At 42.8% G+C, this 70,881-nt stretch overlaps 3 protein-coding genes across 11 annotated transcripts in view; 1 reads left to right on the top strand and 2 right to left on the bottom strand.

The window, feature by feature from the left end:
- Nucleotides 1-537, bottom strand: part of PDCL3 (phosducin like 3) — an 8,515-nt gene extending 7,978 nt beyond the window's left edge. The window contains exon 1 of the mRNA XM_061377942.1: nt 392-537. Coding sequence (XP_061233926.1) covers nt 392-397 — 6 coding nt within the window. The 5' untranslated portion in view covers nt 398-537. The remainder of the gene's footprint in view (nt 1-391) is intronic.
- Nucleotides 538-25,057: 24,520 nt separating this feature from the next.
- On the bottom strand, nt 25,058-33,022 carry NMS (neuromedin S). Of its 6 annotated transcripts, none has more exons than XR_009729123.1 (9): nt 32,804-33,022; nt 32,618-32,673; nt 32,177-32,224; nt 31,023-31,082; nt 30,761-30,794; nt 28,201-28,236; nt 27,719-27,760; nt 26,766-26,796; nt 25,058-25,202 (listed from the first exon to the last, which is right to left on the bottom strand). XR_009729123.1 is itself a non-coding variant. In XM_061377643.1 (8 exons), exons 1-8 carry the CDS (start codon nt 32,874-32,876, stop codon nt 25,186-25,188), a joined length of 363 nt encoding a protein of 120 aa, XP_061233627.1. In that variant the 5' UTR covers nt 32,877-33,022; the 3' UTR covers nt 25,058-25,185. The 6 variants fall into 6 exon arrangements, 3 of the variants coding, with proteins under 3 accessions (XP_061233627.1, XP_061233626.1, XP_061233628.1); XR_009729122.1 differs by having other exon boundaries at nt 32,177-32,227; nt 32,804-33,021; XR_009729124.1 differs by lacking the exon at nt 32,177-32,224.
- A 16,879-nt stretch (nt 33,023-49,901) lies between these two features.
- CHST10 (carbohydrate sulfotransferase 10) lies at nt 49,902-67,448 on the top strand. Of its 4 annotated transcripts, none has more exons than XM_061377829.1 (6): nt 49,902-50,278; nt 55,414-55,548; nt 58,313-58,410; nt 60,127-60,361; nt 63,009-63,114; nt 64,844-67,448. In XM_061377829.1, exons 2-6 carry the CDS (start codon nt 55,437-55,439, stop codon nt 65,379-65,381), a joined length of 1,089 nt encoding a protein of 362 aa, XP_061233813.1. In that variant the 5' UTR covers nt 49,902-50,278; nt 55,414-55,436; the 3' UTR covers nt 65,382-67,448. The 4 variants fall into 4 exon arrangements, with proteins under 4 accessions (XP_061233813.1, XP_061233816.1, XP_061233814.1 ...); XM_061377832.1 differs by lacking the exon at nt 49,902-50,278 and adding an exon at nt 50,360-50,517; XM_061377830.1 differs by lacking the exon at nt 49,902-50,278 and adding an exon at nt 53,932-54,171.
- The last annotated feature ends 3,433 nt before the right edge of the window (nt 67,449-70,881 follow it).

Below are 70,881 nucleotides of genomic sequence, written 5' to 3'. Positions count from 1 at the left end.
TTGTGGTCATTTTCCCTTGACACCGCATCTACTATCGTTTATCAACATACCACAGTTGACCCTAAAACGCCCATCCACGTGCTTACTACAGCAGTCAATTACGGTACTTGAAAAGACACACCAAACGACCACAAAACCAAGCCATGCAGCTCCATAACAAGGCCCCACAGGGCGGACACGTACACCCTCAGAGAAGGAGCCGAAGGCGGGCTCCCCCTCACCCTGCCTTCCCCGGGGTGCTCCGCCGGCACGGGCGGCCCATGACTGCGGGTGGGGCCGAGGCCGCCCCAGGGGCCGTGACCAAGCACTGTACCCGGCCCCAAGCTCCTCGCCCGGGCGGGTTTCCTCTGCAGCACACGGGCCCTGTGCGCTGAGCCCCCCGGCTGCTCACCTGCATCCTGCCCGCAGGGCCGGGGCCCGGTCACCGACAGCAGCACCGGAGCTCGGCAGGGATAGGCCGGTCCCGGCGTGCGCGGCGCAGCCGGAGGAGGCGGTGCTCCCCGGCGGGGCGGTCGCAGCTCGGCAGTCTCTTCCCGCAACGCCTAATAAGGCCGGCCCCGGCTCCCGCGGACCCGGCATGGGCTGGTGGGAGCTGTAGCGGGGCGGACCGCCCTGCTTGAGCACTGCGGGGCAGCGGCTGTCCGGCTACATTAATTCAGTGGTTTCAGCTCTTGATGTGGGTCTGTTTCTTCCCTCTTCTTCTCCCTTCCGCCAGCATTTCCCGTAGCCGCCAGTACCGGGATTTAAAAGGTCCGGGTCCCCCCGTTACATATTGGTCCTGTCCCTGTTTCTAACGGGGATCCCACTTCATGTTCCGTGAAGGGGGCCCTGGCGTGCGCAGAAGCGTGACTTAGAAACGCTCCTTTCTCGCTTGTCCTGGGCTCTCGCGGCTCAGCATCCTTCTCTCCTGGAAGCAGAAGGGTGTGGGTGCCCCATAGAGCAGCCAGGGCTAGCGGGTCCCGGTCCGCCGGCAGCTATGGTGGGCACACACTGGTCTCTCGACCCTCAGGCAGCCGTCCATCACTGCGTGCTTCCCCGACAGTGATGCTGGAGAGGTTTTCTGCATAGCTACTTAGTTATGTTGGTTGGTATATTGCATACCTGCAAGTGGTAGCTATAGTTATTGCATCTTGGGCCTGGGATAAAGTGACCTTCTTGAAACAATAAGGAGCTCATGGACACAACCAGGTCCTTTTCATGTTTGAAAGATCAAAGGAGAACAGTTGGGATTGGTAATACTAAAGGTTATTTGACAGCTTAGCAAAGTGACCATTCCATTACCTAACTCGGCAGTGAAACTAACTTTTAAGGCATCTTGAAGTGAATTGCCTTCATTATGATACTAAAAATCAGCTCTCCTCTGAGCATGTGGAAGCACTCATCTGTTGGCCTGACCAGGTCTCAAGGGAGATGTGTTGCCTACCAGGATCACGGATCAGGGATGTGGCAGAGAGGCTGCCTGCTCTGGTAAGCCCCTCGGACTATTACCCACTTCTGGTGATACATGTGGGTGCTAGGGATATAGATAGTAGTAGCCTGGGGAACATAAAGAGGGACTACAGAGCTCTGGGAGAGGTGGTTAAGGGCTCCGGAGCTCAGATTGTCTTTGTCTATTCTCCAGGATACAGGGGAGGACCTAAAAAAAGCTAGGAGGATTAGCCAGGTTAATAAATGGTTAAAAAGGTGTTGTCACAGTCAGGGGTCTGGGTGTCTTGAACATGGGACCCAAGTTTGTACGCCAGGTCTAGCGGGGGCTGGTGGAGCTGAAGCATTGGTAGGAGGCTTGCCAGACTGGTCAAGGAGGCTTTAAACTAGATGTGTTGGGGGAAGGGGGCATCATTTCATCCCAACACACCCAGTCAGTTGCCAGCACCTATAATAAATGCTCAGAGCAATGTAGAGATATTCCAGCTGCTCCAGCCAATGAGCCAGCTTCATCTGGAGCTTGGCTCAGATGCCTCAATACAAATGCCTGTAGCATGGGGAACAAACAAGAGGAATTAGAGATGTGTGCACATCTATGGGGGTGTGATATAATAGGCATTGCAGAAACATGGTGGGATGGCTCCTATGACTGGAGTGTTGGAATGGAAGGTTACAGACTCTTTAGAAAAGACAGGCCTGGCAGGCGGGGAGGGGGAGTTGCCCTTTATGTTAGGGATAGGCTGGAGAGTATGGAACTCTGTCTGGGGACAGGTGAGCAGATAACAGAGAGCTTGTGGGTCAGGGTTAAAGGGAGAACAGCGATGGGAGACATTACTGTGGGGATCTGTTACAGACCACCTGATCAAGAGGAATCTGCGGATGAAGCACTCTATAGGCAGATAGGAAAAGCCTCACGCTCACAGGCCCTCGTTCTCATGGGTGACTTCAACCACCCTGACATCTGTTGGAATGACGGTACGGCCCGGCACAAGCAATCCAGGAGGTTCCTCGATTGTGTGGAAGACAACTTCCTTCTGCAAGTAATAGAGGAACTGACAAGGAGAGGTGCCATGCTTGACCTTGTGCTCACCAACAGGGAAGGGCTCGTTGGAAATGTGGCACTCCAGGGCAGCCTTGGATGCAGCGACCACGAGATGGTTGAATTTGAGATCCTCAGGACAGTGAGAAGAGCGTGCAGCAAGCTCACTGCCCTAGACTTCAAGAGAGCAGACTTTGGCCTCTTCAGGAACCTGCTTAGTAAGGTTCCATGGGATATAGCCCTAGAGGGCAGGGGGGCCCAAGACTCTTGGTTGGTCTTCAAGGATCACCTGCTACAGGCTCAGGAGTGTTGCATCCCAACTAGAAGGAAGTGCAGCAGGAGGGCCAGGAGACCTCCTTGGATGGATAAGGAGCTGCTGAGGAAAATTCAAATGAAAAAAGAGTTTTATAGAAAGTGGAAGCAAGGACAGGCGGCCTGGGAAGAGTACAGGGATGTTGTCCGGGAAGCTAGGGACCAGGTTAGGAAAGCTAAGGCCCAGTTAGAATTAAACTTGGCTAGGGATATTAAGGATAACAGGAAGGGATTCTACAGGTACATAGCAAATAAAAAACAGATTAGGGAGAACGTAGGCCCCCTCAGGAAGCTCTCGGGTGAACTAGCTACACAGGATTTGGAGAAGGCTGAGGTTCTGAATGACTTCTTTGCCTCGGTCTTCTCTAGCAAAGGCTCTGACTGCACCACCCAAGTCTTGGAAGGCAGACGCAGGGACTGTGAGAATGAAGACCTTGGGCCCACTGTAGGAGAGGAATTGGTTCGAGACCATCTTAAAAATCTGAACGTGCACAAGTCCATGGGTCCTGATGAAATCCATCCGCGGGTCCTGAAGGAGCTGGCAAATGAAGTTGCTAAGCCGCTGGCCATCATATTTGAAAAATCATGGCAGTCAGGTGAAGTTCCCGACGACTGGAAAAAGGGAAATATAACCCCCATTTTCAAGAAGGGGAAAATGGATGACCCGGGGAATTACAGACCAGTCAGTCTCACCTCTGTGCCTGGCAAAATCTTGGAGCAGATTCTCCTGGAAGGCATGCTAAGGCACATGAAAATCAACAAGGTGCTTGGTGACAGCCAGCATGGCTTCACTAAGGGGAAATCCTGCCTGACCAATTTGGTGGCCTTTTATGATGGGGCTACGGAACTGATGGACAGTGGTAGAGCAGTTGATGTCATCTACCTGGATTTGTGTAAAGCATTCGACACTGTCCCACACGACATTCTTGTCTCTAAATTGGAGAGACATCAATTTGATGAATGGACCACTCGGTGGATAAAGAACTGGCTGGATGGCCACACACAAAGAGTTGTGGTCAATGGCTCAATGTCCGGCTGGAGACCAGTAACGAGTGGTGTCCCTCAGGATCGGTGTTGGGACCGGTCTTGTTCAACATCTTCATCACTGACATGGACAGTGGGATTGAGCGCACTCTCAGCAAGTTTGCCGATGACACCAAGCTGTGTGGTTTGGTTGATACACTGGAGGGAAGGAATGTCATCCAGAGGGACCTTGACACGCTTGTGAGGTGGGCTGATGCCAACCTCATGAAGTTTAACCATGACAAGTGCAAGGTCCTACACCTGGGTCAGAGCAATCCCAGGCACAGCTACAGGTTGGGCAGAGAAGAGATTCAGAGCAGCCCTGCGGAGAAGGACTTGGGGGTGCTGGTCGATGAGAAAATGAACATGAGCCAGCAGTGTGCGCTTGCAGCCCAGAAAGCCAACCTGGGCTATATATATATTTATATATCCTGGGCTGCATCAAAAGGAGTGTGACCAGCAGGTCGAAGGAGGTGATCCTGCCCCTTTATTCTGCTCTCGGGAGACCTCACTTGGAGTATTGTGTGCAGTTCTGGTGTCCTCAACATAAAAAGGACATGGATCTGTTGGAACAAGTCCAGAGGAGGGCCACGAGAATGATCAGGGGACTGGAGCACCTCCCATATGAAGATCGGCTGAGAAAGTTGGGGCTGTTTAGCCTGGAGAAGAGAAGGCTGCATGGAGACCTCATAGCAGCCTTCCAGTATCTGAAGGAGGCCTATAGGGATGCTGGGGAGGGACTCTTCATTAGGGACTGTAGTGATAGGACAAGGGGTAATGGGTTAAAACTTAAACAGGGGAAGTTTAGATTGGATATAAGGAGGAAATTCTTTCCTGTTAAGGGTGGTGAGGCACTGGAATAGGTTGCCCAGGGAGGTTGTGAATGCTCCATCCCTGGCAGTGTTCAAGGCCAGGTTGGACGAGGCCTTGGGTGATATGGTTTAGAGCGAGGTGTCCCTGCCCATGGCAGGGGGGTTGGAACTTGATGATCTTAAGGTCCTTTCCAACCCTAACTATTCTATGATTCTATTCTATGATTCTATGATTAGAAGGAATGACTAATCCTTTCTAAATATTATACGTAGCAAATATTGCATGTACATTCCAACCTACTGTTGTAACTGGAAGTGTACTACCTTGTAACTGTCGTGTACAAATGTAATGAGAAAGCTGGTATTGGTGTGCTTGATTTGTGTAGCAGGCCACTCAGCACCCAGACCTGAATCAAAACAGTCTCTCTCCTGAGCGTGTGGAATTGGCTTACTGCATGCCAAGCATGAATCTGCAGACACTGAGGAGTGGGTTAAGTGTGGTGACCCAAGTACATTTGGGATCAACAAGCCATTCCCTAAAAAGGAACATGTCTGTCTTCCCAAAGAATTGAGCAGACCTTGTGCTTTCCTCTCAAAGGAGAGACCTGCTTCCACCTCTTCCTCCTTTTATACACTAGCCAATGGTCAGCACACTCACCCAGGAGGGGATAGCCCAGCTCTGAGTCCCCAGGAAAAGACCTTAACACAACCTGCCAGCAGGCCTTAAGACTGTGTTTGTTCTGGGCATGAGGAAAAATTACTGTCTCCACCAAGGGCCTGAAGTGGAAATTCAGAAGCCCCATTATAACATCATGGACATCCCATTAACACCCATGTATCCTGAAGCGCTCTTGGGCACACACCCTGTGCTAAGTCTGGCTTACTGAAGGGAAGGCACAGCCACCTTTTCTGCTTCTGAATTAAAATAAATGGGTAGCTGCACTTTGAGAGGACGTCAGTCTTTAGAGTGAGTATTTGGATGTGTGCACCCATCTCCCAGGGCTCTAAGGTGGAGAAGCTTAGGAGTCACCCAGCTTGGACTAGATGCTGATCCTTGTGGGAAAAGTGGCTGAGTGATAGATGGAGTCACAAGTATAGATGATGCGAGAACTTTAAATCAGAAAGGGCTATGGAGCCTTCTGGCAAGGCAGCATATGAGCTAAGGTTTTGGCATCACAATTTTGGAGTCTTCTGCAGATCCTCCAAAGTCTTTTGGCTCTGACCTGCAGTTGTACCCAGCATGCAGAAATGAAGGCTTAGCTATCGGTGCCAGTTTTGTGGTATGAATTATGAATGTTTTGTCAAAGCCTGGGCTTCCAGGGAGACCTGCTGGTTTAACAGTCATTTTCTGCGGCTGAAATACCACATGGCTTCTGGTTGGAACCTATTCTGAGCACTGGAAAATAAACAGAAAAAGCAAGAGCAGAGAGCGTGCATTTATTTTCTATAAAGTGCTCAAAACCATTCATTTGCAGTGAGATTTTTGCCCATGTGAACTGAGAGGAGCTAGCCAAGGACCGTTAGTACCAGAACCCTGCTGTTCCCACAGGAAACCCTGAGCCCCACCTAGGGCAGAGAGCTACCAGAAGAGGGTGCAGAAGCCCAGATCTTACGACCAGCCGCATCACGTCACTTGATGGGGCTCAGACATAGCATGAAGCCTAGCTCTTTCAGCCCAGGACACACGTAAATACACACTTCCCCCCCCCCCCCCCAACCCAAATAAATATAAATTGTGTTTGCAAAGCACATTTCCCCTACGTACTTTTATGTTTTAAATCATGCTTCAGCAGGAAAGAGGGGACTGGTTTTACACATGGTGTACAGACAGAAATATTTCAGCCAGAGCTGGTGAGAGCTGCTAATGTCACAGGAAGACTGAAATATATCTGTGGCTCAGCCCTTGGAGACAGCCTGACTTCTCCATCCCCCCAGAGAACTTGCTTCTGGGTATCTTTAACACATTCTTCCTTTTCCTTCAAATCAGGGATTAAGAGGAAGATAAATCACATGTGGTAACACCTCATTAATTGTCCAGGTGAAGCACTGATGAGGAGAAAAAGCTGCTAATAAAGAGATTCTGCTCCAGGCATAGGGGGAATGATGTTAAGTGGTTTGCTTACCTTTGAATGCAGAGCATAGGCCAAAATAAGGACTTTTTGAAGATAATGGGCTATTTTTTAAATTGATAATGTTGTGAAAGGTTTGGACTTTATGTTATTTTGTAAGTTAGCTGTACTAGTAGCACAGCATGTCTGTTATGTGAGTAAGCAGAACATGAGAAGTATTATCTGATAATAGGGATAAGGAGTTATGGCTTGATTTGCTTGGCTTCTTTTATGGGCTGGAACTTTTTTGTTTCTCCCTTCCAAATTTTATTCTGTTTTCTCTTAAATATTTAAATCTCTTTTTAAAAAACACACAAAACCTCCCACATGTTAATTTAGTGATGGATGTTCTTGCTTACTGCAAACAGCTGTGCTGGAAGCTAACTGTGCTATTTACTCAGATTAAAAATGTTATTTAAATGAGTTTTTTTGCCAGTCAAATTTTAAGAGTGCTCTAACTGGACTGAATTTCCTAAATCTTGAGTAAATAGATGGTAATTTTTATTCTTCACATTGTGCTGTCTGTGCCAAATATTCTTTCCTAGCTCCTCACCAAGAAAACTTCCAGAGATCCTGTTCCTTCTCAGGATAAAGGTGATAGCCAGTGAAACTTGCTTTTCCTGGGCTGGCCTGTTCACTTATGGATGATGAGACTCAGTAGCACTAATTTGTACGTGTCTTTGCTTCTTTGTCAAGTGAGGGGTTTTTTTTCCTTATAATTTTCATATACTTTTAAAGTTTGTAATAAAGTTTCTAGAATAGAACACTGTTCTCCTTTCTTTTCTCAGCTCCCTTTCCAGGGATGGAGGGACGTAGAAAATATCAAGCCTAGCATACCACCCAAATAAGTTTTTCTGATGTCAAGTATATGTTTACTTTTTGAAAACGTAATAGGTAACTGCTGTGATCAGGCAGAAAAGTCAAGACCCACACTGCTGTTCATGTGAACTTTTTTTTACATCATAGATTCATAGGGCAATTAGTTCAATGCCCTGGAGGTTGCTTAACTCTGCTTTAGAAGTTGGTAACCCTATGCTTTTAAATCTTGTTGTAAAGCTATAATGAACAGCTGCCCCTCTTTTGGACTGCTGCAACATGACACTAAATCTTGGTCCCTCCATCTTGTAACAACCATAGGCGGTTTATTTAAAATCCAGTGCAATATTTGTGATGTTGGTAGAGGTGACTGTTTTGCTTCTGTCCATCAGTGCAGAAAAGCAAAAGTCTTCACATCCAAATGAGTCCCCTGGCCTTTGCTGACTAAGTCATTGACAGTCTTCTCCCAGGAAAGTGCTCAGGGTTTCTCTGTTCACAGTGGGTGCTGGAGCTTGCTGTTGAACTGGAAACCAGGGATCTGCTGCAGCCGCATTAGTCTCGCTCTGCCCCTGGGACAGTATCTTACAGATTTCATAGCATCTCAGACAGAGAAGACCTGGCTAGGACCAGCTTCCTAACTATAGCTGGAGCATGAACTTTTTTACTTGAAAGATATCTGCCTGTCCTGTTGAGTTTGACCTAGGTCCTTTGCCCCCTCAAGGCACAAGTGCGTCAGAGCTTACTGGCCAAGTTTGTGATGCTGACAGTCATCCGAGCTGTATGCAGCTGAGTTAATGACTCTCCTCCAAGCTGTGCTTATGGAGAAATGGGAAGAGGATACCTGACTGAGCAGACACTGTGATTTCAGGGTGATGGACAGCTGGAACAGTGATAGTATGTGGCCTGGTTTTCAAGAGCAATTTGGTGAGATGGCCTGCAGTTAACCCACTGAAGCGTGAAAAAGTGAAAGATGCTGTAGCAACCAGAGAAGTAACAATGACAGTAGGTCTTAGGCTTTCTGTGTATAGTAAAGATGTGTTATATTTGTGCTGACTCTATATACTGTAAATGAAAAAAAAAAAGCTTTAAAGGAGACACATGAGAAATGTACACATCAAACCCAATTTATTTCCTTCACTTGACCATGGCAAGCGAGAGCAGCTTTGGGAATGATTATTTTTTAGACCAAGTAAAAATCTAAAGGTTTGCAGTAATGGTAGAAGACTCAACCAAGGTAGTAATTTTGTGCAGTTTTAAGCATGGTGCTTACAGCACCCTTTGCTAATCTGGAGAACTGTGTGTCAGTCATCATGCTACTCCTATGAGCCTGCTTTGCACCACACCAAACAGACTCTGCAAGGCACGGCGAGTGCTCAATCAGCTTCTAGAAGTGCCTTCACCTGCCATTTTCCCTGTGATAAAAAACAGAGTGAGCTGTATAGCTCTGCCTGTACTTACACCCAAAGAAAAGAGTTTGTGGTGAAGCACTGGTCCAAGTCAAAAGTCAATTTTTAAAGTACTTTTTTTTTTTTAATTACAATTGATTAAGAACAATCTCTTTTGCTTTCTTTTAACCTATAGTTCAACCCACTCTTAAATTAACCAGATAACGCAGTAATCTGAAAATTCATCCCTCTGGTTTCACAGTAACAAAGGGTAGATATTTCCTAACCTAGCTGCTCAGCAAAAGCTTCTGTTGGGCCAGGGCTCAACTCCTCAGCACTCATATATTGTTCAGAGTGATTCTGAAGAAAAAATGACTGTGTGGCAGATGGGGACATGTCCTAGAAGAGAGAACCCAGTGTCAGAGACCCTGAACTTTCCCAGGCTCTGCAGTGTGGTTACAAAGCAGCTTGACCGTTGCTAGCAGCACAAAGAGCAGTAGTACAGGTTGCTGGGATTAATTCTTGATGAGTGCAGCAAGGTGAGGTGTGCCCCCTTCCAGCTGTAATAAATTAACTGCCAATCAGTTCTCTGCAGTATCCTAATACTAATACAGTAAGTATTAGGCTTGTTTCCAGAGGAGATGAGCTTACAAGGTGCTAAGCTCTACAAGGAGTAGTGACAATTTTTCATGCTCTCAAGGACAGTAGTGAGTTGCTCTTGTGTTTGGTCCTCGATTGTTCTTTATTTTGAGGGGCTGAATCATTGCTCACCCAGGTGGCTTTAAGCAATGCAAGAATTAGTAAGGATACTGCTACCACTGTGGAATTTAAAAGGGGGCAGCGCTTGCCAGAAGGTGTGGCTTGGGGTAGTGGTATTGTTGGGAAAGAAGATAAGTGAAGAGCCTATTCATGTGAGTTTTTAAGTAATTGTAGCATGTTTCCTTTGTGTTAGGCAGCTGTTGTTTATCTCCAGGAATTTTAGGGAGTTCTGTGTTTGGTATAAGGCTGCTTAAAGGGCTTATTTATTTTTATAGGATATTTTTTTAAAGCTTTCTAAGGTTTGCAAGCATCTCTTAAAAGAGCTCTTTATGGTATTTTTAAGCACTTCAATTTGATATCTGATTTAGCTCCTCTCCACATCTGAGTAAAGCTTCTCAGTACTTAAAAACAGCTAATGTTTAAAACTTGAGGCAATTCTGCATGCTGATTTGGTTTTGCAGTTGTTGACCAGTTTCTTTGTGTTAAATTGAAGAGTTATTGGTACTGTTCATCACCTGAGATGTTGTGATGGGGCTTATTAGGAAGGATCCAGTGCCATACAAGAAGATTGCACTTGTGTGTTTGCAGTACCTGATGTGCAGTGTGCTGAGCAGAGCAATTTTGGTGTCTGATGTAAACCAAAGTTTCTTTTCTTCCTGTAAGTCTTGTTCCTGACTGTGGCCTGTTATCTTGCAGCTGTTGGTCCCTTCACCTCTGCAAGGAAAGATCCATTTGAAGTGGTTTCCAGTAGATGAAGTTCTCTGTTGTTCTTACTTCAGACAGAGATACAAGTTTCTATGTGTGGCTCTCACAAGTCCATCACTGCAGAAACTGCTTAGGTTCTTATGAGGGGCAAGTTCAATAAAGCTTCTCTGAAGGGTTTCTGAATGCTTGCAAGTGTCTTGAAGCTTAGTTTTCTTAACCTTTCTCCTTAAGTGCAGCTCTCCCTTGATACTGAGTCAGAAGACTTTGTTCCTAAGTTCTCACTGTCTTGAAAAGTTTTGGAAACCTAGCAGATGGATGACCTGTTTGAGCTGGTAAGTGCCTCTTGGCTGGAGACTTGCCATACTCTCCCCAGGCAGCAGCCGACCTGTTTGCTCCTTCAGACAAAAGTATGAACAGCTAGCAAACTTTCTGAGATGGAAAACTGACTTGTAAAGGAATTAGACAGTGAGTAAAATGAAGAGGAAGAAAGGACTTTGGTTTCTATGTCTGTTTAGTTTGGGTTTTTCTTAATTCTTTCTCTTTTTATACTAGATTAATACCTGAATATCTGAATGGGGAAGAAAACCACAAAGTCTCACCCTGGGCCAAAGAAATCCAAATCAGCCAAAGCTGATCTGCAGTTCCCTGTGGGTCGCATCTACAGGTTCCTTAAAAGAGGGAACTATGCTAACAGAATTGGTCATGGCACTGCTGTCTACCTGGCTGCGGTGCTGGAGTACCTGAGTGCTGAGATGCTGGAGCTGGCGGGGAAAGCTGCATGGGAAAAGAAGAAAACCCGGATCCTGCCCAGACACATACAGCTGTCTGTGAGGAACGATAATGAGCTGAACAAGCTCTTATGTTGTGTGACCATTGCTCAAGGAGGGGTGATACCTAGTGTTCTTCCTCAACTTATTTCCAAGGTGACTGCTCCAGTTAAACCACCCCACCAACATGCCCAGTCGCAAGAGTTCTAAGTGCCAACAGGCTCTGACCTTGCAGTTAACACTGGCTTTCTTCACAGCTTAGTTTTTCATGCTGGTTGGCCTTTTTGGTCAAAATTTCTGTGTGTGTCTACCTGGGTGTATTTCTGAAAAGCCACTAAAAGTAGGGTGGCTGGCTGGCTTTCCCTAGTTATGTCCTTCAAATGAAAAAAGTCTATGTACATGAATAAATAGGTGTGAAAAGTAGTTGTGTCCATCTTATTCCCTTCTATAGAATATTTGTTGTGCTAAACAGAAGATATTTTTTCTTTTTTGGCAGTGCAGTTACTTAAGGAAACCTGCTTTATGGTCTTTAAAGCTGGTGTCTCTGTGTATGGCTGGAATTTCTTTATTCAGTATGTGTGGAAGTCTGCTTCATCTGACCACTTCAAACCTCATAATGGGCACAGGTAACTAATTATTTTAAGTAGATGCACTGGAAAGACTGCCGTATAATGGTGGTAAAGCTGATGCATTATCTTCTTTAAGATTTGGATACATATGTAAGGCTGTGCTGTGGCTTTGGAGTGCCACTGCATGCTCTCTGGTCCAAAGATGGTGTTGGAATTGTCCTTTTAGTTTCTGGATTGATGTTGTGCAATCCAAGGAGTCTTCTACGCATAGTATATGAGCCTTGTTAGTGCTTGAGCCTTAGAAAAACTAGAATCTACAACCTTCTCTAGATTCTTCCAGAAACTCTTCTTAGGAATTAATCCAAATATGTTTTCCATCTCTCCGGTACTGAGAATTTCCTTAGCTGCTTTGAGGCTTGCTCCATTAGGATTCAGATCAAGGAAATGTGTTAAAATGCAATCCATAAAGTGGCCTTTTCCAGGATCTTCTTAAACTCTTGTCTTCTGCCTATGCAGTTTGAAAGGCTACCTCAGCACTGTTAGATTTGCACTCTGGATTGCAACATTACCATGGACACACATGAGTATTAGTGTCTGCTGTGTTGTGGAAGACCTTAAAAGCTTCACCAGCATGATGACATTCAAATTTAAAAGTTTAATACTTCTTTTATTCATCAAAATAATTGCATTATTAGGTGTTTGGATTATTCCATTTGTAACACAGAACAGGAAGCCCTTTGTGTCCACCATCTTCACATATATAAATCAAGCCAGGAAAAAAAGGCTATTTAAAGAACTGCCTCAGGACTGACATTAGAAGCCCAGGGGTTTGGGAGCTTCTGTTTCCTATAATAATCCATATTGTGCTGCTGCTTTCTCTAGTGTAAGTCAAATATTCTGCTGTTTTTCTGGTCTGAGAATTGAGACTTTTTGGAGAATGGGCTGCAGGGTACTCATCTCTTTGTATAGGCAAGCTAGGGAATTTAAATGAAGAGGAAGAAGCCAGGAATGAGGTATTGTGGGACTGCAGGCAGAAGACTATGTACGTGAAACCTCTAGCAGGTGTGTAAGCTGCAAACATCTATTAGAGGCTAGACTACAAGAAAACCAAGGGAAGAGAGTGTTGGTGTCAGGTCAGTCTCAGTATAACTGGCTGCTATGAACACTAGAGATAAGTGGTTTGTAGAGTGGACAGTAGAAAAACATTGGTTTGAGGGCAGCCATTGCTACCTGTGTAATTGTGGTAACCTTTGGCTAGAAATCTAGAGGGTGAAATGCTGCTGACCTGTACTACAAACCAAACCCTCCGTCTTGAAAGCAACAGTGGCTCCTTAGGGGGCTGCTGACTGTTTTCCTACAGCAGTTTCACTCAACATTGACCTTATGAGCTGTGGTTGAATCAAAACAGCCCCCTGTTCTCCTGGCAGTTGATTTCATGCTGTGTTGGCTCAGAGGCTTGCTCCTTGCCTGTCCCAGCAAGCTGCCCACAGCATGGGTGCCTCTGCAGTTAGCAGGGGCTTGCTCCTGCTGTGCTGCACCACTCCTGCTGCTCGCAGCATCAACGTGAGCCAGGCTGCTGTGCTCATGTGAAAAGCTTTCATTTCCTTTTCTCTTTCTTTTGATTGTTAAAGTAAAACGCCACCCTTCATGGTGGTGTTGGCACAACTTGAATATTTCCATGCTGGCAGGAGAAAGTGACCGAGGATGGGATGGTGGCTGGAGCTGCTGAAGAAGAGGCTATTTTCAATGCTTCTGTGATATGGGCTGCAACTATGAACCCCCATGGGTATTTAAAAGGTCTCTGTCTAGAATGAATCTGTATAACACCAAGTACATGAGTTGAGACATGACCTATGGAGCATGAGGTTTCAGCAAACACCTGTGCCTATAAAAATCCTACCCCCCCACACACACAAAAAAAGGGGAAATTAATAGAGATCTTTCTCCAAGTATCAGCAATTATGGAGGGGAAGCAAAGCTTGATGCAGGCATGTATAAGAGCATACAGCTATCTCAAAGAGCTGTGTGGCCTGTGCTGGAACAAGCTAGCTAAGAGATGCTGCTGCCACCCAGGGTACAGGACTCTGCCTGGGACCTGGTCAGAGGGAGAGCTGCTATTAGGGTGATGCTGGTTGGTTTCTGTGTCTTTGTTGCTGTAAAAAACAGTTCAATACTTCTTTTATTCAACTCATCGAGCTTTATTGGAAAGTTTATGTAGACTTAAGTGTGACTACAGGGTGTACCCTGCTACTCCAGAAGCAGCAAGTTTGGGAAGATGTGGTCTTTCACAGCTGAGTGCCCAAAAGATTCTCTGGGGCTTGCAGCTCATGTTTGCTGAAATGCAAGGTGGGGGAGAGGCATCACCTTCAGCAGTGGCTCACCCTCAATTACTTGGCAAAACTCAACAGATGAGAACTGGCTAGAAGAATACTGCAAAAGGAGAGAACAGTGGCAGGTCCAGGGAGAGCCACAGGGAAAGAGCATCCCTGGAGCATGCAGGAGTCCCAGCTGCTATTGTACTGCTCTGCTCTGTCTTTAGTAGAGCTGACCTACAGACATAATGGTTCCATACAGAAATATGCCTTGCTGTGGCTCTCCAGTTCTCTGTGCTCACAACTGCAGCTTTTGGTTGTTCTTCTAAAAATGTAGAACAGCTGGAGCATTCATTTCTGCTTTTTTTGTTGTGAAGTCTCAAGGCAATCAAAAATATAATGCCCAACATTAAGATATTAATTTTAGGAACTCATTAATTCTATTTCTCTCATGCAGCTGTGAAGCCTATTTTGTCTGTCTTTGGAAGATAGGTTATGAATGCTTCAATGGGGAACTTTTAATCTTTGATTTAAAAAAGCCAGTCTCAGATTAAATACACAATAAAACATACATTCAGTCCTCTAGCATATTCTCAGCCCTAATAAATACCTGATAATTTGTGAAACATATGGTTTGTGAAGGCTATCCTAGCAGCTGGGTCAGATTCTGCTGCTGTTTTCACTACTGTTACCAGCTTTACTTCTCTCTCTGCCTCTCTTCTTCAGCTCTCCTCTGTGTCACAACTTACATACTTCCATGACTTCAGGGGGCGAATTGTCTGTCAACTAGCTAAAGTTATTGACTATTTTGAGGCCAATGGATGTTTTAACTACTGGAAATTATTGTTTTGTTTGTCGAAGCAGCTCATTAGACTCCCAACCAAGGGGTTATGTGAAGTGAGTGCATGGGAGAGACTGGCACAACCATTTCCAGTTTTGCGATGGAAGTGAATTCTTTCCAGCTTGCTCCAACTATCCCAGTGCTGGGTGTAGCATCTGTGAGAATATTTTTGCCAGCAGTGTCATGGTGGGGTTTCTTAATCGTTCTACCCTCCAAGAAAAAAATCATTTACACGCAACTGGCAATCATTTTAACATTTATTATGTCTGCAGCAACCTGGCAGCTGGGGAGAGAAGTCAGTCATACTCTTAGAAATGTGTAACCAATGACCCACCAAAATGTGCAAGTTGACCCTGGGTTATCTCTGTGCTCTGATCTCCTTTGAAAGCAGGGAACGAGAGATGTGGTCACTAGGCTGAGGTAGCTTTTGAATGCATTTGCCAAAGTGACAGACCCAGAAAAAGCATTCACTGCCTCAACTTGATACGTGCTTCTTTTGTCAGAGTGCAAGCTCCTACCTGCCAAGCCAAGGAAGGCACTCACATGTTCTCAGGCATTGCCTGAGTGTCTGGGTGCCTCTTTTCTTCCTAAGCACCATAATTCATGCATCTTTCTACTCATGCCCCAGGCTCAGGAGGCTTTCATGAAGTTCTCTCAGGCTTGGTTTGGCTGCTATACTTTCATTTGAACTTACTCCTCCCAGGAGCTGCATTATCCCAGCACCTTGCTTTGCACCATGTCTTGAATATAGGGCTCTGAACCCCCACCAATGGGAGTTCATTGACTCATGGCAAGTGAAGGCACCATGCAGAGCCAGCAGAAGGAGGGAACCTGAGTCTGTTACTCAGTGGTTAGGTGAATCAGCAGTGATACTGTTTCTTTTTTCCTTATTTTTTAATGTCTAGTCCAGATGTGATCTCAACCCATGAGTGCATTTCTAGGCATCATGCCATGCAGACTAAAAGGTAGAGTCATCAGGCTTACGTTGCAGAATGCAAAAGAATCGCAGTTAGTAACCTGAAAATAGCTGTCCTTCATCTAGGTCAGAGGAGAAACTTGAGTCTTTCTCCCTGTAGCATGTTCTGAATCCAGGGCACTGGTTAAGCTGGAATTAATGGCAAAACAGTGAGGGGCCCTGTCGAGCTGTCACAGCACTTGGCCGACTTTCTCTTTTGAAACTCAGATAGCGCTGATTCTCAAACATGCCCAGAATACAGTGAAATTTTCTGCTTGAACTAAGAAACAGATTTCTTTTATGAGCTTCTCTATTCATTCAAACATCATGCAGTTGCTTGATGAGTATTAAATCATACTCTGGTAGCTGAATTTACCAAGGAAGGAGCTTGCTGCAGTAAGGGAACTCAAACATGGCCTACGCATCTGTTTAGGAAACATTAAGCATCTGTCACTTAGCCTGGTCCCTCTCCCTTCCCAAGTTTTAACTTCCTTACTTATTTCACATTTATTTTTATTGATCTCCCCTGTTTCAGTTATTATAACATATCAGATAATGTACCTGGGACCAAACTTGTCCAGGGTACCCTATACATGTGCGCTGCTCACTGGGACACCATTCAGTAGTAGACCTGGGAAGCCTGCCACAATGTGCTTCCTATTTCCCAGTCTGAGAGCTTCTTTCTGCATGTCATCACACAGGCCCAATTCTCACTGTGACTTAGGTTTAAATGTGTTTGCATTGGTGGATACACGCTGGTGTGAAACTGTTTTGAGATGTGGACCATGGCCTACTTTTGGCTGAGAACTTCCCTTGTGCTCTCCTGATGGGCATAAGGGGCATGTCTTCCATGACAAAACAATGGCAGCAATAATAAACCCTGGTAAAATAGTATCAACTGAGTGCTTCACCATCACTTAATAGTGCAAATTGAAGCATTCTTCTGAGAAATTCAAAGATGTGCACACTGGGACTCCTCATGTCTTTAAGCTATTTCTCTTTCAAGATCACTCTGTCTTCAGATAGGCCTAGTCTTTCCTCCTCTGAAATCATGGGGAAGATCCAGAAACTGGTGAAGACATGTCTTCTAACACAGGTCATAAATTTAGTACTAATCCATGGTACAAATGAGTATGCAAGTTATTGAGATCTTAAGAAGGGATCTTCTCCCCCTTCAATCCCTTGTAATCCATCTCTTCCTCCATGGATCCATAGATTTGTTTCAATAGTCATTTTTGTAATTTTTAGAAAAGTAAAATGACTCTTCCACATCCAGGAGGTTTTAACTTACTTTCACTACATTAAAAATCTACAATTCCTCTAAAAGAAAACTTGTTCTGGTACCTGCTTCAAAGCATGTTTCTCCTGAGAGCATATTCCAGAGGAAGGGCTGAAGAAGTTGCTGTTGGGAGAAACAGTGTTGAAGTGGTGAGGAACTATGAAATGGGAGAATGGAGATGAAAATACTGTAAAAATAGCAAGAGAGGGATAGACAGGGAAAGAAAGAACAGCATAAATATCTGCAGGAAGTGAATGCAAAATTTATTGTGCAAAATGGAATTTCATGATAGAATAAAGCAAAAGAAAAGAATAATTCCCTTCACGGCAGGAATTACTGGGTGATGTTCTTTCATTTACGCTATGAAGGTTGTCAAGCAAGACATATGTCAGGATACTCTGGCTGTTCTGGCTCTGCATTTATACCTGCTGTCCCATTACCTACTCAATAGGACCACTGGTATTTTCCAGACATACTCTTCTTTCCACAGCACTTGCTAAAAGTGAATGCAGCTCATTAAGCTTTGTACCAGTCTTGGCAGGGGCCACCAACAGATCAAATGTCTGCTGCTGAAGAGGAAACAAACACAGTGATGACCCTTCACTGCTGCCTTACAACACATCAGCAAAGGAAAAGAAGCATGGGGACAGAACAGCGGGGAAAGTTTTTTTCATTCTGAGTGTTACCATTCTGAACAGGATGAATGCAGGACTCGAGTTTAGCACCGCAAAATGTACACTGAAGACTATGTAAACATTTGTTGGGAGTAGGGCTAGTTTCTCTGATAAATAATAATGCATAAGCGTAATAACATAACAATTCTTATTTGAAGATAAATTTGAATATAAGGATAAAAATCTCTTACTTGATTATAAGGTAAACTGTGACAAATATTACTAGTCTATTACAGTAATTAATACCATTATTTACTCTAGACATACGGATTGGAAACAAAATCGGACAAATATCTAGATCACCGGCATTTGGCTTCCTTGGAAGGTTAAAGTTTTATCCATGCTGATTAATAGACACACTTGAGGATTTTGAAGCTATTTCTAAACAGAAATTAACTGGGTATCATAGCAAATCTTTGAGGCTAAGTAACCATACCCTTGTTTCACAAACAGGGAAGCTGAGTCAGGTGGATAGGTCCTATCTTGGTAGATGCTTAACTTCATACCCTTGGGTAAGCTTCTGTTAAACAAAGTGCTTGGTAAGTATGGAAATCATGCCCGTAGGTGGTTCACTGAAATGTAGTGGTAATGTTATAGATCAAGAGAGCTAGAACTAGAGCTAGAACTAGAGCTCAGATTCCAATTCCCTATTTTATACACTCCCTACTCAGCTGCCTTTCTCCCTTCTGGTTTTGGTCGTCTTCTTAAGAAAGGGACATTTATGGCAGCACATAATTTGCTTGCTTATCCATCTGTCTTCACCTGTTAACTTCTGAATCTGTTGAGCATTTCTAGGCAAATAAGATGCAGAGCTGAAACCACAAGCTCATTCCTAACAATTACATGGAAATAGGTACCCCGTGAAAGAAAGAGCTCCAGTGTGTGTCCTGACTGAAATAAGGGTCGCAGCATGAACTTATACTAATGAAATGGTAACAAAACCTATCTTTAATTAAATACAAAATGGCAGATCCTCCTCAAAGTACAAATCTAATATAAATAACTTTGCTAGTTCTGTTGATCACATAATTGCTAATTTACTTTGGTAAAACAAGAGGTTAATTGCACAGTAGTTTTGCACATAGCTAGTTCTCATATATCCCATGCTACAGATTTCAGCTTAGTCTAGCCATGCGTAGCTGAGCCTGGCATGACTGAATTGTAAAGCAAAGCAATGAAAAATTTCAAAACATAGCATCTCTGTCACCTCTCTTGTTTCTGATGCTGCAAAACGTATTTATCTTGATGTAGCGTTACTTTCCTAACTCAATTTTGGCATGGTACAATTGTCAAGGAGAATGGATGTTTTCAATAACACCTATTAGAAAATGTGTGTACATGGTGCTCCACAATTCAATGAAGCTGTGGGCAGATGGGAGCATGGAGATGAAATGTTGCCTGGAAAAGCTCTTCTTCTTCTGCCTGTCTAGAAGACTGATGCTGATGATGAATGTCTCAGTCGTACAGAGGGCTTGCATTTCACTCTGTACTGAGATTTGTGTTTTATAAGCTTGCCACCTTTGCTTGCTTTGTAAGGTGAGGAAACATCCCAACTTATGGCCTGGAAGAGCCTTGTCCAGGTGAGTGCAAGGGATGCATAAGGTCTGCTGAACTCATTTGTTACCTGTGCTAGGAGCGGGACAAGCACAGCACACCTGCGGCTCCTACGCGGTCAATTTGATATTGGCGTTGCCCTCTGCTGACCAGTCCAAATATTGCAATGCTAAATGTCGTCCTCTTGGAAGTCAAGCGTGTGCTCTACTGAGCGTCACAAAACAGTGACTTTGGGTTATTTTAGATTATACACAGTCTGTAGAACTATACAGACTATACACAGCTGTGGAAATGAAAGAAAATACGTGGTATAAGACTACCAAGTTATTATCAAAGGCTATTTTTGGTGTTTATCTATGTAGCAGAGTCTCTGCTGTAGTCCCCAGAGAGGCCAGGCTGCCCAGCAGGGTGGGGGCTGCAGCATGTCCTTTCACTCCAGGGTCGTGAGAGGAGACATGAGCTTGGTCCTATGCTCATCGAGGCTCCTGGATTTTGCTACTGCGTCACACTTTTTGCTAAGGGTCCCACATGATTGCCAGTCCTTTTTGCTTTGAGGCCCATTTATGTGTGTGCTGCATTTTTGCCTTCTCCACTGGAAGTTCTGGGCCATATTTCAGTCTTTTGCTGGTTGATGTTTAGATATCTGTATTCCAGAAGCATGTATTTTTGTGCACACATCTCCGCTTTGCAGTAATTCATTAGGTACTAGCTGAACTGCTCTGCAGAAACCCCTGGGTGCAGAAGCTTTGTGTAAAGGTATTAAAAACATTTTCCTTTCAAGTCTGCCATATGCTCTCCTCCAGACTTTCTCTACTGATCTTGCAGCAGATTTAAGGCTAATAGATAGATGGTGTTTGCTGTACAAGGTTCTTTGCCCCAGAGAAATGTCAAAAATACAGATGGTGAATCATAACCAGCTATAAGATCAGTCACATTTTTGTTTCTGCACAAAAGTAGATCCAGAGATGACTGGAGAAGGAGACTTGGCAGCTACTTCTAGTTGTTCAGTGAAGAAATCCATCAGAGTGATAGATGTATAGATTAAGGCAGTTTATGAAGTCCGGCCCAGTCAAACATATGTTTTCACCCTGCTTAATAAGGCACAGGGGTGGCAACTGCAATGTGTTCGGAACAGATAAGTGAAACAAGTCTTCATAGTGATCTCCACGTGAGAATCCGGCTTGGCTGCCTGTAGAGACCCTCTGATCACTGCTCAACTCTAAGATCCCAGCAAAGAAATAAACATTTTGTTGCTGTGTTTAGAATAACAAGCACATCTGTCTTGAGGCTGGACTTCATTTGGCAGTCCCACGTGCACTAGGAAAAAGCTGGAACAGGATGCTGGCAGCTTTTGGCCAGCCTGTCGAGCAGTTATGTATCTTCTGCCCAACTGCCTATGTTAAGCAAGTGGTTTTAAATCTCCAGCAGGTAGAGCTGTGGTTTCTACAGCTACTTCTTTGTCATTACTTGCTGAGAATCATGAAAACAAGCAGTCAGCTAACATGGTTTTAGTTCCTAAATGGTATTCCATGTCATGCATACATAACAGTTGTTTCACTGGCTGTCAATCAGCCCTTATTGCCAGTCGTGTGAACTCTCCCATTGAATTTTCACAGGACTCCCGTTTATGTGCAGTGTGAGTCTGCAGGTCACAAATGGGCTTTTCCATTATTTTTCCATAATCCACATGCTTCCTTTTCCATCCTGAGATGTTTTCTCTCATGTTACACAAACATTCCAGAAGTAAGGACAGTGTCCTTCCCAGGTCTGCCCTGCAGCTCTGGGAGTCAGGGTCCACTTGTCACAGCTGTTAGTGTGACAAGTGTTACCATGGGATAAAAGTATGCAAAGTATGTAAGTGCTGGACTCTCTAAGATTGTATCTTCACTTCTCCAGAAGCAGCCAGAGCAACTTCAAGCTGAAGTATGCTAGATATTCAACAAAACAATGGTGCTACTATTTCATTAAATGAAACGTCATTAGGAATAAACATTGCATCATGATGTAACACTGAAGAGAGAAAATGCTGCCGGCAGTTATTTCAGAGCTGGGACTTTTGTACCTTGGATTCCAAGTGAGGTGTCAGTCCCCCTGGTGAATTTTTATGACCAAGAAAAGGTAACTCTGCCTATCAGTCAGTGTTTCGGATAGTCAGATTTAATGAGAATCTTTCCTCGTTTTAAGCTCACCTCTCCTGGTAGTATCCACCCATGGCCACGGTGGATGCTGCCAGGAGAGGTGAGCTTAAAATGAAACATTTTATCATTCCCCTTTTCAAACTTTCCTTCTTGCAAATCAGCCCTACTCCATTCAGCGCACCAGCTTTCCTGAAGGAAACCTCTGCCTTTGCTCTCTGCTGGGCTCTTTCCTGTTGGCCCCCCTTTCTTCTCCAGTGCTGATCTCTACATGAAATCTTCTGTACCATCAGCAGTGAAACACCTCCCATGTCATAGTCTCTACAGCTTCTCATTCATTCCACATCAACTCATTATTCTTCAGTGTGTGTAATACCTGCCTGACATCCTCCATGAGCCATACGTATTTTTTCCAGGTGTATCTTTGCCAAGACCATCCTGAATGCTGACTGTGTCCTCCAGCACTTGCTGTCCCTCCCAGCTTGCTGTTGTCTGGATATTTAATAAGTATGTTCTTCCCTATGGCAGCTGAGAAGGGAGCGAGGCTGTTCGAGGCACTAGAGAAGGTGTGCTGGTCTTGGCTGGGATAAAGCTGATTTTCTCCATAGTTGATTTATTTGGATTTGTGGATTAGTTTGGATCTCCATAGTTTGTATTTCTGCTGGAAATGGTGTTGATGACACAGGGATGTTTCAGTTATTGTTGAGCAGTGGCTTGCACAGGGTCAAGGCCTTTTCTTCTCCTCGCACCACCCCACCAGTGAGTAGGCTGGGGGTGCACGAGGATCTGGGAGGGGGCACAGCTGGGACAGCTGACCCCAGCTGACCCAAGAGATACCCCACACCATACAGCATCATGCTCAGCATATATAGCTGGGGGAAGAAGGAAGGGGGGATATTCAGGGTGATGGCGTTTTTCTCCCCAAATAACCCTTACACATGATGTAGCACTGCTGTCCTGGAGATGGCTGAACACCTGCCTGCCTGCCCATGGGAAGTAGTGAATGGATTCCTTGTTCTGCTTGGCTCGTGCTCATGGCTTTTGTTATACCTATTAAACTGTCTCAACCCACAGGTTTACCTGGGGGCAGTGAGTGAGCAGCTGTGTGGGGCTTAGTTGCTGAATGGAGTTAAACTATGTCAGAGGGTTTTCCTCTTGTGCTTCCTGCTCTGGCTCTTTGGTGATCAGCAGGTTGTAAGGCCAGGCAGCACTCGCTCCCCCACCAGCAAATGCATTTCCAGGTCCCTTGCTGTGTGTTCTGCAGAGAAAAGCCTTGCTAAGCCTGGCTTGAGCAGGCCAGGCTTTTAACACAGGAGGTCCTGGGTGAGCCTAAAGTGATTTTCGAGGAAAGCTATCTAGCACAAAGGTGTGTGCTCCTGGATAAGCCTGTCTTCCCAAGAGCCAGCAGAGCCGTCTCTAACCACACGCTCTAAGCTGTGGCAACTGGTCTCAGGAGTCAATTAAGTGTTAGAAAAAATGTTCTCCTTTGCAGCTTAAATGTATTGCCTCTCAGTGTAATTGACTCTCCCTCCTTGCTCCTCTTTATTACAAGAGGATGGATAAGCGTTGGATTTACTCTCCTAAGCACACTCATTAGTTGCATACCTTGTCATGTCACTCTTTATTTGCCTCTTCTCTTGCTGACAGTGGGAACTGGGCTTTAACTTCCTTTTCTTGCAGATATTTTTTCTGTGCTTTGAATTGTTGTTGTCTCCCCCTTGACTCTGCTCCTCAATTTCTGCTGTGGATTTTGCAGTTCCGGGTGAGTTTTGGGCCAGGGATATCATCTACATTTCAATACTCTTAACCACTCCTATTCCACAGGTGACATTTGTCTTCCTCCAGGAAGCAAGGGTTCCCACTGAGCAGTGAACAAGAGCTCTCCTGTACATTTTACAGAGGAGCCACAGTTACTACAGAAATACAGCTGAGGAACCTAAGCTAGGTACTTACCTGCAAATTACCACCTTATTATTATTTAACCACCTTCTTCTTATTTAACCAGTTTCAAGGACCAAATAGATGTTATTCATGAAACCTGTCATGGGTGGAGGAAACCACTGCTGATCGTGACAGCACATCCTGATTTACCCATGGCACAGTATTGCTGTGGGTTAACCCTGACCAGCAACAGCTCAAGCCCCACACAGCCGCTCACTCGTTCCCCCTCCCAAGCAAGATGGGGGGAGAGAAGGAAGGGTAAACATGAGAAAACTCATGGGTTGAGATACAGTTTAATAGGTAAAGCAAAGCACAAGGAAGCCATTGCGTTCCATCAGCATGCAAATGTTCATCTCCAGCAAAGCAGGGCTCTGTCATGTTTAGTAGTGACTTGGGAAGACAAAAGCATTAGCGTCAAATGTCCCCCTCTCTCCTGCTTTCACCAGCTGTATATGCTGAGCATGACATCCTATGGTATGGAATATCCCTTGGGTCAGTTGGGGTAAGCTGTCCCAGCTGTGTCCCCTCCCAGCTCCTCGTACCCCACCAGTCTGCTCACTTGTGGGGTGGTGTAGGAAACAGAAAAGGACTTGACTCTGTGTAATCACTACTCAGTAATAGCCAAAACATCCCTCTATCATCAACAGTGTTTTTTGGTCACAGTCCCAAAACACAGCACCATACAAGCTACTTGAAGAAAATTAACTGCATCCTGGCCAAAATCAATACAAATATTTATGCAGAGCTGAGTAAAACTTGATACTGTTCAGCTTAGCCTTTGACATGAAACAGGCCAGAAGTGGCAGGTTTCTCAGGATTTATTTTTAAAGACAGAGGTATTCTTATGCCTTCACACAGTTTGCATGCAGCTGTACCAGTGTAACTGAGATGGGATCATGCCATGTACTAGGACTGAGGAATCAAGGAGGGAAAGAGAAAATAACAAAAGGCTTGTAGAAGACAACAATGTAGGACTCCGTGTTGAGGAATTCCAGCCTGGTGTGCATCTCCAGACCCTGGCTTTTACTATGCTTTTTTCTTACTAAGGAAGTAGCTGCTTTAAGTTTTCTGCCCATCTATGTCTTCACCTACCAGAACAGATCACCCCACTGCACACAGTGCAAACACAATTGGCTGGACCACAAGTTTAAATACATAATTTCAGTAAAAAGGGCAGATGTTCAGAATATCTCTCATAAGTGACTCATTTGTGCTTTATGATAGCCAGTAAGGCAAGGCTGAAAAACACACATCTGACCATATAGTGCCTGTGTGTAACAGCAGTACTTGATCCTCTTCTTTCAAAGTACTTTGGATTCAGCAGTTATCACACTCAAGCCCTTAGTTATGAAAAACTGAACTGATGAATTAAGTCATCAAAATATCAATGATGATTCTAACATTTCATCATGCTGTTTGGGATGCATATTGTGAAATGCCAGGGAAACATATTATTTAGTCAAAAGGGCAAGCTGGTAATTCATGACCACATTAAAGAAGATGCTACAAAATGCAGTGTTGGATTTGAAAATGGTCGATATTCTGATGATTGATTTCCTTTTAATACAGCTGGTACCATGCAATGCTACACTATAGCCCAATGAGGTCTAGTACCCACTTCAATAAAAAAAAGTACAACAATAATCAATGATTGCAAATTTATTACATGGAACAGCAAAATCCAGACAACTGAGTCACATAATAGACAACTAGTGCAATGGGAAGTTTCTTTATGTAAACCAAGTCTTCGCACTGGTAAGTCGACCAATGAACTTCATATTCCATGGTATTCTGAAACAAATTAACACATTATATTTTATGTTGAGATGTTGGTCTGAATATGACTTAGTATTCAGTTCTGTATGCTTAGTCCTTCTCAAAGTTAGACATGAAACAGCTTTAAGTTCTAGCAGAAGTTTGATGGATGAAAGTCTGAAAGTTCAGATATGTGCCTAACCTGTTACTTGTACTCAAACATGAAACCTCCCTCTTCATACTGTTCTCTCTCCACCATGTCCTAACTTCACTGTACTTCTTTTAGAGTGTGGAGGCATGGTGTGCACCTTGCAGCCAGGTTGGTTCAGGGGGCTGAGCTGTGGATAGAATTTACTGCTGCATGCAAAGCCAGGGCGTGCTTACAAAGTAGTAGCTTCTACACCAGCACTTCAATGATACGCAGTTGATAGTCCAGCAATTCTGCCAACATCAGAGTACTCTGCATGAAGTACTTTCATGCAAGCTTAATCTAATTGGTTTTGAACTGTTTTGAAATAAAACCCGTGCTGCCAGTTACTCTACAGAGATCTGGGCAGCACTACCTGCCCCTAAAGGTTTCATAGCTAAGAAATATTTCCTGCACACATGTGGACTTAACCACACAAGAATAGCTGCACTGTCTGAAAGCAGAGATGCATCTAGCTCCTTATCTTCCTTTCATCCATGAGAAGCAACGGACACCCAGGGCAGTGCCCAGGACCAGAGCAAGCAAGTAGCAATGCTGCTCTACAACACTCTACCAAGTCTTTGGTTCGTTTCTTTCTGAAATGGTTTAATCCTGAATATACAGCAAAATTTCTCTTTCCTTGGGTTTCCTTTGCAGAGTTTTGTTGTTATTTTTTTTCTTTTTCTATTCTTCTGTTCTGTTCCCCAGAAAACCTCACCCCTTTCAATCAACAGCTGGAAGTAATTCTTACATTGCAAACTGAAAACTGTGATCTTTACTGCAGGACAAAAAGTTGGAAGATGAGAGACTGAAGGAGGGGACACATGAACATTGACCGTCTTGTCCATTTCCTGTTAAGACCTTTAATAGACACGTTCAAAGATGGATATGCAAGTGCTAGGTGGTATTATTAGATCTCGCCATCTTCCTTCCTTATATCCCCACCCCTACTCTTTCTAGTTAGCTTACCCCAAGGCAGGTCCTAATTCTGATGTGAGGATAACTCTCACCTGCATGCAGAGATCTGTATTAGTGGGCTCTTGTGTAAGATTAGGTGACTGATAGTCTCTTGGAACAGAGAGGAGTCTAGCTTTTGTGTTCCAAGTACAATTTATACCCTCTGGTTTTAAACTTTATAATTGTTGTACCATTTCCATAATTTTGCAGAGGAGGAAAGCTCCTCCTTACTGAACCTTAAAGAGAGAGTAAAACAGTACTTGTCAAGAGCGTATACTGGAAGTCTTTGAGCATGAAAAAACATGCATTTCTGCCCAAAAACCTCCTGGTGACAATATGAAACACTCATGTGTTGGTCTAGGTTTGTAATAAGTTGCAGTAACTCCTTCTGTCATGAAGATCATTAGTAATAACAACCCAGAACAAGTTCTTGTCCCTTTTGGATGCCTACTTACCACTGCTTTCAACAGTTCTTCCATTCCGAGGCTGAAAAATATAAAAATCATATGGTTGTGCAGAAGTGTGAGATACCAGGTTTATAAGCACACCAAAATACATCTCCTGGCATGCAGACAGAGTACATAAGAAGATTTCCTTTAAAGGGACAAGAGGTCAAATACCAGGGGATCTGTGCAGGGTGGGTTTTGCCTTTGAATTTGAGAAATACTCCTTCAGCCTCTGGCCAAACAGCTAAACATTCTGGCTTTAATTACTCTCATTAAGGATCTTGGTCCCAATTCACTGGGATACTATATGCAGGTGCCTAAGCAAGAGGATATAAATACCACCACTGAAAGCACCTGGCCAGACACATTTGAAGTGAGCCAAAATGCAAATTGCAGCTGAACTGGGACTCTTGTTACCTGCTATGACCTACTTTATAACTTTTTAGTTACTGAAAACTGATCTGGTGTTAATCAGTGTATGTCAAACAAAAAAAATTAGACCATACTATAGTTCAGCAAGACACACAAAAGATATTATGATGATGTCCCTAATATTGCTTTGGCTTTTTGCCCTGCTACAGTGTGCCATCACTTTCTGGCAAGACCTTTCTGACCAAGTGGACATTCAGCCCACACACCTTTTATCTAACAAATTTAGGATCAGTGCACCTTGGAGATACAGGCCACATGCTACTTTGGATAATTTGGCTCAAGATAAAACATTTGCAGAGTCACCTCTTCAAATAAAAAAGTGTTTAATCCATTACTGTCCCAGATCTCATTATCTTGTCATCTTTTAATGGGACCAGAGATTTATAAGCATACAGCAACCTAAGCTTTCAAACAAAGGATATTTGGCCTCTACTCAGAAGTGCAGAGAGAATTTGTGAAGGGAAACAGCTGTTCATGTAATACATCACGTTGTCTGTGATTCAGATTCTTTAAGTAAGAGATTCAGATACCCTGAAAAGGAAAAAAGGCCGTCCCAGAGTCGCATGACTATCCTGCAAAATAAAACACAATAACACGATACTTTAAACACAGTTCATAGGCCTGTTGACAAGTTTCAGTGTCATTCCATTAGAATATCAATAATTCAGGGGCTGTTTCGGCAGCACGTAAACAACAAGATGTTGTTAATTCCTGATGTCCATTCATCTGGAATGATGATTAAAAATTAATACCCAAAGGGCATTGTCAAGAACTAACCATTGTGCCTAGTGCACATATACTATATTACCAGAATTAAAGATTCAACGGCTTTAGAAAATGTATAAAAGAAAGCTTTACTCATATTGGATTGCTTTGCAATAACAAGGTCAGCACAGCTCACTTCCCAACCATTGGAAAACAAACAAATCCAGCTGACTTTATAAAAAGCAGCAAAAAAAACAGGCCATACTTTCCTGTCCACTGTAACTCACTTGTCTTCACATTCACCTACCTTCTTTGTAAACTTTGCAGCAGCAATCTGTGATTCCTGCAAGTGGACAGTGAAAGTTAATCAAAATGCTATAATTTCTTTGGTTGGTTACAGTAAATTCTCCATCACTGATGAGGTTGCTGCACTCCATGTGAAAAAGAGGTAGTCTTACACTTACCATAGACAGATGTAAGAACAGTAACAAACAGATATCCAATGTTACCCCGTTCATTACAATCAGTCAACATGCTTTCCTTGCTGTACAACCAAGAACAGCTGTGCTCTGGCAGGTGAAGCAGAGCTCAACCTGGAGTGAATGCAGCAATTCCACTCCTTTGGGTTGAATTCCACACATAGCTCTTACCTTGTTAAAATGCGGCTGCTCTTCACTTTTCAGGCTGCCCTTGTTTTTAACACAGGCATGATTGCTGGTTTTAAGCCTTCCCCTGCACCCTTTATTCTTCAGGAAACTGCTCATTTTTATTACTCAGTCTTACACCAAGGAATAGAATCTTGCCTCATGACGGGCACTCTGTGTCTAACCAAACCCTGAACTAGCAGTCTAGCAAATCAGCCACGTCTGGGAACCTTCCTGCCAATGGCACAGCTGCTGGGCTACCTGTTCCCAGCTAGGATAGCTCTGTGTGCTGCAGCCACAGTTACATCAGTGAATTAGACTGAACAGTGAACAGATTTAGTTACCTGGAGCAGGTACATATAATGACCAAGGACATGAAAACAGGGGATGAGAGCACAGGAAAAGCATACAGATGAAACTGGAGAGGAGGAATTATAAAAGCCAAAATACACAAGCAACAATTAAAGAATCGTGATTCAGAGTATAAGACAAGGATTTCTGTGATTCAGGCCTCAAGACAGTAATTTATAGAGCAACTGACATCAACTTACAGGGCTATAAAATACAATGAAAGAAAAAAGTGCTCAATCAAGGTGCTTTAAACCATGCAAAGGAGGAGACTAAAGCAAAGAGATAGTGTGAATGCTAGTTTTGTTACAAGATTATTATATACCACACAAAGATACAGACTGACTCATGACTTAGCCTGCAGTTTCAAATATCCCAGCTAATTTGTAACAGGTTAGAGTTTACATGGCAAAAACTAAGCTTCTAACCAGTGTGTTGGCTTGACTTCAGGATGGAAATTTGAAACTCTTACAGAAATGATTGCTATGCAGCCACATTTAGACAGCTCTTTTTTATTCTTTTGAAAGTGCCATCTGCAAGATTTACCCAAAGATTAGACGTTGAAGTTAAATAGTCTGTTAGTTCTCCCAAAAGATTTTAAATTCTCCAGATGGAATTCAAGTCCCATTAACACCCAAATTGCCATTGACTTTGCCTTTCTAGTTCCGAGAACTCATTTCTCCTCTTGAAACACCATCTATTCTCTCTACATAATCTATAACTTAATGAACCCAATTTGTTTTAAAAGATCCACATAAATATAGGCTCATGTAGAAAGTTTAAGTCCAGCTAAAATCAGTAGGATTTCATAACTGTTTCAGTAGGTGCACTACATATAGACGCATGTCTGCAGTGTCTTCTCAAGATTCCTTGTGGACTGAGAGAGAAAGTACAACTTCATGTAATAAGAGATTTAACCAGTTGGGTAAAACTTGCTATTTGGCATAGTCCTTTTTCCACATTGCACACATACATTTGATCTGCCACTTAATCAGACCACACCTAGAAATCGTATTGCAGATATGGAGCTGATATTAGTCATATCTCTCAACAGAATACTGTACCCGTTTCAGCTCCCAGTCTTGAGGGCACAGAGTGTGAATAGTAACCAGGAATAGGGCTCCATTTAAAGTTACTGTATGATTCTGAATGTCCCCTCATTAGCCAAGCTGCAGCAGCATAGGAAGCAATACTGAACTCAAAAACATTTAGTAGACTTTCAAGACTTAAATGCTGGAATTTTTTATACAATCAGCTTCAGTATTGTGGAGTTTTATGGCTGCTTTAGGAAAGCATGCTGGCAAGAAGAGATATTGAAGTACATGTCAAAATACTTTATTGTTGTCTTGAAGGCTCTGCTTGTGATTTGAAACAACAAAGGACTCAAACTCCGCAAGTAAATTGGCCTTTTTAACATACCCAGGAGCTGAGTGAATTTTATGGGAAAGGCTTTTAATAAACTGGTGGTGATAAAAAAGTTATATAAAGCAGAGCTGACATTGAGCTAGGTCCTAATATGTCTGCACCAATAAGAAAGAACTACACCCTTAATCAACTTAATCTTTTGGATGCAAGTCAGAAGCACAAAAAAACACCCAAATTCAAACACAGCATTAAGGTCAGTAAAGCAAGTCATATGCCTCCATGTTCTAGTGGGGGCATACTACGTCTCATATTCCTCCTGGTCTAATGGAAAGTGTCCCTACCCATGGCAGTGGGGTTGGAATTAGGTGATCTTTAAGGTCCCTTCCAACCCAAACCATTCTATGATTCTATGTTTAGCATGATATTAAATATGCTGTTGATCCAATGTTATGCATATTTTTAACATATTTAACCCTGTATTAGTCAAAAGTGACAGGTTAAAATACTGACCCCAGAAGTAAGTGGATGTTTTGGTTCTTGAGCTCTGAAAAACAGCAATTTCATGTACAGATTAATGGAGCTGAGAATTACATGCAAGTTACTAACAAGAAGAAATGATCTTTTCTATACTATCTTACAGCTCCTAAACCATGACACTATCAGATTATACATTATTGTTTGGAGAGAAATGTCCAAAAGTTGAGTTTGGAGGGGTTGCTTTTTAAGGTTAAGAAGGAGGTGCTTTGAAATAAAAGAAACAAATATACCTTACCTCATTTGTTTGCATGCTATTGAATATGGAATAACAGAGATCCAAAACAGTGCTGGAGATCTGCAAAACCAAACAGTATACAATACACTTATGGAGACGATGTGGTGTAGTTTGATAAAGAAAAGGCTTGATCCTGATCCCAGCATGATTTAGATCAATACTGTGAAACAGGGTTCCAGTAAAACCACTCTGAGCAGGGAAAGACTTATGATTCTATTATGAGCTGCAAATCTAGTATTTTGTATGAGGACAATACACACAACCTACTGATGTTGTGAACAGTCTTGTTCTATAAAGATCTAAATCAGCCCCTTACACTTAAAATACATCTTTCTATGTTGTAAAAAAAGCTTGGGGGTTTGGCATATTTACACACATTTTCTTTCACAACCATTTCAGACAATCAGTACTATAATCTTTAATCATATACTGAAAAGTACTGTCCCATACTCACTGCCATGGGACGGGGATTGCTGATGCATGCAATCCTATTTGATAGGAAACAACTACAGCTCCAAAGAAAGAAAATGTAAGATACCTGAATAACTGATTCTGGGAACTATTTTCCACAAGCTTTGGTTTACAAGACAAAGAATTCAGAAGGAAAAATTCAGCATAGAATGTTCAAAGTTTCCAGGTCATTCCTGATCTTGCAGACTTTTCTCTCCCCTTTGAAAATGACCCTTGTGTTGGGTATCAAATGTAACAGGGATGATCTTTCAAAGCTACTGAGGGTGTTTTTAAACCATTTGCAAGCTCTGGGCCAGAGACACCACAGCAGAAATGAACTGTGAAAACTTCCTCTCCCTCCCCTGCCCTCTGAGCACCCTGGAAAAAACCCATCCACCCACCATCACCAAGCTGGGACCAGGCAGGATGCTGCCCATAACTCCTGCAGCACTGAGTAGCACTACTTCTTGCCCCAGTGCTAGCTACCACTGTGATGGGAAGAAAAGCACTTTTTTCTTTGCCTAGGTCTGAGCTAGCTCTGCAGGGAGGAGAGCACACACACCAGCAAAGTCACTCTGCTTTCCAGAGCCTCCAGCTCTCTGTCTTCCACCTGCAGACATCAATGCTAAGGGCTACACAGCACAATTAGTATGTCTGGAAGGGAGAGTCCCAGCAGATCAAACACATTACTAAAGTCAATTTACCTGGGGTTGATTAGACAGTTCCATCCACTGACTGAAACACAATGCCAGCTGCTTTAAAAAAAGTAAAGACATTAACACTAGGTCTGTCATACCTTGGGACATGCTTTTTAGCGCAGGCAGCCAGGACTGGGTGGTTATTAGCCTGCCCAGTTTTTCCTGACACAGGTATCCTATTCTACACATCCCACTGTGCCTGCACCTGTCTCACCTTCTTCTGCGAGTAGCAAAAGGTTTCAGCCTCCCTTCTCTCTTCATCACCCCCCACCCCCCTCCAAGGGATTTCAGGACGCATTTCCAGCCCGCTGCCAATTCCCTACCTCATTTCCCTGCCGTGCGCGAGTCCCATTTCCCACCTCCCGCAGCCAGCCCGGGCTGGACCGTCTCTGTCCTGCCTCTCCATCGCGCATCGCTTTCGGGCGGGGAAGGCAAAGACAGACCTACCTGGCTTTTGGACAGGTCCGCGCCGTCCCAGGAGAGCGAAAAAGGCTGGGGGAACCCTGCGGGGACACAGCACAGGGGGATACGGCTGAGCGGGGAAGCCGCAGAGCCCAGCCCCGACGGCGCCCCTCGAGGGGAGGTTCGGGTGGGGTCTCTTATGTGTTCTCTCGGTGCCGGGGCGGGACGTACCTGAGCCCCGCGGGAGGGCGCAGAGGCAGCAGGCGGCGAGCAGCCAGGGCAGGGCGTGTTGCGGAGAGGGCATGGCTGGGCAGCGGCAGCCGAGCGGATGGACGGACCGACCCGCTGCCTTTATGGGGCCGCGTCGAGCCCGGGCCGCAGCAGAGCCAATGGGCACCGGGGCGGCCCCGTGCACCACTCCCGCCGCCGCGCCCCCGGACCGGTGCGAGCGGGAAAGGTTGTCGGAGCCCGGCATCAGTCATTCCGTCCCTTTGTAACTCCCCCGTAAAAGCTGGTTTCCTAGAAGAGGTGACAGAAAGGAGGGAGGGTAAGAAGGGGCTGCGCAAGGAGAAGCGACGGAGCTGCTGGGATTTTCACTTCAAATGGAACATTCAGTTTTGTGGTAGGGCTTACTGAGTGGAAAATGTTTCTTCTTGTGGCAGCTTGGGAAATAAAGTTTGCCTTCTAATCTGATGGGATGTGAACTTTCATATCGAACAAGTCCCACGGCATCCTCTTACATTTACCTTCATGTGAAATAAGAAAAGCCAAGCACCTCTTGTTTCATTTCAAAGTGGGTATGGCAGTAAACAAATTTAATGGCTTTAAACTGAAAAAGGGTAGATTTTGATTAGATGTAGGAAGAAATTTTTCATTATGAAGGTGGTGAGACACTGGCACAGGTTGCCCAGAGAAGCTGTGGCTGCCCCATCCCTGGCAGTGTTCAAGGCCAGGTTGCATGGGGATTGGAGCAACCCAGTTTAGTGGATTGTGCCCCTGCCCATGGCAGGGGGTTGCAACTAGATGATCATTAAGGTCCCTTCCAACCCAAGCAATTCTGTGACTCTATGACATAGAGCTGCTCAGAACAGAAAGGTGATTCTCTATTCTCCCAATTTAATCATCTGGTTTTACTTTGGAAAATATTTCCTAGTTTTCTCTGAGAGCAATGCTTTCTAATCAAAACTGAGACTGAGAAAGGCAGAGTCCTGCCGACCTCTTTTTTATAGCCTTTGGGCCTACTAAAGCAAATACATATCCAGTTGTCCAATGTCTAGCATACACAGTAGAGCTGTTTGGGAGGCAATGACTCTATGTATGATGTAAGACATAAAATGCTGCAGAAGGTATTATTGGCGCAGCAGCCCACCTTAATCTCGTAATGTCCTCCATTGGCTGTGCTGTGCATTAAAAGGATTATGGCAGGACTGTTCCTGGTGGGAATTATCTCAGCATCTCAGAGCAGTCGGAGAGGAGATGCACCTGCTTTTTCGCAGAGAAGGACAGGGGAACCGGGCTTCATGTGACCTCTTTAGTTTCACAGCTGTATGTCCCAAGTCCATAAAAAGGCACAGGAGCAGCTGAGTGACCCCAGCACCATTAGTTCACACTTTGTTCCTTCCCCTGGGAGCGGCAGGCATCTTTGCCTCATCACAGCCCCTTGGTGCAACAATCTGAGTGGGGAGCTGTCAAGAGATCAGGCATAGCTAGAGCAGGCAGTCAGCTCTCAGCTTCTCATTTGTCTTGACTGAAAATGGGAATTTCAAGGCAGGATAGTGTTCAAAGAGATAATTCCCTCTGGCTGTATGTTTTTTACCTTATGTGTAAGCTAAAACAAAATACAGTGAATTTTGTGATTATGGTCTCTCGTAGCAAGTCCTCCCAACCTTTCAGTAATGCAGAGATACAGGGTTGCAGGAAGCCTCTACATCTTTTGCACAGCGACTCTGCTTTCTGTCCAAGCCCATGCAATCCCAGAGTAAAAGGACTTTGTGCATTTGTTAAATGTTCTGAGAAAAGGAGGATGTAATTTTATTTTTGATGGCAGCAAGAAGCAGGTTCCTGTTTGATGTAGTTTCATTGAAGCCAACATGGTTGCAGAAATGTGGAAGCAGAGCCCCAGTACTGTGCGCTGTGCCCATCAGAGGCAGGCAGTAAAATGCTAGAAAGTAAAGATACTCTAAAGGATTGACACTTTCATATTACTTATCTTCCTTCTGTCTTTTGACACTTCACTTTAACAAAACTGAAAATTATTACTCCCCAGCAGTGTTTCTGTTTCCATGTTCATTGTAGATTTTACACCCAAATAACTCCCATGCTGCAGAAACATGGAATCTTAGAGAGCCACTCCAGATTCACTGTTTGTTGCTATCTTTTTTAATACTAGCATGTTAGGTACTAATACTTTCAAATCCTAAGTATTTGCTACAATTTTTAGTAAAATACTACTAAACGGTTACCAATTTGCTAGTAATATTCACTGCAACTGGCCTTCCCTGCCTGGTAGGAAAGGCATAGTCTTCTGCTTTCTTTCTCAGGCTACTCATTACCTGCCTAAATTCCCACTTCTGTCCCACATAGCCTGTTAAATCGTAGCTGTTTTCTAAGTATTTAAATATATGAGTTTAGAAGTGAAAATTTTTTGCAATAACATGGGGAAAATAGTGTGTGGTCATGTTGGGTAGGTAAAATATACCTCTCCCTGACATAAAATACTGGATGCTACCTGAACCTTTCCTTCCTCCTTTTCATGCACAACAAAGGACCTTCTGCTTTACCTTTTATCTTTACCTCACCTTTTCCAGTGAGCACCTTAAATGTACTCTGTGCTTTCCCTCAGCCCATTTTGCCTACATGTTGGTTCCACGAAGCCTGTGGAGTTGCTTGATTCAAGTAAGGCTTACACTTAAAGACAAGATGAAAACTAATTCATACAAGTTCCACTAAAAAGATCAGTACAGCTTATTACCAAACTGAAAATAGTATTTTATCAGTGACTGTGCAGCATGAGGGAGCAATAGGAAAAAGTGCTTAAAATTTCTGATAGATGAGTGTGTCATATTAGGAACACATTTGCCTTCCTTCAATCAGAACTTTGCTGGTGTACATTTCATTTCATAGGTGTTGGGTAAGGTGCAGCTCAATGGATATATCAGCACCCAACCACATTAATGAGCCATACTTTTATTGAACAAAGTAAATTCCTGCTTCAAGATCCTGAGCTTCCTACATGCAGAAAAAGAAATAGGTTAAGTGTCCACAGTGATTCATAGAGTTAAAAATGAGGCTTCAGCTAGGGGTCAATGAGAAACAAGAGTATTTTTTTATGGTGAGTCAAGAGGCTTGGCATATATTTAGCAACAGCAATATTATGGCACACATAATTTTAGAACAAAACATGCTGTGATCAATAAATGAAGAATAAGAAGAAAATTTGTCTTCAATAGGCATAAAGGTGAAGGGCTGGCTCCCTTTTTGTAAATAATCTCTGCAAAGAAACCAGATCTTGCCACAGACAGAGAGGACAGAGTCATCATCATGCAATGTCCAAGTGCCTCCCAACCAGCTGCTTCTGCTTGCATGTGCTCAGCAGTGCTTGGTATAAAGCCTTATCCTGCTCTGAGGGCTTTCTATACGTAACTCACAAACAGGAAAGATGAGAAAAGCTGTAGAAATTGGAGGGTATTTATTAAGCAAACCTGCCATAAAGCCTGCAGACATCTCCCAGTACTCGTCTTCTATTAAATATGGCAGTTCCTATTTATGCTGAATGCAAGGCTGTTTAATGTAGTTTTAGTAACATTATTTTACCTTTCTAGTGCAGACAAGTGGTCCAAACAGAGAGAGATTGTCTCATTTTTGTTTTTACATGGGCAAGGCTCCACTCCGCACTCAGGGCTGTGAGCCCAAACTTTGCTTTACCAGCACACATCACACTTTTGTAAAATTGGCATGGAGTATAGTGTTGATTTGGTTGTCAGAATGTCAAATAAGGACAGATAGTTGCTTTCATGCTTTTGTTTGTAGTTAGATTGCTACACTTTATGGCTATAAAGCCCTAGTCTTAAAGATGAGTAGGCCAGCAAATAAATATTTCAAAGGGATCAGTACCCCCATAAGGTGGGAGTTCAAAGACAAGAAGCTAAGCAAAGCATCAAAATAGAGGATTGGGTGCTAATGGGGAAGTTAGGGAACTAGACCAGGGATCTGAACATCTGTACTTTTTTGAATAGTTTCTTGGCTGATTTCTTGGCTAAACATGATTTTATGTCTGCTATGTTCAGCCAGAGAAGTAGAAATTCCTCTGAAATGAAGCAATTTGCACTTACCAGGTTGTGTTGTATGGAAACAGTGTTGTGGCAATGGGCTATATTGGGCTGAAAAATCATTAGCACACTTGAGGCATTTAAAGAGATCTTAATTCTGGAACTTTTGCTCAGCTTAATTCTATTTTGTGCTTCCCCAGCCAGACAGGAAAGCAGTATGCTTTTCTGCTTAGGCAACTGGTAGGATAACCCCATCCGTGTCTGAGGTTGAGGTTTCATCAAGGATTTCTCCAGAATGATTTGTTCCTGGCTTCTTAGTTTGTGCTCTACCAGAAATTACCAGTTTTTCTCCTGGTCAAATACTGGAATGGCTGACACATACTTAACACTACCAGCTGAACACATCTGATTTTTAACAGCTGAATTATAATGCCAACACTCATTCATCCATGCCTCCTAAATTGGAATGATTTAATTTGTAGCTTTAATTTTATCTGAGTATGGTTATATGTAAATCAGAATTGTGTGTTTATAGAGGGATTACCACAGTCTATGGTAATCGATACCTTTCACTGATTACTAAAGGATATAGGCTAACATGTACACCATGTCCCAGATTTCTGGCAAATATCAAATCCTAACTCTCTATTAGTATATGTGAAAAGATTACATTAAAATTAATGTCTCACCAAGAGCTAGCTACAGGGAGAACCAATCCCAGACCATTTTTACTACCCATCTAAGTTTCTTCAAACATCACTCACTCTAAACCCACCAGCCAGAGAGAAGACTATGTTCATCTTATTTCAGTATCATATGAGCCACCAACCCTGTGTTGGTGATATTACTCATTATCTGCCTGACTTTAAAACCATACACAAAACCCAACCGATCCAGGAAGCTGAGTGTGTAAATAACTGGGAGCTGAGGTCTCTGGACACTCCAAGTTATGCATCTATCATGGAGAGAGAAGCAAGGAATTTAACCCAAACTTTCACTTCCCTTAGCCATATTTGGCAGCACTTACTCCTGTCAGAGGCCTGAGCTAACTGCCATTCAAAATGAGCGAGTACTCAAACATTGCCACTTATAATTATTGCTGAAGATATCTGTATTTTTCCTGTTAAGTAATTTGACTCACTTGTACAAAAGCAATTAATTTTCTCTGTTTCAGGTCAAATGTATTTACACAGAATTTTACTGGCACTGAAAATGAACGGACTGCTTCCCTGACATGTTAAACTTCATTTTTATGAACTCTTGGATGTCTGCTGACTTCTGACAGCTGTGAGACTTGAGCTAACTTTTATTCTGCCCTTTGGCCAAAGTGGTTATGCCTGGGCATTTATCGGCCTGAGTATTTTCTCACCTCATTAGATTATATCACTCCACAAAAGCTTTACTGTAGCAAAAAGCAAAAGCTTTTCAGCTTTTAAAGCATTATATTGGCTTGAAAATATTGGAACTCTAAGTTTCAGGGAAATGGCCACCCCTGAGTAGTAATCAGACCAGACTGGCAAACAACAATAAACGAGGAGCTGTTCATACTAAATCTGTTTATACTATCTGGATTAGGATCCAGAACTGCCTGCCTATAGTGATGCCTCCCCCATAGCCTCTACTGATAATTGCATCTCACGCTCAGTAGCTGTTTCTCTCTACACCTGAGTTCCACAGCCCTTCGCACAGCGCATATATGTTCCTTCCCTAACGCAAATTGGAAAAGATCTGCCTGGTCTGCTTGTAAGCAGCTGGCCAGAAGTTATATACAAAGAGGCATGCAGAGGCAAAAAAACCCCAGCAGGCTTTCCTTTGGAGGGGACTCTCCATTTCACAGCAGAATGTCTTTTTCAAAGCTTTTAATCTCCTCCTCCAATAAATTTGAATGCAAGTTTTGTTTTGTTATTTTAATTGTTGTCCTTTCCCAAAGGTCTGTTTGCAGAAGCAGAGTGGCTTTTGTTACAGGCATAGAATTAAGGACAGAATTCTTACAGAATTTGGCTCTATTAGCACTCTATTTACACATTATCTTTTCAAGTTTAGCTGTTCCATGGAGGCCAAACCCTGAACTGAGAGAGGTCTCCCTGCTCAGGGAAGGACTCCATGGAATAAGCCCTTCTGCTCATATAGTCTCTGCTCTGGGGACTGCATATTGCTGAGCCCAACAGGGACCACCAACATTTCCAGTCAAAGATCCAGACCCAGTGTTAGACATAAATGTCTAGGAAAAAAGTTCCCTTAATATGACACAGTGGCCAGACAACACAAATGAGGGAGAATGATAGTGTGGCAGAAGGAATACAGTCATTTGGAAGCTCCTAGTCCCCCATCTACATTTACTTTCTCTTCTTGTATTTCCTGCCAGCAAAACACTATGTGTGTGATTGCTCTTGTGGACCACCTTTGGCAAAATGGCTTGGTAAGACAGGAATTTCAGTGTGAACAGCATGCATAATGGAGCACCAGAAACTGAGTGGACATGCCCAAACTGGTGTTGCTGAGAAGGAAGATGACCATCAGTGGGGTTTAACAGTAACCAGGGAATTAGTCTTCTGAAACAAAGAAGGAGTGAGCTTGAAAAGAAGCACAAAAGACGTGCTAAGAGAGGGTAGTCCCCTGGTGATGGGAACAGATGGTGATGGGTTTGCAGTGCTTGGTTGGCTCCACCACACCACAGCCCCTGCCCAGCACCGAGGGTGCAGCATCCATGTGGCCTGGGGGACACGGCATGGGCCCAGCAAGGGTGACCCAGTGGGTGCAGTGCAAAAGTGGGAGGTCACGCACAGCCAGAGCAAACGCATCTGCCACTGCATGTACAGGATTTGAACTTTGGGGAATTAGTTATATAAAGGTGTTCAAAAACTTATAGGAGTTCAGTAAGAGTTTTTGAGTGTCTAGTCTTGTGGTTTATCTGTTGATATTGATCTTGAACATACTATTACCATTATCATTATCACTATCACTATCATTATCGTTATCAATATATCATTATTCACCAATTTCTGATTAATCATGTGCTATTAATAAATCAAGAAATCTCTTCAAACTTGATTTGGTTTAAGCTAGAGCAGTTTTTCCCTATGATAGTTATCCATCTGGATGTCCCTCAATGTCAGCAACATTGTACATGAAATGCTCACCTTACAGGTGAGCTTTCTTTTCTGTTTTACAGTAACACTTTTTGAGAACACATTTGTCAGTCTTAAATGGCAACTGCTGCACTTTTTGCTTGTTCTGAAGGCTCCAAAATAAAGAATTACTCTAAAGCCAAAAAAGAAGGGGAGAAATTTGAGAGAGAATAAGCATGACTCAAGGGAAATAATGACAAAGAACAGAGAGGAGAGCTAGATCTCTTGGAGTGACTCTCCAAAGAGAAAACTAAGGATACTCAGCAGAGGAGCAGGGTATCCTTCATACTCTGTCAAATGCAGTACCTGCTTATCTCAGCCCTACTACTGGAAACAGAGGTTGGAGCCCCTTCATCACTCTTGTCTGCATGTAAGTGGAGAAGACAGACTTTTCTTCACAGTAGAATCTGCTGTAAGATACCACTCTTAAAAACAAGCAGAGTACTTAAGGGTTTTTACCTGGAAAAACATAATTGCTAAAGAAGGAGGAAAAGCCCAAAGTCAGAGAGAAAACAGGCAACCACCTTCTCCTAAGTACATCTTGCTGGGGAGAGGTTTCAGCAGAGATGACAGAGGGAGACTGCATCTCATCAATTGTTAACATAAAATGATATAGCGCAGTAACTGGTGAATTCTGTTTGGTTTATCACTGCTAACCTCAGAGATTTGAGATGGCCGGAGTTATCTGACTCTCATGAAGTCATATGAAACAGGAGATTATGTTGTGCTTATTTAGTTGGATGAATAATCCTGAGACAGGGGAATTAACTGCATGCAATTAAAATTTTATTTTTTCTCTCTGTTGACAAAGTTATCATATTCCTGGCCAGCAATACAGTGCATAAAGAAGATAATGTTTCACGGAAGAGTGAGGAGGGATGTAAAATTAAACACCAATTCATCTATGGTGAAACGCAGTAAGATAAATGAGTACAGCATTAAAAAATATAATAGACTATATTAAAGATTCATGGTGCACAGCTACATTTCAAAAACAAATTATAAAGAGTATATTGGATATATTTCCAAAATACAATATATCAAATTTATTTATGTCATCTGTTCTACCTGAGAAACGTATCTGCGTATACAATTTCTGCTGGTTTTATGTTAAACAGAAATGACACATCCCCTTTACAGTGAGCTTGACAGGTTCCAGTCATTTGCTGAGATTTTGGAAAACACAACAATGATGCTGCTACAGTCCATGATCTTCCCTGCAGCTCTGAAAGGCAGTGCTGAAGTAACTTCAGTATCAAACTACCATTAACAAGCATCTTTTAAAGCAGCTTTATTTTCACCATGGAATCAATAACGTGCTTCTCTTACCCAGTTGTATAATGCTAGTGAAGAAAAGGGATTTTTCCTGGGGGAAGACAGAGTTGGATAAGGTGAAACTTATATGCAGTGGCTTAAGGTTAACCTCATACAGACTACAGTGTGACAATAAAACACAGAAAGAAGCTATCAAGCAGAGCTCCCCACCTTCTGTTTGGAGAAAACACAGCCAAAATTAATTTTCCCTATTGTAACTCCACCAACACTGAGAGAAAAGCAGAAATTGATATGACCCAATAACTTCTGTCATAGGAGCACATTTAACAACAGTGCTAGGCACAATCTAGCACCAACTAGCTCTCCAACAGAATGAGTTCCAGTGCGTTGCTGTTGTTATCGTTCCTGGAGAACGAAATAATCTGCCCTCTTTGCATTAGCTGAATTGACGAGTCACTGCTGCTCAGTGACAGGATTTCCTTAATGAAATGAGTGTTCAAGGAAGCTGTGTGTAAATTAGGAAATAAGGATGTCTCAACAAAGCACATGTTAGCTGCTCTGGTGCTTTTTTCAAAGTGGGGAAAGCCTACTAGTTAAATGATGCCAAAAATAAAAGGACACAATGTCTAGAGGGAATCGAAAGTGGGTGGATGGATGGCAGCCTCCTTCTTTTCTGGGAATGCAACTTAAAATAAAGTGTTGCTGGGGAAACGTGCTTAAATTGTGTGATGTTTCCAAATGCAGGGCTGGGGTGTCCATGCTAAAAAAAGAATTAGTTGTGATTCTCTAAGATTCTTATGAGCAGGGCCTGATGATGAATAGAGGATAGTTTCCTGGAACAAGAGCTGACAGCATAAAAAACTGAAAGGTGTGCCTCCACATAGTAAAAAAAAAGATTGTATTCAGTACGAATTTATGATGTTGTATTGCAAAAGGAAGAATGCTTAATACAGCTGGTCTGGGATAACCATCATATTTACAAAGTGACTGAGAACAGAATCTTGTCAGTAGGATATGTGCTCCAAGATGGTTTCCTGGACCACTAAAAGATCTGCTTTTTGTGGTAATACTTGGTTCACATTTGAAAGCCACATCTTTCTTTGTCTTGGTCATCACTGAATTAATTTAATCATTTTGAGCTCAGTTGTGGATTTTACAATTTAGAGCAACATCAGCTGAAAAAACCACACCCTGATACTTTTATGAACAAACACATGAAAAAAACAAAGACTTTTTTCTTTTTTTTGAAGTATAAAACTCACACCATCAATATTGCTATTTATCAAATACTGATTGCAATAGCAACAGTGATGTCTTCATTTAAATGTGCTTCACAACTGTGAGATTGTGAACAGACTTCTCATTAACCTGCTTTCATTTAAGTTAAATAAATAGCAAGAAGATTCAAAATCATTCTCCCTTTTTACATGAAGAAATTCCTGAGCATAAGCCATGGTGCTGCTCATGGCTGGTTTGATGAATGGTTGATGGTCACGCAGTTCCAAAACATCAACTGCTCTTAGGATGAGCTGAATAATTAGAGAAGTTGGTTGATGACCGTCATTTATACTTGAGGAGATATCAAAGCCTTATATTAAATGTTGAAAGTATCTTTCTTACACTCTCCAGCCTTTTCCTTGTAGTGAGGCTGAAAGCTGTGTCATAAAACTTTCTGTATTTACCCAACCCCTCATATTTGCAGGGCTCTCCTTGGTGGCCGTTGCCATAACTGATTAAAATACACTCATTTTAAAAATGGAACCTTTCAAACAGACAATCTTGATTTTCATCAGAAACAGTCAGACATAAATAGCTCCCAAGTTAACCTTGGTTGAGGACTGTGTACCTGGAGGACCATGCAACAAGGTAAAGCACAGGGGCTGCACCATGCAGGAGGACACAGGCCCTGGGGAGTGACTCCCCAAGGTCAGAACACAGACTGTCTTTGCATTGCCTTGGCTGGGAGGACATGCCAAGAGCTGAGAAGTCCCAGCTCTCACAGACTTGCCTGCAGATTGATGCCTATTGTTTTAGGACAACCCTTCTAAACTTACATCCCCTAGAACTTTTGACATGAACATTTTTTCCTGCCTTCACAAAAGTGGTGCTGTTCCTAGCTAATTATTGGGCTACTGGGATACGGGAAACTAATGTTCAAATTCCTCCTGATACCACATCTGCCACATCCCAGGAGCCAGTCCCAAGCAGCAAGACATAAATTATTTGAAGCACTCAGTGTCCCCGCAAAAGCTCTTGCACATAATACAAATAACACTGATCCTCCATGCATTCATCAGCAAATGGTACCTGCATTCTGTGCCTCCTTCCATCTCTCTTTTTCTTTCCTCACACTCCCATGACCCAAGTTACCCCTCAGTCTTCTTTCAGGTGTTTCTGCTTGTCCCAGAACTGGCTAGTTTTCTAACAAAGTGATAATAAAGCAGGAGAAAACAGCTCTCCCAAACCTTGCTACAGCAACACTGCTGGTATCTGATCGGTCAGGAACTGTGTCTTCTGCTTAGCATGCTGTCCATATGTTTCTTTGAGAGTGTGATCTACAACAAAGAGGACTTAAAAAACTGGCCTCACTTCTTTATGTGCCCAGAGCCGCTTTGGTGGTCTGTGTCTGAGCACTGCTGATCTTGCAACTCCTGGCATAGCACAGCAGGGCATGTACAGCTTACCCTTGCTGGAGCCTAAGTCACAGATACAACAGTGAGCACTGTACCTGCAGTGTCACAGTAATTTTGTCGCCTGGAACCAATTTTCCCCTTCGTGGATGCAGCAGGTGAATTTAAGTCTCAGCTGCTTGCTTGCCAGTTTGACTCTGCTAGCCACAGAGAGAAATGAAAGAAAAACCACCTGTCTGATGCAGGCTATGAAGAAAGAAGTGGGTTAAAAGAGGGTTACAGGTTACTTTGAAAAAGGAGTAATTTGTTTTGAATACTAATTGAGTCAATCATCTCAATTTCTCTACTTTGGAAAACACCCATTTGGGACTTAAAACTCAACAGCTATTTCTGATTTTTATTTAAAGAATTGACTGATCTTGCTATATTGACATGATAATTTGCTTGTTGGCTGCACTCATTTTATGACCTATATAATTAATTTTGAATTATTAGGTTCAATTTTAATTGACATTGATTTGATAATTAAATGTAGTTCTTAGCTACTCTAGCCCAGTCCTGGCAACACGTTCAGCTCATTGCTGTTACTGAACCCCACAAAGCTGTTTTCCCTTTCAAACTACCACCTCAAGCAAGATTACATCTGAGAATATAAGGTAGACCACATGGTTCAGCTAATGGCCTGCTTACTTACCTCAGCCTAAACTTCTTGTCTCCTACTCAGAAGACAATCAAATGGTGTAATGATACACAAAAATTCAACAATTTCCAAGGCACTTATGGTACGATAAAACTTGTTTCTACCCTGAAGTAAAAAGTTAACTTAATATTCAAATGAAAACAAGTCTCATTTGCTGCTTATGGGTTTGATACTGCCCCTACTACAGCCAGTCTGATTTAGCTAAAGATATTAGCTCTAAGCCCCCCCCCCCCAGTCCATCCACATACCTCAGTCTTTCCTATATACCAGCTATTTCAGACATGCACTTTATAGGTCACTCCTTGCTAAAGTTATTTTAAACAAAAAATAATCCAGGAAATGTGTAATACTTTATGTATTACATTTAGACCATGCTAGCAAACCCTGCATCTGTATACAGCTGTACACCCCCGCATTCCTCAGCCTGAATTTTTTGATTGCCATAGTGTCTCTTAATGACTCTAGAGGCCACAATGTATTCTATATGGTCTTATCTTGTTTCAACCAGATCTACATTTAAAGCTTGCTCAAGTTCCAGAAAGAGACAGAATCTGTTGATGAAGATCCCACCCTCTGACTGGTTGCGAAACAAGATACATGAATACAAGAGATCTCCATTGGTGATCAGTCATGCCTCAGAAATGCAGCCATGAAGCAGACTTGTGATTTCAGTAATAATGGCACTGCACTAGAAAAACCATGTGTTCCTGCTGGTTTGATTAAGATTTTTTTTCCCAAGTACTTGATGACAGGTGACTTGTCTTAAGATCAGCTCTAATGGAGGCAAAGCACGACTAAGAGGGCTACCAAGACTAATCCTAGTAACTGGCATTGCAGTAAAACCTGGAATAATAGCAAAGAGCAAAAAATAAACATAGTGTAAGTTTAACAGTATGCGCAAGCCTATGCTTCTACTGAATAGGATGAGCTTGGAAGGTCAAGGAAAATGAGGGTGCCTTCAAGTGTGATTAAGCTGGATGTGTTGACATGAAAACTGCAGACTGGATGATTACTTGTCTTGTCCAAGACAGGGGCTCATTTAAACATTTGGTATGTTTAAATGCTATTTAGAATTAGCTCATGCCGAGGGCAGACAAGACAGACTGCCACTGACAGATGATAACTTCTTAAAACGCTTTAATGTGCCCTTGTAGCTCAGGTGGCCAGTGACACAACTGGTCTTCGTGACTGGCCAAGCTGCAGATACTGATCTTTTGCAAGTAAGATTCTTCAGGGAGAAACATCAAACCTGAAATAAAGATATACAAGAGTTTATTAGGACATTAAAACTTTTTTAATGGCATAAACACTGAACATGCTATTAAGATTAAATTTTGCAGTTTAGGCCCATGTCCTCAGAGAAAAATGGGTGCATCACTTGCCTTTGTTTCAGCAGTGTCTCTGATGAAGCTGCAGTCACTCTAGAACATCCCAGAGAGAGGACGGTGACTTTTTACCGGCGCAATTGTCCTTTATATTGCTCTGGCAGTGTAAAACTTTAGTATTAAAAAGAACCCAGAGTCCAACATCGGTTTTGCTGCCTATTTAAAGCCCTAAACCCCACTACAGTTTAGCATTATTAGTAGCAAGAATCCTGTTGGCTTGAACTAGCAACTCTATAACCCAACTGTATAGTTGCCTATGCAACACATTCTTCAACTTTGTCAGACACTTTCAGGCCCAATTATGGACAACAAAGCTTATTAACTGTGCTTAGTCCGGAAAATTAGTTTCTTTCATACTTTCTTAATTATTATACATGTCAGTAACAACATACTTGAAAAGTTAAAATACTTGAGCTGAGGCTAATAACCTGACAGGAATCTGTCCTACAGCGGAAGGCCACTTATTAATAAATCTGTATGTGGCTGCAATTGCTGTCTTCACTCTCAACCCTGAAGAAAGAAGCAACTTTCTAGCTTGTGCAAGACACAAACTGGTGACAGCCACAGATTTCCAATGTGCTTCTCCAAAAAGGTAACTATCACTACTTCTGTTTCTATTTCACAGACAGAGGAAGGTACAAACATAAGAGTCAGGCAGAGCTGCAATCAGAAACTTGGGTTTCTGATTACAGGGTTTTGGCCACTGGTTCCCAGTGAAATATATGGTTCTTCTCCTTCACTGCTGGCTAGCAGCCGTCAGCATAGTGCTGAACACATGGTTGTTAAGCATTTGCAGTAGCCTGTTCTGCTCCCTAGGCTGACCACAGAATCTGTACCAAAGACAGCATCCTTGGGCTTTCCTGGTCAGGCTCCAGCATAGCACACTTTGGAAATCAGGTCTGGAAAAGTATGGATCACACATCCTGCTCCTAATGGGGAGGAAGGAGCGTTGCCTCTTGGTCATTCAGTGAGACATCTAACCTAGCACAGAGTTCTACTACCTGTGACTCAGGACTGGAAACATGCAAGTTACGTGTGTGTGTCAGTGAGTCTCAGACTCAGGCTCCACATAGTGATGCAGACTATGAGTCTAGGAAGTAGTGAGGTATTTAAGTTAACGTAGCCTGTTCTAACCTATATTTCTTCTCTGTTGTTCTAGAAGAGTCACTTGTTTAAACTTGCTTGTATCAGTGTTTGCTTGGACTCTAATAAATTTAAAATATAATTTTTAGCTGTGAAAGCATTTTAAACTCTACTTCCATCAGATTATTTTCATTAATTGGTAACCAGACACACAAATAGAAACTGCTACTCCAATTCTGTCTCTTCTGAATTTGTCCTGTCTTGAACTGTTGGCTCTGATCCTGTAGCAAGCATCCCTCTGCTCCTCACAGACTTTATTAGGGTTCAAGTCTTCTGTGGCAAATCAGATTCAAGGGACTGTACATTGTTTAGGTATTTACTTATTCATACAACCCCATAATTAGCAATTTTGTCTCATGTTCTCCACGCAAGATCTCATAGGAAAAACAGGGTGCTGTGTAACATGAACTGCAACAGCCCACTGCAGAGAGGGCCAATGCGGTGTAGCACTGAAGATTCAGGGATCATTCCCCAAAGCCTAAAAAATCCACGTTTTCTTCCTTGTGTGGATTTCGGGACTCTTGCTGCTCCCATCACTGAGCTCAAAATTACTTTGTTTGTGTGGGTCTTTCCAAGCACAGAACATACTTGGGAAGAAATGCAGAGATGGAAGGAGAGATGAAGGCTGGAAGGAAGGGCTGCTCATGCAGCATGCCTGTATGACTAATTTGCGCTCATCAACATGTCTGCAGGGCGCTGCTTATTCTGATTCTTTGCCTGAAAGATGGCATTTCCCTGTGCCCCCCACTCAATTTACCAGTTCCCACTGGGAAAATCAAGTGACCAGACCCAAGAGGAGATACTATAGGACAGTTTTTGTGCTGGGCCAGGTAACAGGAGCACATCTTTTGGAGTCAAATGACATCCTTTGTGTTTGCATCACCTGGTTTCATATTGGATGACACATCTCCAGCGCTGTTGCATTAAACGAGCTTTAAAATGGGGTGGCTTTACTCTGGTAAAACACCTCCTCCAGGCACTGTCCAGAGGGCCCTGCTCCACCACTGGAGCTTTGCTCCTGCAGAGTTTAGGAAACACCACCTCAGCACTGTAACACACCCCTATGGCCAAGTTGTTTAAATTGCCATTAAAAATAGACAAGCACTAGTTTTGATGTGATTTGTGAGTACTGGCGTCCTGCAGGTGTACAAAAGTCCCATTTTCAGCCCCCCCCCTTTTTTTTTTTTTTGAAACACGAGCGTTAGAGACCCATTAAAAATATTTTTAACAGTAAAAAAGCCCCAAACACACATCTACATGTGTGAGTCCGGTGGGAATGGTGGCTGTGGGCCCCGCTGAGAATCATAGGTTGGAAAAGACCTTTCAGAAGATAGGCTGAGAAAGTTGTGGCTGTTCAGCCTGGAGAAGAGAAGCCTGCGTGGAGACCTCATAGCAGCCTTCCAGTATCTGCAGGGGGCCTATAGGGATACTGGGGAGGGACTCTTCATTAGGGACTGTAGTGATAGGACAAGGGGTAATGGGTTAAAACTTAAACAGGAGAAGTTTAGATTGGATATAAGGAGGAAATTCTTTCCTGTTAGGGTGGTGAGGCACTGGAATAGGTTGCCCAGGGAGGTTGTGAATGCTCCATCCCTGACAGTGCCCAAGGCCAGGTTGGAAGAGGCCTTGGGTGATATGGTTTAGTGCGAGGTGTCCCTGCCCATGGGAGTGGAACTTGATGATCTTAAGGTCCTTTCCAACCCTAACTATTCTATGATTCTATGATTGCCAAGTCCATCACTAAACCGTGTCACTAAGGGCCTCGTCTACACACTTTATTAACACTTCCAGGGGCAGTTTTTTCACCACTTCCCTGGGCAGACTGTTTCAATGCCTGATCATCCTGGTGAAGGATTGTTTCCTAACATCCAGTCTAAGCTCCTCTCCGGCACACCCTGAGGCTGTTACCTCTTGTCCTGTTGCTTATTAACTGGGAGAAGAGACTGACCCCTACCTCACTACAACCTCCTTTCAGGTACTTCTAGAGCGATAAAGTCCCCCCTTGAGCTTCCTTTTCTCCAGACTAAATACCCCCAGTTCCCTCAGCCGTTCCTCATACAACTTTTGCTCCAGACCCTTCACCAACTCCTTTGTTGCCCTTCTCTGGACCCATTTCAGCACCTCAATGCCTCGCTTGTAGCGAGGGTCCCAGAAGTGAACACGGGATTCGAGATGCAGCCTCACCAGTGCTGAGTACAGGGGGACGATCACTGCCCTGGCCCTGCTGGCCACACTGTTGCTGATACAGGCCAGGATGCTGTTGGTCTTCTTGGCTGTCTGGGCACAAGCTGGCTCACGTTCAGTGGTGTCAATCAGCATCCCTAGGCCCTTTTCCACTGAGCAGCTTTCCAGCTACTCTTCCCCAAGCCTGTAGCGTTGCATGGGGCTGTTGTGACCCAACTGCAGGACCTGGTACTTTCCCTTGCTGTTTACCACAGCAAGGCCACAGCCCATCGACCCTGTCCAGATCCCTCTGCAGAGCTTTCCAGCAGATCCAGCTTTCTCCAGCAGATCAACACTCCCAGAAAACTTGGTGTTGCCAGCAGACTGAATGAAGGTGCACTCAATCCCCTCATCCAGATCATCAATGAAAATATTAAAGAACACCATCCACCCTGTGGAAGCTGGGAGCGAACGCTGCGGGGCGGCCGGGGCTTGAGTCTGAGGTGGGAGCTGAGGCCGACCACAGGCAGCACCGCCCTCCTCGCCAGGGGTCCCGGCGGCTGAGACACCCCTCTCCCGTAGGGACGAGCAGCTAGCTCTCCATCCATCCATCCACCCCTCTCGCTCGCCTCCGGGCGGCCGGGTGCGGTGCTGCGCCTCCTCTGAGCCGAGCGGAGCCGTCCCGGCTGCGGCCTCCACCTTTCTCGCTTTCCCTGCTGCAGGGCTGGGGGCACGACCGAGGCCGAAGCCAGTCCGCACCGGGAGGAAGTGGAGGCGGCAGTGGCGGCCGGGTCGGGCACCGGCAGCCGGGGTTGAGCGGGGTTGGGGAGGAGCTGCCGCTGCCACCGCCCGCCCGCGGGCGGGGGGATGCAGCAGCAGCAGCGGCGGCAGCAGCAGCGGCAGCCGGGGCCACTTGAGCGAGCCGGCCGCGCCGCCGAGTGAGTCAGGCCCCCAGCGGGAGCGGAGCCGCGCCGCTGGGGGCCGAGGCTGCGAAGGGCGGCACTGGAGGGACCGGTAAGCCGGGGAGAGGACCCTGTGAGGGAGGCCCGCTAACGCGGGGCGGGGCCGGGCCGGGCCGGGCCGAGCCGGGCCGCAGGGACAGGCCTGGCGCCCGGCAACTCCGGGGAGAGGTTCCTCGGTGGGTCGGGCAAGGAAGCCGGTGGGCGCCTGTTGTCTGTGCCTGCCGGTGTGGGTGAGGGGGAGCCCACCCTTCCTCCTCCGGAACGGGAAAAGTTCACGCCTGTTCAGCCTCGGTACGCGCCGGCTTGTGGGCTAGGGGTTGCGCGCTGTTTCGGCTCATCCCCTGCCGGGCAGACCACAGCTTTGTGCCGTCCTCTTGGCTGGGACCCCCTCTGTTTTTACCCCTGCCCTTGGGAAGCGCGTGAAGCCCCGATGCTGGGGGAGGAGGAGCCGCTGCCTTTGCCAGCTGTGAAAAGCATGGGGTGCCCTGTGGAGTCGGACCTGGTGTCTGTGGAACAGGACACGGGAGGGAGGGTCCCCTTCCCAGCCTGGGGGCCGTGGGGCTGGCACATACTGAGCCTGCCCGGGCTGGGGTGGGGGGTCCCGCGGCTGTGTCAGGCTCTTCTGCTCCCGTAGCTGGTTTTCTGCCCGGTGACAGGTGAATGGTGCCTGTTTGGGGAGGACTCCGCTCCCCAGTAGTAGCTGGAAGAGCAGAGGCTAGGCCTATTTATGCCTCCGGGGTAGTGGAAAGCCTTAGGAAAGAGCTAGCTTTCAGATGTGCGTGTTATGATGTATGTAACAACATTCAGTAGTGCCACACAACTTGCCTAAGGAGTGTGTGATAGATTTTAGTCCAATTTTTTTTTATATAAGTGCAATAAATCGTGCAGATCTCTTAACCTTAAGGTGACACAAAGGAGGCCTTGATGAAAACGGATGAGGTAGCCCAGATAGCTGTTGTTTGGCCTTTGGTACCAGTTCCATTTCAAATTACATCATTAGTCATGTGCTGATGGGCAAGCAGTTGGTAGTTTGAGACTACCAGCGTGCTGCTGTCGTTCATGATGTGTGCAGGGACTGTCCTGCCCAGGAGCCTCTATCGAAGCAGCCTGAGCTGCAGAGCAGAAGGCTCTGTACTGAGTGTTAATGTTTTATGCACATCATTCTCATGAAGACAGCAGCCTTCTGTGAAGTACAGGTGTTTTTTCCAGATAACAGGTTACTTGCAGGCCATGAGTCAAGACTGCCATGCTGTGTGTCCTGATCTTTGGTTTGTGTTTATGTATGTTTGCAATCCCATTTTTCTTCTCATGCAAAATTGGCATCTGGCAGATCTAAGAGTTATGTGACTGTTTCTGGGGTAAGTAGCCCAGGGAGGGAAAGAAAGAGGAATGGATGGAGAGAGAGGTTTGGAGGATCTTGTGCTCCTAAAAAACTGTAGAATTGCAATAAGAGGGAGGAGGAGTAACCTGAAAAATCCCTGCCTAACATTTAATTGTGAGAAAGCAGACTAAACCATCAACAGCTTTCTTGTTTTTTCTGCTTGTAAAGAAAAAACCTTTTAGGCAAGAAGAAGTAAAAGACACATTTGGAAACTGAAGGAAATAAATGGGGAAAAAAAAAAACAAAACAGAAGCTGGTACATGTATTCATTAGAAAATAAGTAACAGGAGAGGCAACAGAAATACAGTAAGATTGGAGATGTAACAGGAAGTGCAGTTACCCTATGTAAAAAGCTATGTGAAAACAATAAAAATATTAAGAAGCTAGGGAAAGGGAAACAACATAGAATCGTAGAATTACAGAATAGTTAGGGTTGGAAAGGACCTTAAGATCATCTAGTTCCACCCCCCCTGCCAAGGGCAGGGACATTTCACACTAAACATGTTATTTTAAAAACATTACAGCATTTAAATAAGCATAATGGTTAAGTTATTCCTGTATATAATTTAGACTGGTCCTACTTCTTGAGATAGGTTATGAGCTGCTGATACAAGTGTAATTTTGTTTAGGATGCTAGACATAACAGTGCCAGCCAATGTAATTAGGTTATGCCAGATCCTCTGACAAGACTCTCACATCGATGAGTATGGTTGAAGATTTGCTGTGTGTATAAAAAATAGTAGACAAAATTGCTTAATATTTTCCTCTTAGCTTCAACATATTGAACTATTAAGTGATGGTTGGGTGGGACTGCGATTCTCTCCCCTTCTTGGTCTCAAGAGTCCAAGTCTTTGAGGTGAGTAAATGTACTGCTCATAAGTGTCTTTTTCTGAATATTGTTCTACCTCTGGCGCACAGGATCTGGCAGCAGAGTCCTGTGTGTGTTAATTGTAATTCCCGTGTCATTTAACACAGCTTATTAGAAATTCAATACATAAATTACATAAGGGAATATAGATCAATAATCCTTTCTGAAGGGTGTGCATCCATCACCATTATAAAAGTGGGGAGACTAGCAGGGATGTTCCCACGAATGTTTGAGGTCATTTCTACCATTCTTTATGTAGAACAAATATACTGAGTTAGGCAGAAGGGTCTGGCCCAGACCATTGGATGTATCTCTGAAAAGCCTGCAGCTGATGGTTAGAAAGAGGTTTTCCTCCTGCAGAATCTTCTCTGCAAGTGTTTGTCAGTCTACTGCCTTGAAGACAGGTTCGATTGTATTTTGAATGTTGAACAGTTCTCATGGTTTTTAGCAGAGCTACCTATAAAGTAAAAATGTCATTGCTGCATTTTGTGTCCTGTGAACTACTTAAGTGGAAAGATGTCAGTGTTCAGGAATTCACACTCTGTTACTTGCCCTTCCTGGATGACAGTTTTTGATGTTGAAGAATAACATGTGTTGGACATTGCATGCTCAGAGGCTGAGGAATTGCAGCAGAAAATGAGAGATGACAAACATATCTTCATGGAGGTCACACCACCTGTAATTGTCCAAAATACAGTTCATGTGTCCTTTTACCTAAATGCAGTGTTTTTAGAAGTACTTAAAAATGAAACTGTAAAAGAAGGGGAAAAAAGGACCTCTCAGAAGCCAAACTGAGAAATACTGCACTGAGAAAATAAAAATAACCTGAGCACTGCCATCCTAGCTACAAATTATCAATCCTTTTTTTTTTCTTTTTTTTTTTTTTCCAGTTGGAGATACTCTGTTATTTTCCTTCTCTCACCCATTTCACATACATCATTAGGGTCCCAAATCTGTTTTGAGCTGTCTGTCTGCTTTCACAGGCTTTCAGCATACCCTGAAGATGTTTCACTTCTGTCAGCTACAGTGAAAACCCTTCCTGGAAACATTTGCATTGCTGGAAGGCAAAAGCTAGTTGGAAAATTGATCACTACCTGTAGCAGTAGTACTGATGTCGCTGGTGGACATGATGAAATAATGTCAAAACCAGGCTTAGTTCTGTTATTGAAGCTTTGTGGGAATGAAAAAGTGGAATACTGGTATATAAATGAGGCACTTACTGCAAATTTTGCTTGGAAGTATTAACTAGTATGTTTTTAGCATCTTAGCTGGGAATGCGGGCATCTGGTCTTCCCTGGCAATTCACTCAAGTAGCTGTATGAAAAATGTGATCACAAACCACACAGATGTGACTCCTGTTGAAGTTGAATGTGGCTATTTTAGAACTGAGTTTGATCCTATTGCTAGTTATATGGGTGGTTTTGGTTTTTTGTTCTTCCCAGAGGCTACAAGCACAAACCTCACAGGACTGTTGAGAGGATCTCATCGTATGAGATTTTTGTATTAGCTCCTCTTTGGTTAAGCTTTCTGAAATTGTTTTGTATGTATCCTCAAAAGGAAGCATTCACTTATGTTTGAACTTTCCCTTACCTGAGTTCATGCCCTCGGGTGTCTTATCTCCAGCAGCAACTGAGACAATGGTGCTTTATTTTTGCAAGAGAAATATTCAAGCCTGAGGAGTGTCAGGTTTTGGTAGGTAGGTAGTGATGTTTGCTCTTAGTTTTTATGTGGTTTTTTGTTTTGTTTTGTTTAAGTTATGAAAGCTTCAATTTTGCAGTGGAGCTTTCACAGATACTTGGTGTCAGCCCCAGTGCTTCCCTGGGTGCGTTGCCCATCAGAAGCTGGAAATTCAGCAAAAGATGTAACTTAAAACTTTACATTTCTCTTAATAGCTGGGGACTTAAACCTTTTTTGCAGTTGGTTTTCTTCTATTGCATCTCAACTTTTAACCATTAAAAAAAATAGTTTGTTAGGATTACAGTTTCTAAAATCAAGCTAAGAAGTGGTTAGAGCACTCCAGCAAACTGAAGTAGGGCAGACACCATGTGTTTGTAATACTGTGCAATATCCTTATCCTCACTCTGCTTGAATTCAGTCAGTACCTGTGGTTTCTTTGCACATTAAATCTGAGGTCTCAATCATTTGGATAACCCTTCCTGCACTCTTAGGGAAGTCCTGTCTTTAAGACTTATCTGCAGGGGTACAGCTACAGGTAGTAGCTGTTGCAAGGAACCCCCTTTTTACTATCTGTGTGGACAGTGCTTAGCAAGATGGCCGTAAAAGGATCTTTTAGAACCTGTGGTTGATACTTGGCTGGCAATAAAAGTGACAAGATAAAAAGAGGCATTAATGTATTTAAATATTTTGTCAGGTTAAGCTTAGCTTTCTGGCTCAGTAGCTTCCAGCCTTTAATTCATGTGGGCAGTGCAGGGCAGGACTCTGCTACATGTCATGAGCTGACTTGAGATAACCAAGGATACTGTTAATGTTACAGCTTGTCATTACAGGTTAATCTACTAACTAGCTACCACAGAGAGAGGAGCATTTTTCATTCTCCCTTCCTTTCCTGCAATAAGCAATGTCACAAAGTTAAATCACAAAGTAAACTACACTTTTAAAAATCGGGGGCTTCTGGTATGTCTCCCCAAGCAGTCAGTCAGTCAGTGAGTGCTATTGCCAGCACAGGGAGGGGGCTGGGAATGTGTACATAGGGGTGAAGGAGAAGTGAAGCCTCCCTTTAATAGCATCTGGCATTTACACTGCCTCAGCCTTAACATGGGTTAAAAACCCAGCCAAAGGAACAAAAAGTATGAAGTGAAATCTACTGCTATATTTTGTGACACACGTGTATTAGAGTTTTGTCATTTTGGTTATGGAAAATATTTTTCTAAACTGGAACAAAAATAATTAATGTGTCAATCTTTCCTCTTTCAAACAGGAAACAACAACTTTATATGGCTCATGTCTGACAACATGCACCACCAGTGGCTGCTGCTAGCTGCATGCTTTTGGGTGATATTTATGTTCATGGTTGCTAGCAAGTTTATCACATTGACTTTTAAAGACCCAGAGGGTAAGTTCAACTTTAATGTTTGATCTGAAATGGAAAATTGAATAGTGCTTCTCACAAATGCTTCTTCTGTGCAAAGTAGTTCTGCTGTAGTACTACTGTTTTGGTAGGATTGAGAACAGAACAATTAAATTTCTAGAAGTGACAGTGCTGATAGTTTCTGCTTTTCTTGGTAGAAGTCTGCAAAACTAACATCATGTCCTTTTTTTGGTGATTAAGAACATGTTTGTCAGTACTGTTCTGTGAGGTCTGCTCTTTCAATACATTTGGTTTCAGTATCTTGATCTGCTAGTAGTAGAAGTCACGTGCAGTACAAGAGCACAATTATCCGTTTAAAAACAAAGGAGATTCAGAAAGTATTAAAGAGTTTCAGATGATAACTAGTTTCTGTCTTCTTGTGACTGCTTGTCCTGTGTCTGCAGTATTATGTAAAACTCGTGAAAAATTCTATTTCATTTGCAGTGCTCTTAGCCTGGCCACCTCTGCCCTGTTTCTTGCATTCAGTTTTATCCTCTGCTGTTTGACTGACAAACAGCTTATAGGCTTTTGTTTAGCTTAAGTAGCCCAGATGGTATTAAGCTGATGAGGAATTTAAGCCATTTGATGACACTACACAGCATGTTACAGTTTTCTGTCTGCTGAGGAGCTACTGTTACAAAGCCATCCTACAGAGAGTTTAGGGTGAAGGTGATGATATCACTTCTAGTCATAAGAGATCTATATTTCTGCATCTTTCTAAGATATGCAAAAATGTGTAACTTCTGAAACACTTTTATCACTAGTGACATTTGTTTCAGTAACTTGATAGTGGATAGATATATTAGGTGTACCTTTTTAAACAGCATACCTCTGGATGGTGGAGATTTCAGCAAGTCTTACGGATGAAAACTGTAGGGTAACTTAGCTTTTCTTGGTCCCAGTTGTTTTTGAGTCCTAGGACATCTGCAAAGAGGCTGGTCTTACGTTAGGTAGTTAAATCTTCAGTATTTCATTTGATTCCAACTCTTGTTTCCCAGCTCAAATATCCTTTGAATGTTTTTATTTTTTTACATCAGAATTTGTCAGGAGGATTAAGAAGTAGTTAAAAAAAATAAAAATTACTAGAATACACCCTTTGCATTTACTGGCTTTTTATTACCTTGGCTTGCCAACTTTTCTCTGTTGTCTATGCTGAAGCTTCATTCCCCTATGAGTAGTTCTCTGAGCAGAAAATAGTGTAATTTCTTAAGCTTCAGTTTTGCAAAGACATGACTGTGGTTGAGTGTATGTATGTGTTGGAGATACCAGTATTTGTACTGGGAGTCATGAAAGGAAGTAATTTGAATATACCAGCAGAAGCCTGGAGAAAGTCCAAATAGGATGGCCAATCCTGGAGGAACAGTTCTAGACGTAATAAAATATGGCTTGTCAGAAATTGTCCTTAGTTGGCTGTGTCTACTTAGCAGATAGAACAAAAACAGCAGATGCTCAATGAATCAATGTTCTTTTGTTTAAGCCTTTTACTGATGTCTTGGGTGCATAAGCAATAGGAGCTCCTTAATGAGAAGGAGCAAATTTCTGTTCATCATCTCTAGTAGCATCTGCAGGCATGCTTTTACATGGTGATAATGGTGGATACTTTAACTGGTCTTCTATTGAATCAGGTTACTTTGATTTTACAAAAGGATACTGTGAAGTAAGTGTGTGCACAACAATATTTACTGTATCTGATTGCTTAGTTGCTTACATGGTTTTCAGCTTTAACTTGTTTTTTCATGCCATGCCCATTATTAAAATCCAGTGGAGGCACAGTAGAGTACTCCCTTAAGAAAAGGACATAGGCAGTTTCCAGGTTTCTTGACTATAAAACACTAAGCCACTATGGATGCAGACAAAGCCAAATTATTCATTGATGAAACTGCATGAAGGGAAAAGTAGTCCAATGTGGATGGAGATAAATTTTCAGGGAGAAGTCATGTTATTTTTGCTTTGTGGTTAGGGAAAGCTGCTTTGAATTATTTTTGATCTTTCTGTACCATGGAAAGCATATCTTTGTGGACTTTTCAGTTTTCCTATAGCATGCCAATTGCAAAAGGTGCAAAGGGTACTGCAAGGATATACACTTTAACTTGATCTTGAACTATTAGCTGTCATAAAATCATTAAAAAACAACAAGAGTATCAGCTGTTTTTTCTTTTGTTGTGGGAGTCTCTAAGGAAGGCAGTCAGTCCAATAATAAAAGATGAGAGGATCTTGTATTTATTGCTGGTTAGAGATGTTTACTTAGAGCACCAAATAAATAAAAGATGTTCCTTAATGACACTTTTCTGCTGGCAGTGTCTAAGAGTTTACAACAGAAGCAACCTATCTGCTAATATGAGGGGAGGGATAAACCTGATAGATTTTTTTTATTTGCCCATACTTTGGTAATTCTACTGAAAAATAAAAATGTCTTGCTGTCAAACCCATATAGCTGTACTCAATTGTCTACTAATCGTGATATTTGGATCTATGATTTCTATGTCTCTTCACACAGTCTGTTTGAAAAAGACCAAAATAAAAGATAATGGACATGTTTCCTTGCTAAAACTCAACTGAAGTTCCATCCAAAATTCACACAAAATATTCATAGGCTGTCTCATGTCTTGTCTAGTACCTTCCAATTTGGAAACAAGTACGTTTTGTACACTTAATACAGAAAGTGATGTTCAGTTGTGTTAGCTGTAAAGCAGAAATAGTTGCCTTTTCCCCACCTTCTGTAATGCTCTTGCCTCTCTTCCTACTTTAGGCTATGGTGCCAAGCAAGAGCCATTGATACTGACAGCTGTAACAAAAGTGGAGGAGGTACATGTGCCAGAAGAAAAACGTTGGCCTGAAGAATTCCAGGTGCTTACAGTTGAGATAAGGGTTACATGTATTAGAGTGGGAGAAAATAAGAGATTAAGTTCCTTTCTGTTGTTAAAGGGAATTTCTAGACAGGAATTATTTACTCAGATTGTTCTATTTAGATAGAGCCAACCGAATTCATTTTAGCTTCACAAAGATAGTTTGTTATGGTAACCTGCTGCTTGTTTCATCTGAATGATTCAACTTAATGTGTTTCCATTTTTAGGAAAAAATCATTACAGTACTCCTTTATCAAGTCAGAACAGTAATTTTTGTTATCCTTTTTAATATAATGTCCGAGTTTTTGATTACTTGTATTCTGTATTGCCGTAGCCATCAGGTTTGTGGTTCTTGAGAGCAAACCTGCGTCTTGTCTATTATCTGAGCTCTCTGCCCAATCCCTCTGATTCTTTTTTTCAGTCTCCATATCTTTTTCATGTTTTCTGCTCTATGTGCTTCACATCTCTGCATTTCTCCAAAGTAGAGCATGAACACAGTAGTATTCAATACTGGTTGATCCTTTCGATGCATAGTTCTGTGCTTTCAACAATAAAGCAGAACAAACGTGGTACTTGCTAAACTGCAAAGAAACTCTGAAATTCCCTTGTCCAAAAGTTAATTTGAGACTAGTTGCACAGTAGGCTAAGGCCAACTTTTTTCCATTGGTTACATAAGTCATCTTACATCTAAAATGTTTTTGTGATGCAGCATGGACAGTAGGTTTCTGTATAAACACAACACTTTTTTTGGTTTTGCATGTAAATTACCTGAAATATAATTTATACTCAAAATACTTTTGAGAGGCACTTTGTTTAAAGGAAGGCTAGCAGATCTGTGTAATGAGTACTAATATCTTTCTTTACTTGTATGGAAGAGGATAGTAAGGTTTCTGGATCTATTATCTATTCCCTCTTGACTTCCTGGTAGCATGAAGCACTAATATTAATGCTGGTTGCATGCAAAAGAAATTGTTTTGACAGATAAACAACCTGCCAGGCTGTTCAGATTTCATTCTGACCAGGGGATACTGGAGAAAAGTAACAGAAAAAGCAGAATGAGATTTTTATTTATTTTTTCCATATGGAGGACTGGGACAAAACATAAAATCATTCCTTTTTCATGTTTAGCTTGGACACTGTACCTAAAATCATAGAACCATAGAATGGTTTGGGTTGGAAAGGACCTTAAAAATCATCTAGATGCAACCGCTTGCCATGGGCAGCTACACCTTCCACTAGACCAGGTTGCTCAAAGTCCCATCCAGCCTGGCCTTGAACACTGCCAGGGACGGGGCAGACACAGCTTCTCTGAGCAACCTGTGCCAGTGCCTCACCACCCTTGTAAGAAAAAGTTCTTCCTCATATCTAATCTAAACCTACCCTTTTTTGGTTTAAAACTGCTACCCCTTGTCCTTGTAAAAAGTCTCTCTCCAGATTTCTTGTAAGCCCTCTTTAGGTACTGCAAGGCTGCTAGAAGGTCTCCCTGGAGCCTTCTCTTCTTAGGTTGAATAAGCCCAACAGCAGCAGCACAAGAAGGAAATGGCGTGCTACCCCTTAGTTAATATATAGCAAAGTTTTAATTGTGAATCTAGGAGTCATTAAGATACATAGCTTGGGGACTTTTATACTTTAGAATTTGATCTGAAAACTAAATTCTTGCACTTTTTTCTTTTTTCTTTTTTTTTTTCTTTTCCCTTTCCCTCTGTGTTTCCTAAAGCCAACTGGAAAAGCTTTTTCTGGAAATCTGATCCGCCAGCCCCTGGTTCATATGGAAAGACTTGAGCTTCTCAGGAATGTCTGCAGAGACACTGCATTGAGAGATCTCTCTCACACTGCAGTTTCCAAATTCGTCTTGGACCGAATATTTGTGTGTGACAAGCACAAGATCCTGTTTTGTCAGACGCCAAAAGTGGGCAACACTCAGTGGAAAAAAGTCTTGATCGTTTTAAATGGTACCTACTCTGCTGTGGGTGTGTGGGTCTCTTTGAGGAGGAGGAGGAGGAAAGAGCAGAATTAGTCCAAGTGGGACAACCCAAAAATGGATTCTTTCCGCTTTTCTGTACACTGATACTTAATTTCAGCCTTTCGTTCTTCACAATTGCCTCTAGTCCTTCCAAAACATCTCTTTTATAGAAGATACACCTGTTCTTTCTGTGAAAGTAAATATAGTTATTGCTTGGCTCAAAAGTGATTTGAGTCATGAAAGTGCCCATACTGGTGGGAGGTAGATTTGTTGTCTTTGAAGAGGTGGCAGTATTTTATAGTACTTGAAACAAGTAAACTACAAGGTATCACAATTGCATAAATAGAAATAATACAAAAATTCCGGCTTGAGGCCACAGACTTTTAACTAGGGGTGTTTGGCCACAAAGAAAGCCAGTTAGAACTTGGCAGCTGCTGTTGGTCTGTACTGCTGAAATCTTGTGTATGTGCTATCAGTGAGCCATCATAGGAGCTATAAAGATTCTGAGGTACTTAAGGCAATAGTGTGTTCAACAAAGGTATGTTATAAAGGACTGTAAAAGAAGGAGTAAAGGGACTAGTGTGTTTGAAAAACAGTCTACAAGGTGAACACTGCCTACCATCTTCTTCTAATAGCCAATAAAAATAACTCATTTCCTGAATGTTTTCTACTGTACCTTTACTTGCACACATAATCTTAACATGATCATATTTAACATAACACACCCTTGTCTGACATTAGACCATTGTGCCTGTCTGTCTGCCAAGGCTGTGAATTTGCTACATATGCTAGGTCAGTTGAGATCCTTCTGTGGTGTTGCAGGTGGCATAGCCCACCAAGATACAGGCGAAACCTGAATGTTGTGGGCCCAGCTTGCTTGTTAGAAGCACCTTGTGAACAGCCAGCTCTGCACTTGTGTTTCTGTGTTTTCTTTACCTTGTGTGAACTAGTTTGCAGACCCTGAAAGAAATGGTGACAAATTGGCAAAATAACTGTGTCCCTCAGCAAAACCTTTGTAGCAGCAAGTATGTCTTTAAAAACCTTAATACTGGTTTCAATTTTTATGTATGGATGGGAGCTAAAAATCAAGCAAATATGTGCACGCACATAGGCACACACACAGGACACATATGGGCATGTGTTTTAAATACCCATGAAAGCCACACACCAAGAAAGTACTAAATACGAAACTATACCACTGCATTAGAAGTACTTATTCCTATCAGAATTTAACAGAGATAACATGCAAAAAATAGCTGAGGACAGGCAGGGATGTATTGGCTGCTTTGAGTGAGGATAACTCGTGTCTTACTGGCAGCAAATCTTTCACCTTGAGCTTCCTAGTTCTGGTATGTTAGATAATGATAGAAAGTTGTTTTTACATAAATACTGGTCACTTCTGCCTTGAGCAGTACTAGTATCTGCTGCTGAAGACTACCACTGCAGTTGACCTTTTCTTCTTTGAATAGTTTCAGCAAGCAGGACAGATATGTGAGGGGGAATATTTTACATCCAAATACCTGATTGGTATTTAGAGGTTCAGGATGGAAAAACATAGCTGTGGCACTACGGACGCACTGTGGAGGAGCTGACTCTGCTATTGTACTGAATTTGTGCTCCGGATGATTCCAAGGATTCAGTTTCTGAGGCTGTGTAATCTGCCATCTGTTGTCTACATGTAATTTAAGAAGAGTACAAAAAAAAATAAACCCCTGAAATTAATAAAATGCAACCACCATCAGCCTTCTTCCCCCCACCCTGAAAGAAAAGACAGAAAACTGAGAAGCTGAGTGGTATGGATTATTCACTGCAGTTCTGGAAAAGAGAAAGCCTTAAAGGCTTTCACCCAAAGAGTTTGTTATGAAGCATCCTGTTCTTGTTGCAGGTTGGTATTCTGGAATGATGCTGTTGTGTGAAGGCTTATGCCTAAGGCCCAAGGGGTACACATGCGATATTTCTCAAGGTCATAAAAACTTCCAGGATCAGGATCTTAAAATAAGCACACCAGAATTTAGTGACATTATTTTTCTTGTCTGTTCATGTGCTTGCAGAAATAAACATCTGGACACTTTCTATTGTTAATTTTAGTGCTTTTTAGCCTGTGTCGTATTGTACGATTGGAATTTTTCAGCACAGCATAGTTGTTAAATGAACTTTATGGATCCTGACAGCAAAGTACTTCTGTGTTGAAGCAATTCCAAAAGCAGCCCACAGCATTTACTTTTTGTTGGTGGTAGAAACTCAGCCAGAAAGCTGGTTCCTTCATTGGAGTTAATCCTCAAAGTCTTCCTCCATTTGTATGTGTGGGCAGAGGGAAAGAGAATGAATGGGGACACTGAGGTGGGGAGTTAAAGGCTTAGACATAGTTGCTAATGAAATCTGCATAATGTGCCTTTCTGAGAGTTTTGAGGCCATTTGGTCTTGGACCTTGATGTCACATACCCTAAGGAATTTTAACAGTTTTCAGCTTTGCAGTCACAACCTCTCATCATTTAACAGTTCTAAACATAGTAATCGTAAATGCTAAAAATACAGAAAAGAGAAAGATAAAACAAAAAGCTGTCAGCCAAAGGCACACATGCATGCTTGTACTCACTTTTTTCCCCTGAAGTGTTCACTTTCTCTGATTTGTCTAGGAGCATTTTCTTCCATAGAAGAGATCCCAGAAAATATTGTACATGATCATGAGAAGAATGGCCTTCCACGCTTGTCCTCCTTCAGTGACTCTGAAATTAAAAAACGGTAAGAGGTCGCTTCCCAGGGGTGGGAGGGGGGTTAGGAATCAGCGTATAATAAGGAATCAAGAGTACAGCTGGAGTCTACATCTGGAATTCTCAGTCTCAGTGTTTCTGCTCCACCATTTCTGTAACGGCCTCACAGATTTTGCTGTGACAGCCTTCCTACTGGGTTTGAAGTAGAACACCAGCATAATTGATGATACAGTTAAGTGAGCCAGCCAGCTCCTTCTGGATGTAGGGTTTATGCAGTGCAGTGCATACCTAGATTTTGCATAGTTGACCTTCAGAAAGGAAGGCTTATTTGGAAGGTCCACACTGATGCCCTGTGTAGTAAATCTTGTGTGCCTACATGTAAGATTGTCATTGCAGGCAGATTTACTTATTGAGATGGAACTGGATAGGTTTAAAATGTTAAGTGTTCCTTAGCCTGAGAGTATTGTCCATTTAGCTGAATCACTTTATCTCCCTTTTTGGGTCCTTCTGGTTCTTCTCAAAGCAGAAAAAGTACTCTGCAGTAAAACCTTGTAAATTACTTTGAATAGATTTTTGACTGTGTCTGCTCTCATCTCTACTAGACCCTATGCCATATATAATCCCTGTAAAGGGTGGCAGCATGGAGGGAATTGACATGAGATGACAGTGGGCACTTGTAAATTTGCACTTGCATAGTTATGGTGTGTACTGAGCCATTCTGAAGAGTCAGCCCCTTATACACGTGTCAGCTATCAGTAGAGCCTGGTCTGAGGTTTGTGAACAGCCCTGCATAGAGAGTAGCTGTTCACCTGGGGGAAGAGCCATAGCTCGGGAGTTTGAAGTTGAACGCCATTTTGGTTTGGGTTGTTGCAGCTAGCTCACCAAAGTGTGCTGGAGATGCATAACATGGGTCTGGCTGGGAATTCTGACATTATCAGGGAATTTAGGTGTAGAGAGAGGGATAATGTGGATCTGTTGATCTAGTTTGCTGACCTGTAGCCCTGCCTGGTCAGGAGTAAGTCAGGAGAACCTGAAGACTGATCCAAGTTGCTGTTGAGGCTGGAAAGAGTTGCGCTGCTTACATCAGTGAGGATTGGGCTCTAAATGTCCTTTCTCAGCTATTTAGTGAAATAAACCTTGTTTTCAGTTTAGTCTTCCTGCAGATAATCTCTGATTACAGAATGTTATATATTTCAGTATTACAATAAAATGTGAAATTCTGTTAAAAACTGTGGTCTCATGAAAATGTTGTTCTCAGCCATTACTGAAAGCACACCAAAACATCAAACAAAATGCCAGATTTTTATTTTTATTTACTTCAGCAGTGCTTTGTCTAACTACCTGCCAGGGAAAAATGCAGCCCTCTATGCATTTAACAGCACCAAGCCACTTCTTCCATGTCTTTGTGTATTTTGCTTCTTGAGCTTAATCACATGGAATTAAAAATATCTTTGACTTGGAGCTTTCAGCATGTTTCGTTTCCTGTTTGTATGGATTGAGAGAAACTAAGCTTCTCCAGTATGAATAAAATGTGAAAACCAGAATGATCTATTTCCACTTTGTACTGTATACAAAAACTATTAGTAAGAAGACAGAGATCGTATTTCTAGTCCTATTGATTCTAATATTGCTAGACTGCAAGTGGTGTAAGATTCACATTGCTGTGTCTGTGGTCAGAGTTTATGTGCATTTTGTAAGTCTTTGTTAAACACGCTTTAAACACTTCGTTAATTTCTTATATTTTTCTTTCCTCTGTTTAGACTGAATTTATACTTCAAGTTTTTTATTGTTAGAGATCCATTTGAAAGACTTATTTCTGCATTCAAAGACAAGTTTGTGCACAATCCTCGGTTTGAACCTTGGTACCGGCATGAGATTGCTCCCGGCATCATTCGTAAATATAGAAAGAATCGCACAGAGACCAAAGGGCTGCAGTTTGAGGACTTTGTGCGCTATCTGGGAGATCCTAATCACCGGTGGCTGGATGTCCAGTTTGGTGACCACATCATTCATTGGGTAACATATGTGGAACTTTGTGCTCCCTGTGAAATCACATATAGCGTGATTGGACACCATGAAACCCTGGAGGATGATGCTCCATATATCTTGAAAGCAGCTGGAATAGACCATTTGGTATCATACCCCACAATTCCACCAGGCATAACAGTGTACAACAAAACAAAAGTAGAGCGGTATTTTTCAGGAATTAGCAAGAGAGACATAAGACGCCTCTATGCACGGTTTGAAGGTGATTTTAAACTCTTTGGTTATCAGGAGCCAGATTTCTTGCTTAACTGACGCCTGGGATAAGTTCTGAAGAAGTGTCTCATGGATTAATCTAAACCTGCGTGAATACCAGCTGCAGCACTGACAGAGCTGAGAATCACCATTTGTTTTGTAGCTTTTTGATGTTGCTCCATTTTTCATATGAAAATGCTTTCATTTGTCATATGAACAAGTAGGGGCATACAGTTGTTGTTTACTGACCATGTTTTCAATACATGACATTGCAATGTTTTAGGCATTAAGTCTCTGTTATCTGAAATGCAGAATTCTGTTTCTCCCCTCTTCCCTTTGGGAGGAAAGAGGGAGGACAAGTGGGCTATGATCTTCCCCTCCTTTTCCTAGACAGAATGCCTGTTTTAAAATGTTGTGAAGTATTTATAAGAAGGTGGCAGTTTCACTGTAGGTTAACTCTGACATGTGGGTGAACTTGATGATTCATACTCATGAGAAAGGCGTGTTGTCTCCCATGAGTTTTGAAAATGAGAGGCCAGTACAGGACAAAAAAATCAGTTAAATATTTGTCAAATAAATCATCTAGGTTCTGTCATGTGGCTGCTATGATAACAATAATGCTGATCTGATCCCATTGTTGTTTGTCACAAAATGAACCTAATTAGACAGAAGCTTTAGATGTGTTAAAAAAGGGATTGGTTCCAGACCCCTTTGTATTTTGTCAGGTGTTTACTGTACTTACTACTGATCTATTGAGCTTCATAATTTTACTTTAGATTTTATTTAAGATATTATTTAACTCCTGGCTGTGTAAGTTATCTGAGAACACAGATGCAAATGGAGCATAGAAGAAATGTGAAACAGCTAGGGAAACCTTAAAATTAATTTCAAATAAAGTATTAATTGCATTTGTGGAAGCACATATAGAAATCATGAGATGCTCACACACAATATAACTTGTTTTGTCTTCTAACAGTAAGGATTACTAAAGAAGCCACAAAATCTGGATATCATATAAAAGATCTACTAGAGTTACTTGGACGACCTTTTTCTTATATCCAGCCTTGTTGTATGTTCAGTACCTCAGAGAACAGAAAATGTACTCCCCTTTCAAAATTCACCTTCCTGCTGGAAGGAGACAGGATGAATCCTTGATTTTTCCAGTGTTTCACTGCCATGGTGTCCCAACTCTAAAATGCCCAACATTTATGTTACCCATGGGGTGAGTTGGCTACTTGCCAGGAGTTTGAATGTTGCTTAAATCTGTGTACTTGTTTCATGCATTAAAAGAAAAAAGAAAACCAGAGCTGAACGGATGCAGCCATCATATTTGCCTGTGCTTGCATTGTGTCTCAGAAAGAGCAGTCTCTTGTTTGAGTTCACCAGCAATAAAGATCAGTATGCTGCCAGCCTCATCCCGCAGGCCATGGGAGAGAGAGACCATGTATTTGACATACAGGAGTTGCTCTGTCACAGTGAGCATGCGAGGTGTGTTTTGTAAATCTTAGCCCCAAAAGGTGAATTTTTAGGTCAGCATAATATTGGTGGCTAGAAATGCTAATGATGGCCAGTGCTATGGAATCTACCCTCAGATCCAGCCACACTATGGTTTTGATAGTTTCCTGTATCAACTCAAGGAAGCATCTTGCATTTGTGAAAAAGGACATGTGTGCCAAGCTGACATGTGCTGCTACCCACAAAAAGGAAGCCCTGTTGTAGCTGGAAATGGTTTCAGAAAGATCTCAACAGACTAATTCCAATAAGGGAGAATCATTGACTGGGCATGGTTAAAAAGAGAGCAATCGAGGTGGCAAAGCTTGAAGGTGGAATTTTTTTCCTTTTTTTAAAAAACAGCAACAATTGCAGTGCCCTAAGTTGTTAGTTCTTAACCAATGATAAAAAGTTGTTAACTGCTTCAGGTTTTCCTGTGGTTTTCTTAATATGGGAGCTTAGCAAAATGTACTGTTAAATGCATTTTGGAGCTAATGACCTGATTGATTACCTCTCTGCCAATTTAAAATGTAACAGTGAATAATGTATAGTAAATTCAGGCCTTAAAGTGTAATTCTAATAAAGATAAAGCAGAACTGTTTTCCTCTGAAAACGTAAGCTACTGATCACACAGAATGCCAATGTATGTTTTTATTTTTCTTGGTAAATTACTTCATGTATCTATTGCTTAAAAAATGCCAGTGGAAAATGCTACATAAATATTAAGTAATAACATTTTATTTTCTAATAACTTTCTCTGCATTGAGTTCTCTCAGGCATCTGACAGTGAATGTGAACAATGTGATAGACTGGCATAGTCAGAGGTGTGTATTGCTCTCGCAGCTCTGTCTTCCCACGCTTTTCAGGCTGGGACTGGAACTGCAACACTCATTATAATTTCTTCAACTCGAATGCAAAATTGGTCCTTCCAGTGATACCCTCCTGAGCTATGTTTTCCTTCTAGAAGTGGGCTTCTTCCTCACGTGGCTTAAGTAACGATGGTGCAGGTCTGTATGACTCTTGCAGAAACTTGTATACCATGAGAGCCCTTGGCAAGATACGTTAGGGTTCTTCTTATGTTGTTCCAGTGCAGGTAGGGTGGCCAGAGCATACTGTGTTGGGGAGGAGGCTCTTGCCCTGCTAGTTATGATAAATTAAATGCTTGTGGCTTATTTTAGTTTAATTGTCCTATACAAGGCTTTTACAAATTTAGTCCCAATGGCATGCATGAGCAGCAGTTGGCTGTTTGGATGTCATTTGCATACTGCTTTCAAACTGCAGGTGATATTTATGTCATATTTTGGGAACTGCTGGCCCAGATTGTTATTTCTCTTTTCTTACTACTGTTACAGCTTCAGAAAACAGTCACACCCTTCTTTTGTGCATCTGTCTCTTTATTGTCTCTCCTCAGCAGCTTTTGAATCCTTTGCCCTATTTTAACCACATTTTACAGAGGAAAGTTGAGCTCTTAAGGGTGGTGAGTTGCTGTAATCTTGAAAATAGGAGAAAAGATGCTCTTTGTACATGAGAGAGTCCATGCTCTATGTTAGCTTTAGGGAAAGTGCAGACAGGAAACTGAGTTTTACTGTTTCTCCTCATCTTGGAGCTCCTTGTTTCTCATCCACTCCCTTCACTAGTGCTCCAAGTCTGGCCCCTGATCACGGCAAGAAAGACAAAAATAATGAATTAAAATGTATTCCATGGAGCTGGTCATGTCCCTTAGAAAATAAAGGACATTTTAGACATCAGCTTGCAGGGTTTTCTTTTTTGAGGTGTTGGGAGGACTTTTTTGTCTTCCGTCAGGTGAAAATGGATCCAGAACTCACTTGCTTATGAACCAGCTTTAAGGGCAATGCCTGTCCCCTTTTAACTTCAGCACACAGTGCATTATCACTGTTGTGCTTTCTGATCACATGCTATGAAGATGTTTTCCTGTAGTTAAAAATATATCTGTGGTTTTTTATTTTGGGAACTGTTCCTTCAAAGAAGTAGCAATTCAGAATGTCCTGAAAATACTATTTTTAACAGGTAAGTATATTGTTTTCTTATTCATGCTCAGACTGCCCTGTTTGTACAGAGGGTAACAGCCCCCTGCTGCTACCACTTGTCTCTGTCCTCAAATCAAGGAAGCCATCAGACAGCTCTGGCTTATGTGTTGCATTAGTTTTCCTTTGAGGTGTTAATAACTTTGCTGGCTGGGAAAACCACCTTTGATCTTATCCGTGCTCCAGAAAGTTTGCTTCAGAAAGAGAGATTATGTAAGGATAGCTTAAGCTTATTTTCTCAGATGAAAAAGGATGTCTTGTGCATCTGCTTGTATCTGATATCCCTTAATTGTCAGAGAGAAGGTGAATGATCTTTCTGCTTAATGGCCTTACAGTGATTTACACTAAGCCCCTGTCCTATTATTAAGGCAACGTGAAGGGACCTGGAAGGAGGGGTGAATTCAGTGTGTGTTTATTTTAACTGTGAGGCTGTAAAGGGAACTTGACACAGGAGTTGGGTCCTGAAGATTTATCATGGTTAATGCTTGTTAACATGTCATCTGCAGAGGCTGGCACAGTTTCCCTCAGGCCTGCGCCTGAGAGGATTTACACAAGGTAGAAAGAGGCTTGTGGATGGTGGAAAATTCCCGTTCAGCCTAAGTGAGCTGTGCGTGTTCCTGGGCCACTGCCGTGGAGAGGGTTTTAGAAGGAAATGATCCTATTAGCAGCAAAGCCTGCAGTGCTGGGGCTGGCGAGCAGAGTGCCTCCCTCCCAGAGGAGGAGTGAGTTCAGCTCACGCTGATGTGTGCAGCCGACTTTGGTGCTGCCTTGTATCAATCTCTATTTTTGTGGTTTTAATGCAATTGAGTGCAGCTGAGCTGTCATCTTGCTTTCCTGCATGTGGCAGTAGCCTGCGGTGCCTCATCTCATCATCACCAGAGCAGCTTTGAAGGACCTGGAGCCTGTTTTGCTATGCAGTAGATGTTTCCCTTATGAAGCAAGCAGCATTAGGCCTGCAGCCATGCAGCTGGTGACAACAGGCTGGTATAAGCACCGAAATGGTGCTGTTTGGGGCTATGTACTGTAAAATCGTAATTTTCCCTTTTAATCTAGGCAGGAGTGAAAGAGAAAAAAGATGTGTGTGTGCTTTGAAAAGGAATCATGAAAAGGAGCTGTGCCCATAGAAATTCCAGGCTGGTAACCCCAGGCAAGGCAAGCTCTGGGAGAGCAATGCTGGGAAAAAAGCCATAGGCAGTCCCTTTAAAACCCCTGGGGATGCTGGACTTCATGATGAAGGAAAGTTTCTGAAGCTTTATGGGAGATGTCAGAGGAGCAAGTATGCTCCCCCGTATGGTGTTTGTGCATACCAGAAGAACAGCTGCTGATGGGACAGGATGCTCATGGCAGGCTGAAAGCATGAAGCATCTGCTGTGGGTGTCTGTTTGAAACCATGGAAAGGGAAAAAAGGAAAGTGGAAAGGAAGTAATGAGAAAATAATGCTGAAGGTTACACACCTGGAAATGCATTTCCCATCCTAACTGCCAGAAATATGTTGAACACCCTGGATGTACAAGTAACCCCTGAGCAGTCTGTGGGACAAAAGCAAATCTGCAAATAAGGTAAACGTGGACCAGAGGGAATCTGTACATGCTCTGGAAAGCAATTTGGTTCTGAGAACCTAGCCAAGGCTCTCAATTGTGCCTAAATAAATGGATCTCATCTAGGAAAAATGTATAGCTATGCTGGAAATATACAAGGAGAAGAAAAAGCTCTTGTGAAATAAGTAGCTCCTTCAACAACCGCATGTTACACACCTACTGTGATTCGAGAAGTAGGAACATTTTTTCTTGTAGAACTGTTTTTCCTCCTGTCTACACTCTTTCTGTTTTATTCACATTTTCTTTCGCACATCCTGAGTGATCTTTGGGTGATACACCACTGTATGATCTGTCATTCTTCTCTTGTCAGGAGGGCAGAAGAGGCTGTAGGAAACACAGAATGTTCTCCGTAAGTCTGAGGAACACAAACAGAAAGTTGAGGGAGTTGTAATCAATCACAGTAGATTTGTGGTGACTGTGCAACAT

This window comes from Neopsephotus bourkii, unplaced genomic scaffold (genome assembly GCF_033783945.1).
Source record: "Neopsephotus bourkii isolate Nb327-2 ecotype Australia unplaced genomic scaffold, CSIRO-AGI_Nbou_v1 NB_1760, whole genome shotgun sequence".
NCBI classification, from domain to species: Eukaryota; Metazoa; Chordata; class Aves; order Psittaciformes; family Psittacidae; genus Neopsephotus; species Neopsephotus bourkii.
The sequence above is the reverse complement of the archived record's forward strand: the minus strand, read 5'-3'. Positions and strand labels throughout refer to the sequence as shown.

Bases quoted from the DNA above. Each gene is read 5' to 3' on its own strand.
- NMS (XM_061377642.1), bottom strand. From the start codon at position 32,876: ATGCCCTCTCCGCAACACGCCCTGCCCTGGCTGCTCGCCGCCTGCTGC. The intron at 32,674-32,803 runs GTACGTCCCGCC...GTGTCCCCGCAG, and splicing joins CGCCCTCCCGCGGGGCTCAG to GGTTCCCCCAGCCTTTTTCG. The intron at 32,228-32,617 runs GTAGGTCTGTCT...CTTTTTTTAAAG, and splicing joins CGGACCTGTCCAAAAGCCAG to CAGCTGGCATTGTGTTTCAG.
- CHST10 (XM_061377829.1), top strand. From the start codon at position 55,437: ATGTCTGACAACATGCACCACCAGTGGCTGCTGCTAGCTGCATGCTTT. The intron at 60,362-63,008 runs GTACCTACTCTG...TGATTTGTCTAG, and splicing joins AGTCTTGATCGTTTTAAATG to GAGCATTTTCTTCCATAGAA. The intron at 63,115-64,843 runs GTAAGAGGTCGC...TCCTCTGTTTAG, and splicing joins GACTCTGAAATTAAAAAACG to ACTGAATTTATACTTCAAGT.